General features: G+C 37.4%; 2 protein-coding genes and 1 pseudogene across 2 annotated transcripts; all 3 read right to left on the minus strand.

The window, feature by feature from the left end:
* Window positions 1-8672: 8672 nt before the first annotated feature.
* On the minus strand, window positions 8673-8771 carry LOC145626041 (small nucleolar RNA R71; annotated as a pseudogene).
* A 31160-nt stretch (window positions 8772-39931) lies between these two features.
* Window positions 39932-42482, minus strand: LOC145625092 (uncharacterized). The gene is made up of 2 exons (XM_081678175.1): window positions 40866-42482; window positions 39932-40213 (listed from the first exon to the last, which is right to left on the minus strand). Exons 1-2 carry the CDS (start codon window positions 42480-42482, stop codon window positions 39932-39934), a joined length of 1899 nt encoding a protein of 632 aa, XP_081534301.1.
* Window positions 42483-44921: 2439 nt separating this feature from the next.
* Window positions 44922-55270, minus strand: LOC145613857 (ABC transporter G family member 28-like). Its single transcript, XM_081668901.1, has 15 exons — window positions 55188-55270; window positions 55021-55097; window positions 54816-54818; window positions 54054-54326; window positions 53388-53451; window positions 53154-53300; window positions 52933-52967; window positions 52527-52600; window positions 50841-51721; window positions 49663-49959; window positions 47704-48183; window positions 47206-47354; window positions 45594-45883; window positions 45239-45372; window positions 44922-45082 (listed from the first exon to the last, which is right to left on the minus strand). Exons 1-15 carry the CDS (start codon window positions 55268-55270, stop codon window positions 44926-44928), a joined length of 3144 nt encoding a protein of 1047 aa, XP_081525027.1. The 3' UTR covers window positions 44922-44925.
* Window positions 55271-72089: the final 16819 nt, after the last annotated feature.

The following is a 72089-nucleotide window of genomic DNA, read 5'->3' on the forward strand; positions in this document are numbered from 1 at the left end:
TTTAGTAATTTGGCCATTACTTCCTCATTATTCATCGGAATTAGGCTTATAATATATCGTTGGAAAGCTCTTTTCCAGCCCCATCCAACTACACCATTATTGGACTCATATCATGGACCAACCAAACTAGATTGGCTGTTTTCTAAAAATAGGTTTTCAAAAACAGAGAGAAAAGAAAAGAAATTAAAACTATCCGCAAGACTAGACTTTCCACACTTTCACTTCATCCGATTATGATTCGGCGTGAAAGGTACTCATCACCGGTTTGGTTTTGTGGAGACACAAATGGGTGTCTACAGAAGCCCCCACTTTGACTGAGTTTGGAGAAACGCAAGTTTCGAAAACAAAAGTCAAAGTAGCGATAGGGACGGAGAATGATTCAGAACGTTTTGCGATCCTAAACCACTCTTGTAACGCTGATACCTGCAAAACTAGCGTTATTTTAAACAAATAAGAGAGTTAAGAAACGCGTATCTTTTATCGTCGAGCACATGTCTCTAGAAGTAACTGATTTGTTGCTGTTGCATTGCTGTATTTGCCATTGTGACAACCTTCCACAATCTAGAGAACGCCATCTTGCTTTTTTGATGTTCACTCGTCTCTGATTAATAGAGCTTTTTGGATATGTTCACGCGTCTCTGAACAAAGAGTTTTTTAATGATATGCCCACGCGTCTCTAGAGCAAAAGAGCTTTGATGATATGTCCACGCGTCTCTGAACAAAAGAGCTTGAAAGAAATGTCCACGCGTCTCTGAGTAAAAGAGCTTGAAAGAAATGTCCACGCGTCTCTGAACAAAAGAGCTTCAAAGAAATGAATGTTTGTTGCGATAATATTCCGAAGAAAACTTCCGAAGACCAACGCTTGTCGATCTTTAAAGCTCGCTTGAACTTTGCTTCCGCTATGCCAGTACGTCAGCGCTTTTGATGCTTGTAAACCAGTATGTCGGTGTCTCTCCTATTTATGAACCAGTACGTCGGTGTCTCTGCGATGAGTCAATGCTTAGGCGCTTTAAGCTAAGTGAGACGATCTTTCGTCAGGTCGATCACTTATTACGATTGTAATCAAACCGACTACTTAATCATGTCAAATTGCTTATAGGGGCTAACTAGCGTACCAAGGAACCCAAAATTGATGAAAGAGGTTGAAATAACTGCTCAGAGCGATTAAGCTCTGTCGCCGCTGCAATGCCTCTGGCGCCGCGATTTGGCTCTGTCGCTAGACGCTGGGATCTAGTGCCAGGCGCTGAAGTCTGTTGCCAGACGCTAGATGTTGTCTTCTGGCGCTGGAGTAGGGTCTTCCCTATTCTTCTCTTGCTGCCACTGGGATGCACCTGTATTTATCTTTAACTATAAGACTTTGCTAATCTTTATAGTTTTTTTAGGGTTGACCTAATGTTTAGTATTGCTTGACTCATTGACTTGACAAGACTCAAGGTATAAACTTGACTCGCTGTGATTGACTCGAGGTTGACTCGACTCAAAGTGTTTGACACATGTGTTAGACTCAAATCAAGGTGATATGACACGACATGACTCAATGTGTACATGATTCGTGTGTGCATTGTAATGTGATCGTGCGACTCGAAAATGCAAAAAAGCAAAAATTTTCCGTCATTTTTGTGGAGGGTACCGACTTTCTCCCGAAAAAGAAAGACACGTAAAAGAATCGAAGTGAAGTTTTTTTGAAGATGCATGTTGAATGAGCTTAATTCGTTAACGTTGTCTCTCACAGTACAAGGATTGTAACATCTTAAACTATCCTAGTTGACTCGATAATGAAAGTATTTAGGTAACTTAGGCGCGAAGGCTAAGTACTTCATACTTTGTGATGCAATGATGATTGATGAGCGATTTTGACATGACAAGGCATGCTTCAGCGTTATGTTTAGATTTCATGACAAAGGGTTCCTAAGGGACGTATATTTGGTCATGTATCTGTGCGGTGTGTGAAAGTGACACTAAAGTTAGGTCGCAACAGCTAAGTGTGTGGAAAGATATTATTTTTTAAAAGAGTCAAATGGTGGTGACTCTTAGGCTAGGTAATCTAATGCTATAGGCTAGGGGACTCTTAGGCTAGGTAACCTAATGATGTAAGCTAATGCTAGCGCCAGGTGCTAATGTCTGGCGTCAGGCGCTAATTAATTTTTTTCACGCGTTTTCTAAATTTAGATAAAATTTAACCGTACAGAAGGACAAAATCGTATTTTCCTTAAAAACATTCTTTTATTCTTATTAAAACTCCAAAAAGTAAAAAAAATGTCAATTTATCAATCCTAATTGCATTAGGAATGATAAAACCATATTAGGCCCTCCTCTAGATCATTGGGCCGCATATAAGGCTCAAACCGGGCCCATTTTAGTAATTTGATCATAACTTCCTCATTATTCATCGGGATTGGGCTTATAATATATCATTGGAAAACTCTTTTCAAGCCCCATCCAACTACACCATTATTGGACCCATATCATGGACCAACCAAACTGGATTGGCTGTTTTCTAAAAATAGGTTTTCAAAAATAGAGAGAAAAGAAAAGAAATTAAACTATCCGCAACACTAGACTTTCCACACTTTCACTTCATCCGATTATGATTCGACGTGAAAGGTACTCATCACCGGGTTTGGTTTTGGGGAGACACAAATAGGTGTCTACAGAAGCCCCCACTTTGACTGAGTTTAGAGACACGTAAATTTCGAAAACAAAAGTCAAAGTAGCGATAGGGACAAAGAATGATTCAGAACGTTCTGCGATCCTAAACCACTCTTGTAACGCCGATACCTGCAAAACTGGCGTTAGTTAAAACAGATAAGATAGTTAAGAAACGTGTATCTTGCACCGTCGAGCACACGTCTCTGGAAGTAACTGATTTGTTGCTCTTGCATTGTTGTATTTACCGTTGTGGCAACCTTCCACAATCTAGAGAACATCATCTTGCTTTTTTTATGTTAACTCGTCTCTGAACAATAGATCTTTTTGGATATGTTCACACGCCTCTAAACAAAGAGCTTTTTGGATAGGTTCACGCGTCTCTGAACAAAGAGTTTTTGAATGATATGCCTACGCGTCTCTGGAGCAAAAGATCTTTGATGATATGTCCACGCGTCTCTGAACAAAAGAGCTTTGATAAAAGGATGCCTACGCGTATCTAAGCAAAAGAGCTTGAAAGAAATGTCCACGCGACTCTAAACAAAAGAGCTTGAAAGGAATGTCCACGCGTCTCTAAACAAAAGAGCTTCGAATGATATGTCCACGCATCTCTGAACAATAGAGCTTTCATTATATGTCCACGCATCTCTGAACAAAAGATCTTGAATAATATGCCCACGCGTCTCTGAGCAAAAGAGCTTTGATACTTGAATGTTTGTTGCGATAATATTTCGAAGAAAACTTCTGAAGACCAACGCTTGTCGATCTTTAAAGCTCGCTTGAACTTTGCTTCCATTATGCCAATACGTCGGCGCTAAATAGATACGGATGAGCTTTGGATATCCCTTGATATGATCATAGTGTGTGAATGTGAATATGAATGCATGTTTATTACAGCCGCACCTCGATGTGAGGTTGCCTACGTATCCGTTAGGAATCAGGCCGAACGTAGCTCTAGCCGAACCTCGCACAAGTGTGTGTATACCTCAAAAAGGTCTTTTTAAGAGTTGTAACGTGGTTAGGCTAAAGGTTATAGAAGAAAGGGATAAAAGGCTCAAGACCCTCGATAAGCCCCCAAGGTGTGCAACCTTGCTTTAGAATCTTTATATTTTTTATGCTTGAGGATTTCTGCTCTCTTTTTTAGCTCTCTTTTCTTACTATTGCATTTTTTTTATAAGTGTGGGCAATCCCGATCATGCGGTCTATCACTCACTTGGCATTCATGTTTCTCAGGCACGGTACCGAGCACTCGATAAAAGACGCAATCTGAGACGTGTTCATATCAAAGACATGTTCATGTCAAAGACATTGGAACACTTACCCTTTTGTACACTTTTATTTATTTATTATGCTTATTTTTTTCTATTTTGATCTTTTGAAGTCACTCAAGCTTTTTATGATATTGAAAACTGCATAAGTTTCACACTATCCCATCCCAAGGTTAGGTTGATATAGGTTGAAAAATGACAGGTCTATCGTTAGACCAGTCTCAAAGTGGTTTATGAAGAAAGGATTGTATAATTGAAGGGTGAAAGGTGATATGATGCGGCTACAAGGGGTGCCTCAAATCATTGGTATACCTTGTGCTTAGTTTGACATGGATTTTTTTTTTTAATGCAATGCAATGTAATGATCATATGCAAGGAAATAAATGTTCATTTTATTAAAAGGAAAAGGAAAGAATCTACAAAATTAATCTAAGGGAAAAGAAAGGTGCCTATGCTAGACTTATTGGGGAAAAGGTAAATAAAAAAAATTAGAAAAAAGATCATGAAATCTTGTCATTGAATCTTGCCTCTTGTCCCTTGGATCATCATCACTTGGTGTTCTTGCCGACTGGAGGTATTGGAAGCCCGTTATTGTCGATCAAATATTGGATTGCTTCCTTTAGCTTCCAACAGCTCTCAGTAGTATGACCCCTACCTTGATGGTACTTGCAGCGTACATTTGGGTTCCAACTAGGCAATCTCTTCTCAAGTGGGGGATCTTGAATGGGTCCAATAGGAATAATAAGCCCCTTTGCATGGTGTCGATCGAAAGCATCATCATAGCTAATTCCAATAGGGGTGAAATCCTTTCTTAGTTGCTTTCTAAATCCTCGATTATCCATGGCTAAGATTTCATTAAAATCGAAAGTACCAACAATGTTACTAGAGTAGGTGTTTTTGGAAGAAGAAGGATAGTTGTTCTATTTTCCTTTACAACCACTGTTACTATCGTTACTAATCTTGGCCTTCCTGTCGCGCGGAGGAACATGAAGGAGATTTGAATCAATGTGGTCTTGAACACGATCCTTGAGGGCGAGACATACTTCAATGGTATGACCACGACCTCTATGGTATTGGCAATAAGATTTTGGATCCCAATTGGGAAACCGTTTTTCAGGCGGAGGGTCTTGACTGGGACCAATGGGGTGAATAAGACCTTGATCGTGAAGATAGTCAAAAGCTTCATTGTAAGTCATTCCTATTAGTGTGTATTCTTTAATGATCCGTTTTGCCCGTGGCTTAGAAACATTGAGTTCTTCATTAAATCCTTGGCGAGAATTTTTTTCGCTAACCATCACCCGATTTGCTAGTCCTTCTACCACATTCAAGAGCATGGTAACGACATCTTGCAGTTTTCGAACGTCCTCTTTTAGGCTTGACGAGTCTTCCCTAGTATTATCTAATAATACTTTCATCCTCCTCAATCATGGCCACTTCATCAAGAGAGGTTATATAAGCTGTCTCGATCATGGGCTCGCCTACAGGTGTGATAAGGAGTGAAGGATCGAAGGATGTTTGATCTTCTGCGATGGCTAGAATCTCGGAAGTTTTATTATCATCAATCAGATCCTGAATAGCTTCTTTGAGTTTCCAACACTCCTCAGTATCGTGACCCTTTCCTTGGTGATATTTGAAGTGTTTATTAGGATCCCACTTAGGTGGCCTAGCTTCTGGAACCGGGTCCTTGATTGGTCCTATGGGCATGGCTAGTCCTCTGTGGTGTAGCCTCTCGAAAGCTGTTTCATAACTCATACCAAGTGGAGTGAACACTCTTTTCGGCCTTTGGATTCATTATTTAGAGGCGTTCGTAGCATGTACTTCATTAATCGGAGAGGAAGAAGAAGGATGGTCGTTCTTCTTTCCTCTCGCACTATTATCTTTCAGAAGGTCATCTTCAATGTCAATGCCTATATTATACACAACCTTGAAAGTATTCAAGTTGTGTTGGTATTTTAAGTGCTTTGAATACTTCCCTTGGAGATTCTTGATAAACATCATCAAAGATTCTTTTTCGGTAGGAACCTTAACCATGTTAGCAGAAGTTTCCCTCCATTTGTTGAAGAAAGAAGTAAACCCTTTGTTTTCTTTTTGTTTTAACATCTCAAGTTGTCTGTGGTCTGTTTCGTCTTGAATGTTGCACTTATATCTATCTATGAAAGTATTTGTTATCGACTCCTAAGAAGAGGTTTTCTCTTTGTCAAGGGAAAAGAGCCATTGTTGACAAACGGTTTCAAGAGATAAAGAAAACAAGGAAAGAAAGACTTTCTTATCAATCCCCTTAATGTTCATTATAGTTTCAAAAGCTCTTAGATGAAAGTAACGGTTATATGTTGCCTTGAATTTTGGGATGTCGTTGGCATTGAACTTATGCGGAAGAAGTTCCTTGTCTAGCGAGACCCCTTGTGAACTAATGCCCTAAAATTTATAGTCACTAGATAGCTTGCTCAAGCTTTGATGAGTGTCATTTATGGCACTCATAGGGTAGTCTTTTAGGGTTATTTCTTTCCCTTTTTCATGCTTTCTTCTCTTATTTTTGGTCCTTTTTCTTTAGGTTTCTCTTTCTCCTCTTTTCTTTATGGTTCTCGTGTTTTCCTCGTGTTTTCCTTTTATTTGGCTCTTTTTCCTTTTATTTCCTTTCTTTGTTTGCTTGTGTAGGTATTTGGAGAATCACCTTTGCAAAGGAATCGAGTTGGGGCCTTAATGATCAAGTAAGGAAGAAGCATTTGGCTAGAGAGGGCTTAGAGAGGCCTCGGAGAGGTCTCCAAGGTATTTCAAGCAGGCCGCGGGCGCGGGTCAATGGAGCCGCGGGAGCGGGCTTAAGAAGAGCAAATTGCAAGATTTTGGCAGGAGCTTCCCGAGGTTGCCCCGCGGGCTCTCCGCGGGCACGGGAAATCTGGAGAGGGCGCTCCATCTCAGAGAGACCGCGGCCCCCTGATTGAGTTTTGGGAGCAGGGGATTAGCCGCTGGCGCGGCATCTTTGGCCGCGGGCGCGTCTATCTTGCCGCGGGCGCGGGTGCTGCCCAGAAAGCCCGCGGAGGGTTCCGTACCCATTTCTCCGCGGCCGCGGATTCATCGAGAGAGACCGCGGGATTTGTCGGTTTCTTCTTTACCTATAAATAGAATTGTAATTCCTTTTTGAAACCAACTTTTTGATAATATTTCATTAGCTTAGTTTTAGAGAGAGAATTTAGAGAAAAGTTCTTGGTTTTGGATTTGTAACTCAACATTTGATCAATTAAGTTTGGATTTCTTCATTTTCAATCATCAATATTAGTGAGAATCTCTTCCTTCTTTCATCTCTTACTTACTTGCTATTTGATTTATGCTTGTTGCTTGTTTTTCTTTGGATTTGAATTTGATATTGTTTAATATTTTAATTTCTCTTAGATTTTGATATAGAATGAAGATTAATGCAATTTCTAGTTATTGGTTCTTGAATTTCACCATGATTAGTGAGTAAATTAGTTGCTAGGGAAAGGGGGAAGCATGTTTGATTAATGAAATTGCTAGTTGATGCTCTTTGATTGATTGATTTGTTGCAATTAAATTGGTTGACATAGTTTTACATGTGATTGATTAGACTAGGAGTGATCAACCTATAAGATTAATCTAGATTGCATTGCAACTCTTAATGACATGAACAATTGAATTGAAAGTTGCTCTAATTGATTGGGTTTGCTTGTGATTCTTCTTGATTTGCCTTTCATAGTGACACCTAGATTGGCCTATAGGAGATAGCATTTGAACTCCCTTGATTGCTACTATTGTTTGTCCATTGCAATACTTGAATTAATTGATTGAGCTCTAAACTAGCATTATCATTGAACTTTCATGTGGAACCCATATCCCTAGTGTTTAGACCTTTGATTTACTTGATTAGACTTGTTTTAGTTTACCATAGTGCCAACCATTATCTAAACTCCATCTTCGATGTAGCTTGACTTAGACTCTAGTTTTCATCATTGCATTCCCTAGGGATCGACCCTTAACTTACCCTATATTCATATAAGGTTGGTTAGGTGTTTACAAATTTAATTTGACTTGGGGGAAGGGTAGATAACGACATACATTTTCCTCTCGTCAAAATGGCGTCGTTGTCGGGGAGTGCTATTGGTGCTTAGCTTTTGTTGTTGAGTCTACTTCATTTTAATTGAAAAAAAAATACAAAAAGATTTTGTTTCTTTAGGCTACACTTGTAGCCGTGCTACTAATATTTTCTTTGAAGTTTTGCATGCATAGAGCTCGTGATCGATCCATTGTGCCTTTTGACCCGGAAATCGAAAGGACTCTCTCAAGGAGAAGAATAGCTAATCGATCCTTGGGGTATAGTTCTTCAAGTGAAGAAGAGATTGAAGAAGAGGAAGGCATGGGAGAAAATCCGAGAGTGGCCTTGAAGGAGCTAGGAATACCCGGTTCTTATAGGTTTGAGAGCGGTATAGCTCTTCCTACAACACCGGCAAATGATTTCGAAATTCGGCCGGCCATGATCACCTGAATTGAGAGGAGGCAATATAGTGGGGCTAAGAATGAGAGCCCGTTGAACCATCTAAAAGAATTTGAAAAATATTGCAACACCATCGAAGTCAACGGAGTTTCTCAAGAGTTCATCCGCCTCAAGTTGTTCCCCTTCTCTCTCATAGGAAGATCCTTAGAGTGGCTAGATAAAGAGGTGAAGCCCAATTCCTTGAGAACATGGGATGATGTTACAAAGGCCTTCTTATCCCGCTTCTACCCTCAAAAGAAGACGGCGGAGGCAAGAGCCTTGATTCAAGGGTTCAAGCAAAGGCCAAATGAAAGCCTTTACGAAGCATGGGAGAGATACAAAGAGTATCAAAGGGAGTGCCCTCACCACGGAATCCCAACATACCAAGTGGTCCAAATCTTCTATGGCGGTTTAAGTCCCCAAGGCAAGTCATGCCTTGATGGGGGGGCCGGGGGTCCTATCATGAACAAGACCGAAGAAGAAGTGGTGGACATTATTGAGGACGTGGTGACGTACTATAGAGATTGGCAAGATGGGGAGAGAAACTCTTCAAGCAAGCAATCTTCATTGTACTCGGTGGACCATCTAAATGCGATCAACAACCTTTCCTCCCAAATGACAAACTTGGGAAAGGAGATGACCGCAATCAAAGCCAAGTTGGAGGGCACTTCTTCTTCTTCCCAAGCTTCGAATCTTCCCTCCCAATTTAAGGGGAGAGGTACTCCTTCTAACTCTCAACCCCCTCCCTCTTCACATAATATGCCTATGGGTTGTTTGTTTTGTGATGCATGTGGATCGTATGATCATGACTCTAGTAATTGTCCTAATGAATGTGTTGATGAGTTTGATAACAATGAGAGTGAGCATGTGAATTATGTGTCAAATAATAATGCTCAAAGGTTTGATAATCAAAGAGGTCAATGGAATAGGAATTACCAAAACCAAGGCAATTTTGACAACTATAATCAAGGTGGTGGTTATAGAAACCAAAGGAACCAAGGTTCTCGTGGTAGCTATAATAACCAAGGTTATAGTGGCCAAAATCAAAGCCAAAATTATGGTAATCAAAACCAAGGTTATGGAAATCACAACCAAGGTAGTGGTAACCATAATCAAGGTGGTGGTAACCATAATCAAGGTTATGGTCAAAATCAAAATAGGGGTACTTGGAACAACCAAGGGAAGGGCAATTTTCAAAATAATGCTCAAAGAGGTCCCCCACTCGGATTTGTTCCAAGGACTCAAGGAGAAAATTCCTATTCACAACCTTCTTCACCTAGGACCAATTTGGAAGAAATAATTGAGAATCAAACCAAGTTGTTGAACACATACATGGCCGTTAGTGAGAAGAAGTTCAATGAAATGATGACCCACAATAAAATGCTTGAAAACCAAATTTCTAAACTTGCTAATGCTTTGAAAGATCATGCAAGCCCTTCTTCTTTACCTTCCCAAGGTCTTGATCCCAAGAAACACGTGAATGCTATTGTTACAAGGAGTGGTAAGGTTCTTGAGGAGAGATTACCTAGGAAGGGTGAGGATAAGGAGGTTCCTAAGGAAGCCTTGGTTGAGAATGAGGGGGATAGGGAATCATTGGATGAGGTTGTGGTTGAGACACCTAGAGAGGTGAGAGTAGAGAAAGAAATTGTGAAACCCAAGCTCCCTTACCCACAAAAATTCATGAGACACAAATTGGATGAACAATTTGGGATATTCATTGATATGCTAAAACAACTTCATCTTTCTCTACCTTTTACCGATGTGATCAACCAAATGCCAAATTATGCCAAATTCCTAAAGGACATTTTGAGTGGGAAAAGGACTTGTGAGGTTGTGGAGACTATCAACTTGACCGAAAATTGTAGTGCTATCATCATGAACAAAATGCCACCCAAATTGAAAGACCCCGGAAACTTCTCCATTCCTTGTGCCATTAACAAGATGCAAATTGATAATGCCTTATGTGACTTGGGAGCTAGTGTGAGCATAATGCCATATTCGGTTTATCAAAGGCTTGAACTAGGGGAACTCTTACCTTCTAACATTACCTTGCAATTAGCCGATAGGTCAATCAAGTTTCCAAAAGGTAAGGTAGAAGATGTTCCATTGAGGGTTAGGAAGTTTGTGTTCCCGGTGGATTTTATTGTGCTTGAAATGGATGAAGATGCTACCATTCCAATCATTTTGGGTAGACCCTTTCTTGCTACCTCGGGTGCTATGATTGATGTGAGGAGTGCAAATATTTCCCTTAAGGTAGGAGATGAGGTCATTGAATTTGATTTGAATGAAAGCATGTAGTATCCATCTTCTTCTCTAGAAAATTGCATGATGATTGATTCACTTGATCATGTTGTGTCTTCCATGCATGAACACTTGCTCACCTCTAACGACGCTCTTGAGAATGTTTTGTTGAACAAGGACAAAGTAGGTACACCATGCAAGGAAGTGGCATTCTATGAAGAATTGCTTAATGGAAGCATGGAGGAAGTGGATGAGCAAATGTTCTTGAAAATCTCAAGCCAAGAAGCTTTGCAAGCGGCCACATCAAAGGAAGGTAATGGTGTGCCTATGGTAGAGCTCAAACCTCTACCATCACACCTTAGGTATGAGTTCTTGGGCCCTCATTCCACTTACCCCGTGATAGTTAGTGCATCCTTGAGCGTGAGCCAAGCTCAAGCGTTATGTGGTGTTTTGAGAAAGCACCAAGGTGCTTTGGGGTACACAATTGATGATCTTAAAGGTATAAGCCCCGCCTTGTGCCAACACCACATAACACTTGAGGAAGGCGCCCTTCCTTCTATCGAACGACAAAGAAAACTACATCCCTAAATGGGAGAGGTAGTTAAGAAGGAGATCACCAAGCTATTGGATGCGGGAATCATATTCTCCATCTCTAGCTCAAGGTGGGTCTCCCCCGTGCATGTCGTTCCAAAGAAGGGGGGCATGACCGTGGTTGATAATGAGAAGGGTGAGCTCATTCCAACTAGGACGGTCACGGGTTGGCGGATGTGCATAGACTATAGACGTCTAAACACATCCACCAAGAAGGATCACTTCCCTCTTCCATTTATTGATCAAATGCTTGAAAGACTAACAAGGCACAAGTTTTATTGTTTCCTCGATGGATATTCGGGATTCTTTCAAATCCCCATCCACCCCGATGATCAAGAGAAAACTACCTTCACATGTCCTTATGGGACCTTTGCCTATCGAAGAATGCCCTTTGGGTTATGCAATGCACCCGCTACATTCCAAAGGTGCATGATGAGTATTTTTGGGGATATGTTGGAGGAGGAAATGGAGGTCTTCATGGATGACTTTTCGGTGGGGGGTGTCTCATTTGAGGAGTGCCTTGTGAACCTTGAGAAGTGTTTGGAAAGATGTGTTAAGGTCAATCTTGTTTTGAATTGGGAGAAATGCCACTTCATGATGAAGGAAGGTATAGTGCTTGGGCACAAGATTTCAAATAAAGGCATTGAGGTGGATAAGGCAAAAATAGAAGTGATTGAGAAACTTCCACCTCCGGTGAATGTCAAGGGTGTGAGATCGTTCCTTGGTCATGCTGGTTTCTATAGAAGATTCATCAAGGATTTTTCACTTATTGCTAAGCCCCTAAATGACCTTCTTCAAAAGGATGTTGAGTTCATTTTTGATGACAAATGCTTGAAGGCATTTAATAGATTGAAGAAGGCCCTAAACTCCACTCCTATTGTTCAAGCCCCAAGGTGGGATCTTCCTTTTTAATTGATGTGTGATGCAAGTGATTGGGCTATTGGAGGTGTTTTGGGACAACGTGTAGACAAGAAGCTTCATGTGATTTACTATATGTCCAAGACACTCAATGGGGCTCAAAAGAACTACACAACAACGGAAAAGGAATTTTTAGCAATTGTGCACTATTTTGAGAAATTCCGTTGTTACTTGTTGGGTTCCAAGACCATAGTCTTCACGGATCACGCGGCCCTCAAGTATCTCTTTGCCAAGAAAGAGTCCAAGCCTAGGTTGATTTGATGGGTGCTTGAATTGCAAACTTTTGAGATTGAGATTAGGGACAAGAAGGGTGCGGAGAATGTTGTGGCGGACCATCTTTCTCGCCTTGAGGGTGATCAAATTCATGATGATGGTTCACCTATTGAGGATAAAATGCTTGATGACTTCTTATATGCCATAGAGGTGAAGGAACTCCCATGGTATGCCGACTTGGTGAACTTTCTAGCATGTGGGGAGTTTTCACCCTCTTTCTTAAAGAACCAAAGGAAGAAAATCAAAAGGGAGGCAAGACATTACTTGTGGGATGATCCCATCCTATACAAACGAGGGGTTGATGGCTTACTTAGGCGTTGTGTTCCAAATGAAGAGGTGCCTAGTGTTTTAAGGATGTGCCACTCGGACCCTAGTGGTGGGCATATGGGTGTTTCCAAGACCGCTACCAAGGTTCTTCAATGTGGTTTGTGGTGGCCGCATCTCTTCAAGGACTCATGGGGCTTTGTGAAGTCATGCGACCGATGTCAAAGGGTTGGGAATATCTCCAAGAGGAATGAGATGCCTCAACAACCCATTCTTGAGTTAGAGGTGTTCGATGTTTGGGGGATTGACTTCATGGGACCATTCCCATCTTCATATGGTAATCAATTCATACTTGTGGTTGTGGACTATGTTTCTAAATGGGTTGAGGCCATTGCCTCCCCTACTAATGACCAAAAAGTAGTGTTGAAGTTGTTCAACAAAATCATCTTCCCAAGTTTTGGCGTGCCTAAGGCTGTGATAAGCGATAACGGATCTCATTTTGTTCACAACGCCTTCCAAAAGATGTTGAGGAAACATGGAGTGCATCAACGGTTCGGCCTTCCATATCATCCTCAATCGAGTGGCCAAGTCGAGGTCTCCAACCGTCAAATAAAGCTCATTCTTGAGAAGACGGTTGCAAGGAATAGAAAGGATTGGTCGGAAAAGTTAGATGATGCTCTTTGGGCTTATAGGACGGCTTTCAAGACGCCTATTGGTACCACTCCATATCGCCTTGTCTATGGCAAATCGTGCCATCTCCCGGTAGAGCTTGAACATCGTGACTTGTGGGCCATCAAGAAGATAAATTTTGGCTTAGCTAGTGCGGGGGAGAAGAGGTGGTTGGATCTTCATGAGCTAGAGGAACTTCGACTTGATGCTTACGATTGTGCTAGCACCTACAAGGCTCGCTCTAAGGAGGTTCATGACAAGTTGATTGAGAAAAAGGAGTTTTGTGTAGGTGACAAAGTCCTCCTCTACGATTCAAGGATGAAGTTGTTTCCTGGAAAGCTCATGTCAAGATGGAGTGGACCATTCTTGGTGAAAGATGTTTTTGATAATGGTGCCGTGGAGATTTCTCCTTTGAACTCCTCATCTTCATTCAAAGTTAATGGTCATCGGCTCAAGAAGTACTATGATGGAGTGTTTGTTGGACTTGTTCACAAAATGATTCTTTTTAGGCCACCATGAGATGGTGGTGCACGTCGAGCTAACGACATTAACCAAAAGCTCTTACGGGAGGCAACCCGGATTCTTATCTCATTTCTCTTTCCTTTCTTTTCTTTTATTTTTCCTTGATTGGTTTTTGATTTTATTTTGAGTTCGTTTTGTGCTTGTTTTGTAGGTCGCCTATCATCACTTGTTGGAAAGAAGAGGTTTGAAGAAGAGTTTAGAGTGCAGGGGAGAGGGCTCCCCGAGGGCTTGGAGAGACCTCGGGGGCCTCTTCACCTCTTTGAGGCATTTCGATCCAGGGACTTCCCGCGGTTACCCCGCGGTCTCTCCGCGGGCGCGGGAAGTTTTGGAGAGGCCTCGGAAGATTTGGAGAGGGCGCGGCCCTCATATCAAGCAAAATTGAATTTCATTCCAGGGACTTCCCGCGGTTGCCCCGCGGTCTCTCCGCGGGGCGCGGGAGGTTTTGGAGAGGGCGCGTCATGTTTGGAGAGGGCGCGGCCTAAATTCAAGCTCATTTGGAACTCCATTCCAGGGACTTCCCGCGGTTGCCCCGCGGTCTCTCCACGGGCGCGGGAGGTATTGGAGAGGGCGCGGCAAATCAAGAGAGGGCGCGGCCCCCATCAGGTATTAAAATTCTAAAAATTCCAGGAGGTCCCCGCGGTTGCCCCGCGGTCTCTCCGCGGGTGCGGCATTTTCGGGAGAGGGCGCGGCGTTTTGGGTTTATTACCCGAGCGCGCCCCTCTTCTCTCTCTCTCCTCTCTTATTTTCTCATCTTCTCCTTATTTTTCCCCTTTCTCTCTCTACCTCCTCTCAAACCCTAACCCCAAAACATCAATTTCTAACAAATTTCTTCAACCTTTGCCCAAATTTTTCACAAATTCTTCCATATTCCTCCATTTTTAACACTCCTACTCTTCTTTCTCGTGCTTTTTCGGGAAATTTCGGGTCTTTGAAGTGCTTTGAGTTTAATTTGAGTCTCCAATCTTGGTATACTTCTAACCTTTGTAATATTTTTGTCAATTTCAATTGATTTCTTTACAATGGTTTGTTTACCTTGATTTTGAGCTTGATTTTTGTGTTTTATGGTTGATTTATGGGAAATTTGGTATATTTGGGTGATTGTTACTTTTTCTTGTTGATTCATGATTATATTGATGAATGATTGTTGATATTGTTGTTTGTTGTTGGATTTTGGTTGTTGTGTTGATTGGAACAGGTACCTTGTAGTTTGTGGTGGTTTGGTTGGATTTGTAAGGAGGTTTGTGAGTAATTTTTGGTGGAAGTTGTTTTGTTTGAGGGAGTTTGTTGTGTTCTTGCGAATTGTGTGAATTTTGTTAAAATGGATTTGATAAGAAGAGTCAAAAGTATTAAGAAGCGCTCAAACCAATCCCCCGGCCAATCTTCTCAAGGCCAATCCTCAAACCCTCAACCCCAACCGCATTCCACAACTCAAGATGATGCTCCTCCTCCTCCTCTCCCCCCTCTCAAATTTTGGAACCGGTCTAAACAAACCCCCATCTATAACAAAATGAAAGACCGGAAGTTTAGACCCTCCTGCCATTACTTTCGTGAGGATATGGCCAAGCTAGGAATTGAAAATGACCTTGACATCCTTCTAGATAACCTAAGCTTGGGTGAGTTTCTAAAGTCGGCCCCTAGAACCTATTTGGATCCTTCCATTGAGTTTTTCACCACATTTGAGTTCAATAAGGTGGGGGAAACCGATTTTATTATTTCCTTCCAACTCTTCAATGTCAAACACACTATGAACCTAGCCGAGTTCAATGTAGCCCTTGGTTTTAACCCCAATGGTGATATCTTCGAGCCCCTTATCTCCCTAGTCCAAACTGAGTATAATGAGGTTTCTTGGTGGAAAACCATAGCCAACAGGAGGGAGTTTGATTCGAAGAAGTCCCTTGCTAGTGAGATTATCCATCCGGCCCTTAGGATCCTTCATAGAATTCTTGGGTATTCGGTCTTTAATAAGCAAGATTTGGGGAAGTTATCTCGGGAGGAGATTATGGTGTTATGGATGGCTACCAAGCCGGAGTTAGGGTCAAGGATTAATTTTGGCTATATCTTCATGAATTGTTGTAAGGAGATAATGCATGGGGTCAAAACGGGGGAAATTCATTGTGGGGGCATGGTGACACGTCTTGTGTCGTATTTCAAGCAAGAGGGGTTCTTGAAGTCTTGCACTCCGGTTGGAAGGAGTGAAGACGTGTGGATTAGTTTGAAGCAAGTTAACACTTTTCGTTTCATAACTAGCACTAGGAGAGCCGGTACTTACTCTTGGCTAGTGAGAAATACCCACCATTGCCTACTCCCTAACCCGGCCTCCACCTCCATCCTTCGTGAGGCTAGAAACATTTGGATGGTCCCTAGGGACAATGGGAGGATGATGAGATTGATGGGGGTGATTAAAATGATGAGGAAGAGGAGGAAGGAGGAGGAGAAGAATATGATGAAGAGCAACAACAACCGCCACTACAACAACATGAGCATTTTCATGATGATGCTCAAAGAAGAAGAAGAGAAAGAAGGCAACAACGACAACAACAACAACAAGGTTTCTAAGGAGATGCTTATCTCCGAGAGATGGAGGACATGAGATCCAACATGGAGCGCATGCAATTGAGCATGCAAGGTATGTACTCGGACCACCAAACTTTGTCTTATCAAACTAGCGCCTTGTATGACGCTAGTGTGCGTAGGGGGGAGGTCACACCTCCGGTCAACTACCCTTATGTGCCGCCCCAACAAGGGCCGGTACCTTCATGGGGTGGTGACAACCTCCCTACGTACCCATATTGGCCCGGGGTTGAGGACCCCGATGTGCCAAGGCGCGACTTCCCACCTTATGATTATATGGTCTCGGGGGGGAGTGATTATCGGGGTGATCCCGCATACTACTATGCTCACCCCCATCTCCCCGAGCCCCTTGTTCAGCCTGCGCCCTATGACCAATTAACCCGATCCCAACTTAACCTATTCAAGGGTCACTATGGTTTTCCTCCTGGTTACACCGGAGGTTGGGATACGGGTGATGATGGTGCCGGCCCTAGTGGCCAATAGTCCCCTTATGCATGTTTGTTTCCCTTTTTGTTCTCCCCTTTCCCTATTTTGCATGTTTATAGGCATCGCGGTCGATGCCTTCATTTTGTGAGGGGGGAGGGTCAAAAAGGATGTTTTATGTTGGTTTTGGGAGGCACCTGGGGCTCGGTGGGAAGTCTTTGATAAGGCTTTTGGTGTATTTTTGCTAATGGTCTCGTTGGTTTGTTGCTTGTTGTTGTTTTGTTTCACTTCATGATGTTTTTGGAAATTTCTTGATGATGATGATGATGATGGGTTTCTCTAGGTTTTTGTATATAGCTTGTGTCTAAGTGTTTTATTGTTTGCTTTTGTTTGGAAGTTACTAACAATTTCATTTTGTATATATAGCCTTTTTCTTTAACTCACCTTGCTCGTAGCCTATGCTTTGGATTGCGGAACCTTTTGGAGAAGCACGTTCCTACTCCTTAGGTACTTTAATTTAGCACGGATGCTTGGTGAGGCCTTTCTTATTTTACCTCTTTATTTTCACTTCTTCATTTTCTTGGTTGCTTAGATTAGGATTAGATTTAGGAGAAGTTGAATGGTTCGAGGATGTATGAATTTAACACCTAGTGTGTTTGGGGTCTTTGGCGATGTGGCCATTAGACCGCTTGTATGTCGATTGGGATAAACGTGTTATGATTGCATCTTTGCCCTTTTCCTCTTTCCCTTTCTTGTCCTTGTCTAAGTTTTCCATCTTCTTCTTTTCTTTTCTTTCCTTTTCTTTTAATCTTGTTTGTGTGCATAACTTTTTGAGGCTTTATTTTCACTCCTTCTCTTTTTGAAAATTGGACTTGTATGCAATGGACTTTTTCTTTTGAATAATAGTCTTCTTAGATAATAATGGTATGCACGGTTTGCGATTACGTTTGGTTGATTCTAGGATAAAGCATGCTAAGATAGTTGTCTAGAACTAGGGGGATCATGAAACCGGATTTTACTCGTTTGTGGCATGTTGGTAGTTGCTCCCTATCTTTGATTTGACAACCTTAGTGAGTTTTTGCTACAACCATGTGAGATTTATATTTGTTCAAGCTTTCATCATACTCTTGCATGAGCGGCATGGATCCTTTATTTTCGCAAACCTAATCTAGAATCTTAGCGTATGATTCCTAAGACCGTGACCGAACTACCTAGGGAGGACAAAGGCAACTTTTTAGGGAGGTATTTTTCTTTTTCTAGGATAGTCCCTTTTTGTTTACTTTTTTTGGGTTTGGGATACATTTGCCTACTTGTTACCCCTTTGAACCTTTTTCCCTCTTTTCAAGCCGCATAATTAGATATCTTGAGCCTTTTGTTTCGTTCTCCTTCTTTTTGGTTTTTGTGAAGCAAGGGTCAATGTTTGGTCATTGTGGTCTATGAAGTTGGCGTTTGGTTCGAATTGGTACGCATAATTGAGTTGTTTATAATTGGTAAATAATGGCAAATGCTTATGTAAAAGCCGTCCTTAGTAAAAGAGGCAAGGATGTTAATAAATGCATATTTGAAAAAAAAAAAAGTCGTCCGAATTGAAAAAGGCAAGGACTAATGCTTTTAAGGAGTTCAAGAAAATACAAACAAATTTATAAATGAGAAAATGCAAAAAAAAACAGAAAAACCATAAAAATTCAAGTGTCTTTCTCCTCTCTATGCATTGAGGACAATGTTTCTTTTAGCTTGGGGGGAAAGCGCTTGCGCTTTTTGTTCTAATGATTGTAGATTGTTGCTTTGAATAAGCTTGGGGGTGTTAATACGTTTTTGTTTGGTGATTACTTAAGTTTGGTGTTGAGATTTGGCCGGTCTTTGCTTCACAATTTAGGATAACCACCAAATTTTAAATTTTAGCCTACCTTAACCCTTCTTGCCTTGCGTTACAACCTTGGGGAAGACCTTTGGACCTAGGAGTTGAGTCTTTCATCGGTGGAGGGAATCATAGGTTGTAGACTAAGGAAAGGGGATGCAAAATCAAGATGTCGAGTAGCCCAAAATGTTGATCTTTTTTCGGTTCCTTCGCGGAATCTATGAGATGCTCACTAAGGGGAGACATGAGATTAGTAGGGGGAACGCGGTAAGACCGTTTGGGATGAAAGTGGAATGTGATAACTAGTTCCTATGCTTAGAATATTTATGTTTCAATCAACCTTAGGTATCTTATAACGTGCATACCATAATTCACTTTAGAAAGGTTGTTATTCATTTGAATTATAGTCTCTTTGTAAAGTCCATTTCGTAGAGATTTTGTTTCCTTTTTCCTCTTTCTTTTCCTTTTCTGGTTTGCCTCTTGGGGGTTTGGTGGAGAGTTATGGGTAAACTCTTAGGATACCCTTACGAGAGCATCACTCGTCCTCTAGAGCGATCTAGGGGTTTAAATGGCTTGTTGTAGCTAAAAACAACCGTGATTCCTACGACAGTGAGTCTTAGTGTAAATTCTCGCCCCTCTTTTTCTTTTTACTTCGAATAAGCCCTTCTTATTCCTTTTTAGCCTTTGTTTTGCTCGGGACGAGCAAAAGTCTAGCTTGGGGGAATTTGATTAGTGTCATTTATGGCACTCATAGGGTAGTCTTTTAGGGTTATTTCATTCCCTTTTTCATGCTTTCTTCTCTTATTTTTTGTCCTTTTTCTTTAGGTTTCTCTTTCTCCTCTTTTCTTTATGGTTCTCGTGTTTTCCTTTTATTTGGCTCTTTTTCCTTTTATTTCCTTTCTTTGTTTGCTTGTGTAGGTATTTGGAGAATCACCTTTGCAAAGGAATCGAGTTGGGGCCTTAATGATCAAGTAAGGAAGAAGCATTTGGCTAGAGATGGCTTAGAGAGGCCTTGGAGAGGCCTCGGAGAGGTCTCCAAGGTATTTCCAGCAGGCCGCGGGCGCGGGTTAGTGGAGCCGCGGGAGCGGGCTTAAGAAGAGAAAATTGCAAGATTTTGGCAGGAGCTTCCCGCGGTTGCCCCGCGGGCTCTCCGCGGGCGCGGGAAATCTGGAGAGGGCGCTCCATCTCATAGAGACCGCGGCCCCCTGATTGAGTTTTGGGAGCAGGGGATTAGCCGCGATCGCGGCATCTTTGGCCGCGGGCGCGGGCGCGGGTGCTGCCCAGAAAGCCCGCGGAGGGTTCCGTACCCATTTATCCGCGGCCGCGGATTCATTGAGAGAGACCGCGGGATTTGCCGGTTTCTTCTTTACCTATAAATAGAATTGTAATTCCTTTTTGAAACCAAATTTTTGATAATATTTCATTAGCTTAGTTTTAGAGAGAGAATTTAGAGAGAAGTTCTTGGTTTTGGATTTGTAACTCAACATTTGATCAATCAAGTTAGGATTTCTTCATTTTCAATCATCAATATTAGTGAGAATCTCTTCCTTCTTTCATCTCTTACTTACTTGCTATTTGATTTATGCTTGTTGCTTGTTTTTCTTTTGATTTGAATTTGATATTGTTGAATATTTTGATTTCTCTTAGATTTTGATATAGAATGAAGATTAATGCAATTTCTAGTTATTGGTTCTTGAATTTCACCATGATTAGTGAGTGGATTAGTTGCTAGGGAAAGGGGGAAGCATGTTTGATTAATGAAATTTCTAGTTGATGCTCTTTGATTGATTGATTTGTTGCAATTAAATTGGTTGACATAGTTTTGCATGTGATTGATTAGACTAGGAGTGATCAACCTATAAGATTAATCTAGATTGCATTGCAACTCTTAATGACATGAACAATTGAATTGAAAGTTGCTCTAATTGATTGGGTTTGCTTGTGATTCTTCTTGATTTGCCTTTCATAGTGACACCTAGATTGGCCTATAGGAGATAGAATTTGAACTCTCTTGATTGCTACTATTGTTTGTCCATTGCAATACTTGAATTAATTGATTGAGCTCGAAACTAGCATTATCATTGAACTTGCATGTGGAACCCATATCCCTAGTGTTTAGACCTTTGATTTACTTGATTAGACTTGTTTTAGTTTACCATAGTGCCAACCATTATCTAAACTCCATCTTCGAGGTAGCTTGACTTAGACTCTAGTTTTCATCATTGCATTCCCTAGGGATCGACCCTTAACTTACCCTATATTCATATAAGGTTGGTTAGGTGTTTACAAATTTAGTTTGACTTGGGGGAAGGGTAGATAACGACATACATTTTCCTCTCGTCAAGCTTTCTTGCATAAGGTTCATTTGTTGTTGCTTCACAGGGTCATCAATTTTGAGGGTTAAAGCCTTCAATGCTTCATTCACGGTAATCAATTGATTCCTAAATTCATTGACTTCTTTTTGAGTTGCCATTATCTTCTTAGCTTTCCTCTTTTGACGGATCAGTTTATCAAAAAGTAAGACTTGAACAAAGGTGTTGTCCTTGATTAATCGCCCTTCTCTCCTCGACCAAGTACTATGGAAAGGGAAATTAGGGATATTCACTGTTAATTATTTGACTCAAACTTGATTCAACATGCATGGATGGAAGAAGTTAGGAGGAATGAAGATTGTGATATGGAGAAGACATGTATATGGAGTGACATGAAAAATTAGGATTAGAATGTACCCCCAACTCAAATGACGGAAAAAACCGACTCATGCATGAACCTAAGACATGGTCGTGGTGATATATACTCAGAGTGTGTGCTAAGACTAGTGAGAGTAAATGACATGCTTTGACTCTTGTTTAAGACCATAGGACTTAGGGTTTAGACTCGATTAATGACTTGACAAGATATTATTATCAGTAAAAATAACTGAATCGACTAGAAAATTGTTCAATTAGACATAAGGTGATGACTCGAGCAATAAACCGAACTGTCGCCAAAACGACAGGACTGGCGCCTCTCTTTGCATTTTAGCGCCAGACGACATGACTTTCGCCAGGCGCTACGCTCCAAAGAGTGGCGCTGCAGTTTAAATCTTGGCGCCATTGCGGGAACGTCGATCTGGAACTGCTTTCGGTATTATTACTCTACAGGGTATGCCTAAAGTCGTACTAAGTCAACTCTGATTAAATTATTAAACTTTAATTACTCTAATTAATTAATAAATTAATTAGGAAAAGTTCTTTTAGTCATAAATCAATTTATTTAATCTTAGCACAAGTCAAACAAACGGTTAGGAAAAACACATAGAGTATGCACAAGCAATAATGCACAATTAGTCAAGTAGGCACGAACATGATGCAATGAGTTTGCAACCTAACCATGGCTCTAGTTCTCTAAAGTTCGGGATATGGGTTAGTCAAAGAGGGTCCATGGTTAATTTTCCGGATGCACCTTGCGGAAGCCTAACCGTAAAGGGTTAGCGCGAGTGGATGGGACACCGCGAATTTAGAAAAACTCGCTTACATGGTTGGGTGAATTCAACATTCTCGGATGTACCCTTGGTTGCACAGAGCGTTCAATCAGGTAGATGGAGCATGAATTCCCAGAGGGTTATGTCCATATGTAGAACACATATGGGTTTCAAAAAAGTGAGAAAAACTCGATCAGGAAGTAGGATCGAGCAAACAGTGCTAAAAACTGGTCAAAATTAGAACACATTTTTCTGGCTCGGTATTGGAAGAACTTGGCGCCAGCAAACAAAATGTTGGCGCTAGTATTTGTTCGCTGACGCTAGTTCCTACATGCCTCAGCAGCAATCTGTGCTCGATAAAATTTTCCAGTTTCGCACAGCATTATTTCGATCCTAGTTATGAAAGATATTCCTCAAATTTCCTACGTGTAAATCCTATGTTTTAACTCATTAAGGATGGTCTTTCCAATGAGATCTTTTTTATGCATATGACAATAATGTTAATCAAAATTACGCACATGAAATACTTAGAACTTTTCGAGTCTCATCCACTCATTCTAATCATTGCCGAAATAAATTTCAGGAATTAAAATAGAAATCCTCCCCAGTGGAGTCGCCAAAAACTGTAAGGAATATTTCAAGCATTATCCCTAGCTTGAACCCCACTGTGATCATACACTAAAGTACGGTGGCGTCCAAAGGGAAAGAAGATAGAGCAAAAAAGTCGCCAACAAGTTTTAGGAACTTGTAAATCGTTCACAGGGTGAAGGTTACACCCCTCAACGATCCAAGAGATCGTTAACTCCAATAGGTCTGGAACCATGACTGGTAGTTCGGGGATGAAGGTACAAATCCAACCTAAAAGAGATTGAACCTGCCCTAATAATAGGCCTCTACTTTATTCTGATCGTATTCATGTGCGCTTTCTGACTAACATGCAATCAATATGATTAACCCTAAACCTGTTTAATCTATGTTGGTTGATTATTAATGCACAAATAAATCTATTATTGGGGATCATTTGAATTATAATCATATCAACCCTAAACAAGATTATTAATTATCTTATTAAGCATGATCACAAGTACCAATTCCCTTTAAACATGCATAAAAGGTGTGATCAAGCAATAACAATAAATAAGCATCAAGCAACATGATATTAACAAATAATCATAATAATCATTATAATCATGTTAAAGCATAATAATAGTAAGATCCTAGGCATGATACTAACAAGATTAATAACAAACCCTAGCATGTCACTAAGCATTAAAGATCAAAGTTTTAACCCTAACATTATACTAACATGAATATTAGGAAAGAACATAGGAAGCATCATACTTTTAATCATACTTGATATTAAAGTTACCCTAAACATGATACTAGGAAAATCAAAACACCCTAACATGACGCTAAGAATCATAATAACAACCTAAGCATGATTTCTACATCATAATATCAATAAAACCATTTAAGCACTTACTTGGATGCCTCGTACCTCTTTCTAATAACAAAATACACACGTTAGTAACTTCAAGAAAAATAATTAATCAAACAATTAAATTAAATAATTGAAAGAAAGCATAGACTAGATTTCAGACCAAACCCTCAGAAATATCAAACCTTTCACGTCTAGGGAGAAGGCAACTTCGAATTTGGGTAGGTGCTTCTAAATCTTGTGAATGCGGAATTTTGTTTGTAAAAAGGTTGGTTTAGAAAAGAGAGAGAATAAGCTTTAGCTTTAGAGAGAAGTGAATTAGAGAGTTGTTGATATTTGAGAATATTTGATGATTGTAGATGATTAAAAACAGAGATTTTAGGAGGCTATTTATAGAGAAAATCAGCCAAAAAAATAGAAAAACAAATCAGAGTTTCGACGAGGAAAGAACAAGTTAGCGCCAAGCGCTGAAAACTAGCGCCAGGCGCTAGGCTTAGCGCTAGGAACTAATGTCTGGCGTTAGGCGCTAATTAACTTTTTCACGCGTTTTATAAATTCAGATAAAATTTAACCGTACAAAAGGACAAAATCATATTTTTCTTAAAAACACTCTTTTATTCTAATTAAAACTCAAAACAATCAACAAAAGTGAATTTATCAATCCTAAATGCATTAGGAATGATAAATCCATATTAGGCCCTCCTCTAGATCATTGGGCCGCATATAAGGCTCAAACCGGGCCCAGTTTAGTAATTTGGCCATAACTTCCTCATTATTCATCGGAATTGGGCTTATAATATATCGTTGGAAAGCTCTTTTCAAACCCCATCCAACTACACCATTATTAAACCCATATCATGGACCAACCAAACAGGATTGGCTGTTTTCTAAAATTAGGTTTTCAAAAACAGAGAGAAAAGAAAAACAATTAAAACTATCCGCAACATTATGCTTTCCACACTTTCACTTCATCCGATTATGATTCGACGTGAAAGGTACTCATCACGGGGTTTGGTTTTGGGGAGACACAAATGGGTGTCTACACTATTTCACCAACTTAACCTTGTAGAGAGCTATTCATATGTCATACAGCTTACTTGGCTACAACTTATGCGTATGTCATTCAGGTTGTTCGGTTACGACTTATGCATATGTCATTCAGCTTGTTTGGCTATGACTTATACGTATGTCATTCAGCTTGTTTGGATGTGACTTATCACCCATGCTCCTTACTTATCTCTTGTAAGAGCTCATTGTTGATCCATCTCTTCTCTTTCCTTAAAAAAGGTGAGTTGGGTGTGACCAAGAGAGCCTTGGTGATACCCGCTCAACCCGCTCTTTTTCCTTTCATTCACTCCTCCCTGCTTAAATTGAATGTGCTAGGCCTCCTCGTAAGGCGTCCCCGAGGTGGTGCCCTATTTAACTTTGAGCAGGTAGGTCAAACTTAGGGAAATGTGATCTTCACAAGTTTAATGATGTCTTGTTGCATCCTATTTTGATGCTTTTTGCTTTGACTTTTACGCATGTTATAGTGTAATATGCATGTTAGTGCACGATGCAAAAGCATAACTTAATAAATAAACATGTTTAGGCAAACTTATATAGTATACTCCTCATGTAGAGGCTCGTATTTCATTGAATTTAAATGGCTTAAATTACCTTGATTAACACAACATATTTTAAACAATGTTTTTTCATCACTTAAACATAGTTTTTTAGTTTCTACTTAGCCTTATTCCCTTTAAACAAAATATTTCTTTAATACATCTGCGTTGAAACTATTCCTTAAGATATGACCTTCTTGATAAGGAAAGGGCCTTCCCAATTTGTTGTTAGCTTTCCATGTTGGTTTACTCTTCCTACTGTTGCAGTCCTTCTGAGAACTAAGTCTCCAGATAGTATGTTTGGGTGCTTGACTCTTTTGTTGAAGGCTTTTAAGATTCGGCTCTTCTGGGCTGCCATCCTAATGGATGCTTTCAGTCGCATCTTGATATGTCCAATTTATATAGTATTTTACCCCCGTCCCATGGTCATAATTAGTAGTGTTTTTGGCTCTTTCGGGCCACTTTTATTACTAATTTGTGTTTTCTAGTGTTTTCGTAGTTTTAGTTGAGTTTTACAAGAAATTGCACTTTTGGAGCATTTTCCCGGGTTTTCATGGATCAACTAAGGAAGCTAGAAGGACACGACCATTCTTGAAGCGCAGGATCGGTGAGAGCCGGTGATTAAGAGCTCGGTATGTGATACCGGGGCTATTGGATCAATTAATCAAGACCCGATGAGGAAATCCGGATTGGGCAAAGGAATCGAGCCCAATCGAAATCCAAGCCTCGAAGAAGAAGCCGGGCCCGATCGGGCAAGCATACGCCTGATCGGGCGGGTGCGCGCAAAAGCAACCTCAAGGAAGAAGCGCGCCCGATCGGGTGAGCGTAGGCTCGATCGGGCGCAGCATACCAGCAATGGGCGTTGTAAAAAGGCGGGCTCGATCGGGCAGCCCTTCGCCCGATCGGGCGCGTGTTTTTCTAAGTAGCTGATTAGTTTTGTTTTAGTTTTTGTTTTAGGAGTGTTTAAGTACGAATTATGTACGTAATTTTGGATCACCTTCTCTTTTAGATTTTCTCTCTCTACTTAGGATATTTTCTCTCTCTTAAATTCTTTCTTAACTTTGTTCTTAATTACTTTCATTAATTCAGATTTCTTTTGGTAATAATTTCTTCTCTTTTAATTTTAGTTATTTTATTTACTTCTTTGATTATGTTTTGCTTTATTTATTTGATTAGTTTAGTTATGATGATGCTTGAGTAGTTTTATTTCTAGGGTTTATGGGGATCTAATAAATAATATGAAGGGGTAAAATTGTGATTGTTGATTATCAATGCTTGGTTAATTTTCCTATTGATCGATTTAATGCTATGCAATTATGTTTGTCCAGATTTAATTGTATGAGTTTAGCAATATTAATTCGAGATTCAACAGATGAGAATTGATGTTTAGGCTTAGTTTCAATAGGCGGACTAATTTATAAATGGTTAAGTCGAGATTCGACAGATGAGATTTAATACCGGTAAATTAACTCTCTGATCATAATACGTAGCGAAAGCCCTTTATAATCAGATTAATCAATTCTTGATGATTTCTTATTATGAATTGCCCTGAAATATTGTTTATTAGTGAACATATTCCCTAGGTCTTTTAATATTTAATTTCTCCCTACTTTATTTCCTCCGATCTTATTCTTCGTAGTATAGTCTTTATTTACAACAATATTGATTACCTTGATAATTTAGATTATAATCATTAATTATGAGTAGAAAGACTTGTTTCCCTGTGGAATTCGACCCTACTTCCCTATCTACTTTAGTTAGAGGACTTAGGTAATTACTTTTGATTAGGGGATACGACTTTACCCTATCAAAATTTGGCGTCGTTGCCGGGGAAACGGTTTTATTTTTATTTTCTAATTATTTTTTGTAGTCTAGATTATTCCCTTTTGTCTCAAAGAACGTTAGTTCTTTGAGGCGACTCTCTTATTTGTCTTTTAGTTCCTTGTTTATGCCCAGGTGTTCCAGATCAGGTTACATCCCATTCGATCCTGAGATCGAGCGCTCGTTTCATAGGCAAAGGAAAATCTATAGACAAATTCTGGCGGGTTCTGAGGAAGACAACAGTCGAAGAGATCCTCCCTCTGATTCTAGTGACACAGAAATTCCTTCAGAATCAGAGATGACGGCCCAGAAGAAACTCAGTGACTACTCGCAGCCGAAGCTCACAGATTTCCCGCACCTTACTCCCACTCCGGTGCTAGATGGAGTTCAATTTGAGATCAAGCCCCAATTTATCACTATGATAGAAAGGAAGCAATTCAGTGGAGCTAAGGGTGAAGATCCTAATCTTCACATCGCAGATTTCTGCCAGTATTGTAACACCATTAGACCACTACGTGAAAATATGAAATTGGCACCGGTTCAAACCCGGCCTAAGGAACCGGTTTGAACCGGTGCCAATGTGGGGGGTGCCAAAAGTGGTTTAATAAGGCACCGGTTCAAACCGGTGCCAAAACTCGGAAATGGCACCGGTTAACCGGTGCCGAAAAATGGCCAACAAAAATTATTTTGTTGTTTTGGCACCGGTTAACCGGAGCCAAAAATGCCCAAATTTTTTTTTTTTTTTTTGTTTTGTTTTTTCCACCTAAAAATTAAATAGAATACAAATAAATAATAACATCAAAACATATATAAAGTGAATATCAATCATCATTGAAAATTTGCAATATATGATAAAAAAAAATTACAACATATAAAAACTTTGATTACAGCATATAAAAAAAATTACAATATAAATTTTAAAAAAAAATTACAATATAAATCAAAAAAAAAAAAACTCATTCATTCTTGCTTGTATCTTGCTTCTTCAATTTCAGATCTAAATAACATACATGCACCAATTAAAACAAAAAAAAATCGATTAATATAATTAAACTTCGAAAGATAAAAACTAGAATTTAATCCCAAACATTGAAAAAAAATTCAAACCCAGAAAAAATTGAAATCGAAAAAACATAGAAAAAAAAACTTGAAATCGAAAAAAAATTCAAAATCTGAAAACAAAACCCAGAAAACAACCCCAAAAACGCATGCATGAACTAAAAAAACGATTATTTTAATCGAAAATTAACCAAGAAAAATTGACATGCTAGCCATAACCCAGAAATCGATTAATTAACCAAGAAAAATCATGTACAAGAGTCGAAAATTAACCCAGAACTCGATTAATTAGCCCAAAAAACGATTATTTTAATCGAAAATTAACCCAAGAAAAATCGAAATAAAATCCGAAAATAGATTTAAATCGATTAATGAAACCCATATCAATAAAATTACACCCAGAAAAATCCAATTAAACCCAAAACTCGATTAATTAAACCCAGAAATCTCAAAATAAAGAAAAATAAAAAAAAAATAAACCCAAAAAACACATGCATGTACCTAGAGTCGGTGTTCTTGGTGGTCTTGGGTGTTGGTCTTGGTGGTGGTCTTCGCCACTTTGGTTGTGGCCTTTGGTGGTGGAAACGAGTGAGAAGGGGAGGAGAATCTGGGAAGAACGAAAGAGAAAGAGAAAGAGAGAGAGAAGGAGATGAGATCGAAGGAAACTGATGGCCAAGAAGGAGAAACAAGGCGATCAGAGAAGAGAGATAGAAGGAGGAGAGAGAAAGAGAAGGAGGAGAGAGAAAGAGAGGAGGAGCGGCTGAGGAAGTGAGGGAGAGTTAGGGTTTTATTTGGGTTTATATGGGGCGGGTTTTTTTAAAAAATATATAGATGAACCGGTTTTTTAATGCAGCACCGGTTTAGTGGCACCGGTTCAAACCGGTGCCCTTTGTATTTTTGGCACCGGTTTGAGCTGGACCGGTGCCATTGCTCTTGGTCTGAAATTCCGCCCATTTTTAGGCAGGTTTTTGCCACCGGTTTGGCCTGAACCGGTGCCTTTTGGGGGTTGCCTTTTTGTATTTTTCTACTAGTGGACAAGCCGGGGTCACGCAGGACCAAATCAGGGAGATTCTTTTTCCCTTTTCATTATGTGGCAAAGCTAAATTATGGTTTAATGGTTTGAATAGAACTGCACTTGGTATTACTGACTGGGAAACTCTTGCTTTGAATTTCTATAATAAATATTATCCTGCAGAGAGAACAGCGGTACTAAGGAGTGCTATTCAGAACTTCGCTCAAGAGGCCGACGATACACTATATGGGGCTTGGGAGAGGTTCAAGGATCTACAGAGAGAATGCCCCCACCACAATCTAGCACAATGGCAATTGATCCAAGCTTTCTACAATGGACTTGGAAATTCTTCTAGATCAGTTCTAGATTCTGCAGCCAGTGGGAGGTTCATGAATTTAAATGTGGACGATGCAGAACAGGTTATCGGAGACATGGCAATACACAATTCCCAATACGGGAATCCGAGAGGGTTTGCAAATAAAGGAAAACATAAAGTCGATTCCGTATCCTTTTTGCAAGCTCAATTAACGTCTATTTGTCAAAAATTAGATAATCTTACTGCTACTCCTAACTCTGTAGCTAATGTTTCTGCTGTTGCTAACAATGAAGCTTTTTGTGAAAATTGTGGAATTGTAGGGCATTGGGAGCAAGATTGTAGGATCTCCATGGAACAAGTTAATGCCTTTCAAACCTATAGGCAGAATAACCCATATTCCAACTCTTACAATGCCGGTTATCAGAACCACCCATATCTTTCATACCGGAGTACCAATGTACAAAACCCTCCACCTCCACAACAACCACAACAGCAACCTCCACCACAGCAAAAATATTACCACCCAAATTCCGGCCAGAAAAGCCAAGCATCACCCTCATCATCTTCCGACCCTGCCATGACAGAAATTAGAGCAATGCTTGCCAATATGAAAAAGCATATGGAGAGTAGGGATGCGCAAATTGATTCTATTTTAGCCCACAATAAAATCATGGATAATCAAATTGCACAACTTTCATCTACCCTACAATCCCGTCAGCAGGGAGCTCTACCATCACAACCTATCCGTCCTACAGATCACGCCAATGAAATCACTCTAAGGAGTGGTTCACATTATGATGGACCTCCTATGCCAAAGGAAGATGGACCAGTTCCTGATCTAGATTCCTCTATACCAAATGCTAATCCTGCTAACCCTAGAGGGCTACAAATAGATACTAACTCTACTAATGTTTCTGTGCAGGGTAAATCTCAGGATAAGGGAGGAGATGTGCAGTGCCCGGTTATCAAACTACCATTCCCTAATAGACAATTGAAGAGTAAGTTTGATAAATAATTTGGTAAGTTCTTAGAGGTTGTGAAAAACCTGCAGGTAACAGTTCCTTTCACTGATTTAATCACTCAAGTTCATGCTTATGCTAAATTTATGAAAGACATTCTGACTAGGAAAAGGGCCTTTAATGAAGTAGAAACTGTAGCTTTCACAGAGGAGTGTAGCGCCTTATTGCAAAAGAAATCCCCTCCTAAATTAAAGGAACCCGGTAGTTTTTTCTATCCCTTGTCATACAGGGAATGTTTTTATTGATAAAGCTTTGTGTGATTTGGGTGCTAGTGTCAGTCTTATTCCATCGTCTGTCTGTGCTAAACTTAATATGGGAGAATTAAAAGTTACTAATATAACTTTGCAAATGGCAGATCGTTCCGTAAAATACCCCTTAGGTATTTTAGAGGACGTCCCTGTCAGAGTTGGTAAATTTTTTATTCCTGTTGATTTTGTTGTTTTAGACATGGCAGAGGATACGCAAATACCCATTATATTAGGTAGGACTTTTCTCCATACTGCAGGAGCCATTATTGATGTGAAAAATGGTAAACTGGCCCTTTCTGTAGGTGACGATAATGTTACTTTTAATCTAGGGAAAGTTTTGAAAGGGCTTATGCTAGAGGAAAATTGTTGTTATATTGATGTAATTGATATAATGGATGATATTTGTGATGATAGCTTGCCACAGGTTCTTGCAAGGGATCCCCTAGAAGAAGTTCTTTGCGGGAATTTATCTATAGACAATGCAAGCGTTTGGGGTAATGAGGTACAGGATATTGAAAGAGCTCTTTCCTTGAAAGAGTTAAGCCCCAAGGAAACAATGAAGGTAGTAAATTTAGTTCAGGAATCGAAACCTACAGAGGTCAATAAACCTGAACTAAAACCTCTCCCTTCTCATTTAAAATATATTTTTCTAGATGAACAGGAACTATACCCCGTGATCATCAGTACTACACTTAATGACCTACAAACTTCCCAACTTCTAGGGGTCCTTCAAACCCATAAGAAAGCTATTGGGTACAATATTGATGATCTCAAGGGTATTAGCCCTGATTTTTGTATGCACAGGATACATCTAGAGGACAACTATAAGCCCTGCATTCAACCCCAAAGAAGATTAAATCCCAACATGCAGGAAGTAGTCAAGAAAGAGGTTGAAACTACTTGATCCAGGTATTATCTATCCTATTTCTGACTCCAAATGGGTAAGTCCTGTGTAGGTAGTGCCTAAAAAAGGTGGGATGACTGTGATCACTAATGAAAAAAATGAATTAATTCCCACTAGAACTGTAACAGGGTGGCGTATGTGTATTGATTATCGTAGACTAAATATCGTCACTAAAAAGGACCACTTCCCTCTTCCCTTTATAGATCAAATGCTTGAGAGGTTAGCTAACCATAAATTCTTTTGCTATTTGGATGGGTATTCGGGATTTTTCCAAATTCCAATTCACCCTGAAGATCAGGAAAAGACAACTTTTACATGCCCTTATGGCACTTTTGCTTATCATAGAATGCCTTTTGGTTTATGTAATGCACCCGCTACCTTTCAACGTTGTATGATGAGCATCTTTTCTGATTTCATAGAGTATATTATGGAAGTCTTTATGGAGGATTTTAGTGTGTATGGTTCTTCATTTGATTCACGTCTAATTAATCTCGCTAAAATTCTAAAACGATGTGAAGAATGCAATTTAGTTCTAAATTGGGAGAAATGTCACTTTATGGTGACAAAGGGAGTAGTTCTATGTCACATTGTATCTGATAAGGGCATACAAGTAGAAAAAGCTAAGATTTCAGTGATTGAGCAATTACCTCCCCTAGTTAATGTTAAGGGAGTTAGAAGTTTCTTGGGTCATGCGGGGTTTTATCGCCGCTTTATCAAAGATTTTTCTAAAATTACTAAATCACTGACTCCGCTTTTGCTGAAGGATGCTCCTTTTATTTTTACTAACGAGTGTCTTGAGGCTTTCAACAGGATTTAGCAGGCTTTGATATCGACACCCATCATATGTGCTCCCGATTGGAATCTTCCTTTCGAGATCATGTGTGATGCAAGTGACTTTGCACTAGGAGTCGTACTCGGACAAAGAAAGAACAAGGTTTTGCATGCTATTTATTATGCAAGCAAAACTTTAGATGAAGCCCAAGTCAACTATGCCACTATGGAGAAGGAGTTTCTTGCTGTTATATATGCTTTAGAAAAATTTAGATCATATCTTGTTGGTTCTAAAGTCATTGTTTTTACTGACCATGCAGCGTTGAAGAACTTGATAGCTAAGGCGGAATCAAAGCCAAGGCTACTCCGATGGGTTCTTTTGCTCAAAGATTTCAACATCGAAATAAAAGATAAAAAGGGAGCAGAGAACGTAGTGACAGACCACTTGTCACGTATCAGGTATGATGAGGGTAAGGATTCTCTTCCTATAGATGATTCTTTCCCTGATGACAACCTATATATGCAGTTGTAGAGCAACACCCATGGTATGCAGATTTTGCTAATTATTTAGTGGGTTGTACTCTACCTCCTGACTTGTCCTACCAACAAAAAAAAGAAATTTATTTCTGATGTTAAACATTATTTTTGGGACGATCCTTTTTTGTTTCGTGAGTGTGCAGATGGATTATTTCGCAGGTGTGTTCCCAAATGGGAAGTCCACGGTGTGCTTACTAGTTGCCACACCTCACCATATGGAGGACATCATGGCCCCACTAAAACGGTGGCCAAGATTAATGAGTCGGGTTTTTATTAGCCTACAATGTTAAAGGATGCTAACATTTTTGTGCAGGCTTGTGACTCTTGCCAAAGGACTGGCAACATCTCGCGGCGGCATGAGATGCCTCAAACCGGAATTTTAGAAGTTGAAATTTTTGACGTTTAGGGTGTTGATTACATGGGACCGTTCCCTTCTTCAAAAGGGAACCGCTATATTCTTGTCGCCATCGACTATGTATCCAAGTGGGTTGAGGCCATCGCCACTCCTACCTATGATGCCAAGGTGGTCCACAGACTTTTCAATAAGACCATCTTTCCAAGATTTAGCGTGCCTAGAGCGATAATAAGTGACGGAGGATCTCACTTTCATGAACGGAAGTTAGACACCCTCCTCAAAAAGTATGGAGTCAGGTAATAGGACAGGTTTAGCCTACCACCCCCAAACTAGTGGCCAAGTTGAAGTTTCTAACCGTGAGGTCAAGGCCATTCTAGAGAAGGTGGTGGCAAAGTCAAGGAAAGATTGGAGCGACAAGTTGGATGACACCCTTTAGGCGTACAGAACTGCATTCAAGACCCCTATGGTACTACTCCGTATAGCCTCGTGTACGATAAAGCATGTCATCTCCCGGTCGAATTGGAATATAAGGCATATTGGGCTATTAAGGAGCTCAATTTGGATGCCAAACTAGCGGGAGAAAAGAGGTTACTTCAACTTAACCAACTCGATGAGTTTAGGTTGACGGCCTATGATAGTGCTCGAGTCTACAAGGAGAAGACAAAGAGGTGGCACGACAAGATGATCCTTCCAAGAGAATTCAAAGAGGGTGATAAAGTGTTAATGGGTATCTCTGTTCAAAATCTGTTATCATGTGACTTACAAAGTACACTGGTTTTTGTTGTTTCTACCTTTAAACTAGGAGGACTGAACCAATTGTCTGCATTAAGGCGGAAATGTACAACTGGATTTTTTCGCTTTACTCTAGGCTGATCATGGGTGGGAGCTTAGTTAAGTGCTCCTTGATCCCCTTGAAAGTTTCTTTTTCTGCGTTACCCCAGTTAAATTCTCTATTTCCTTTTAACAACTTATAGAATAGTAAAGTTTTATCAGCTGACTTGCTGATGAACCGGGTCAGCGATGTCATTCTCCCTGTTAACCACATAATATCTTAGGTGCACTTGGGCTCTGGGAGGCTGAGGACTGATTCCACTTTCTCTATATTAGCATCGATTCCCCTCTCACTAACCAGGAAGCCTAAAAATTTCCCAAAACTCACCCATAAAACGCATTTCTTTGGGTTGAGCTTGATACGATATTTTATTCAGTGTAGCAAATGTCTCTGCCAAGTCTAGAATGTGCCCTGCCTGCATGAAGCTTTTGACAATTGATTCGTCAACATACACCTTGACATTTCGTCCCTTCTAGTGCATGAACACTCTATCTATAATTTTTTGGAACGTAGCCCCTGTATTCTTTAGCCCGAATGGCATAGCTATATAATTGTACACTTCCCCTTCAATGATGAACATAGTATTCTGTAGGCTGATTTGGTGATACCTTAAGAAGGCATCCATGAAGCTCAACAAGGCATGACCGCTGGTAGAGTCTACCAAATGATCAATCCGCGGCAGCGGGTAGCAGTCTTTTGGACATGCTTTATTGAGATATGTGAAATCAACGCACATCCTTTACTGGCCATATTCTTTCTTGACCATGATCACGTTGGCTAACCATTCTGGATAATCGTAAGGCTCAATGAACTTAGCTTCCAGCAGCTTGTCCCCCTCTTCCTAAATGGCCTGATTTTTCTTCACGGAGAAGCTTTGTTTTTCATCTTGATCGGTCTGATGTCTTCTTTCACATTCAGCCTGTGGACCATAACCTCTAGGTCAATTCTTGGCATTTCATCTGCTGAAAATGCGAAGATGTCCTTATTTTCTCTCAGGAGTTCAATGAGGTGCATTTCCACTCTAGGGTCAATGTCTTTTCCAATTTTTACCGTCCTTGAACTATCTCCCTTTGTGAGCTTGACTGTAACATGCTCTCTGCTGGGTAACGTCCTGGCTACCTTTTCTTTCGTGGGCTCAAAATTCTCCATTGCTAGCTTCTTCTTGTCCTTTTCCCTATGGTACTCTTCTCGCTTACTTTTCCTTGACTTCTTCTCACCCTAATCCTTGGACCCTAGCTCGAACCAGACTATTGTTTGGCCCTGGCTGGTTGCTTTAAGGCTGTAACATAGCATTGTTATGTTGTCTTTTGGTTTCCACTAAGCTTTGCGGATCTTTCATCATTGGTTGTGTACATCATGGCAAAGTGGTAAGTGGAGACCACCCCACCTATTTTATGGATGAGTGGCCTTCCCACAATTACATTGTAGAGTGATGGGGAGTCTATTACTAGGAATTCAGCTTGGACATCACACTGCCTTGATCTCTCTCCAACACGAACTGACAACTCTATTATGCCCTCAGAGACCAATCCTGATCCATTGAACCCGGTGACTTCATAGCTTACCCTTTTCAAGTCTCTCTTATCTAGCTGCATCTCTTTAAACGCGCTGATGTATATGATGTTGGCTGAGCTGCCACTATCGATTAATACTCTATCCACTTCCCAATTCGTAATACTCACTGTAACTACCAGAGGGTTGTTATGCGGGTAAATTATGCCTTTCTGGTCGTACCCGTCAAATGTGGCTCGTGGCTACAAGGGAAGTGGTGGCCATCTGCGCCTTTCATTATAGCCTATCTGATGGATCATTGCTCGCAAGTCAGCCCTTGATTTGTTCACGTTTCATCCATGTACCAGTCCACCATTAATTACATACACCCTGTTCTCTGGCTTACTATCTCGATCTTTGCCCTCAGCTGGGCCTCTATGACTTCCTCTACGGTCGTGACCAGACCTATCTTCTTCCCTCTGCCAGGATGAGACAAGATGATGCCTGAACTGGTTCAAGTACCCTCTTCGGACTAAGTCCTCTATGTTGTCTTTCAAGTGTGTACACTCATCTAAGGTATGTCCATGGTCCTTGTGAAAGTCACACCACTTGCTATAATCACAGTTTCTGTTCATCATCCTAGGTGGCCTCTGCCATTTGTCATTAGCTTTGTTCACGTTGAAATTATGGGACCTCAAATGAGTGAGCGGAGTATATTGATCAAACCTTCCAGCCTGTCTTCGCGCTTCTAGTCTAATCTTCTTACTCCTACTGCTCTGTCCGCATTCTTGTGACCTTGTTCAGCCCTGCTAGGCTGATCCAACCTGCTATATTCTCTGCCCGTGTGACTTCAGCTCGCTTACCTGGGTCACTTGGTGCTTTTCTGTTCAGCATGGCTCTGCAATCTCGTCTGCTTTTATGAAATCATGCGCTTTACCCAGCTCTTCAGCCAGTGTTTTGAGGCTCTTTTACCCCGTGTACGCTCTGAATTTTGAGCCTGGTAGTAGGCCGCTCTGCATTGCTAGCTATGCTACTTTCTGGCTCATATTTGGGATGGTGGTTGCTTCTTTGTTGAACCTAGTAATGAACTCCCACAGGGGCTCATCCTTTCCTTGAACCAATGACATCGGCTCGATGGTCATTTTTGTATGATCCAACAACGTGAAAAAGTGTTCCATGAACATTCTCTTCAGCTGATTATAGGAATAAATAGATCCCTTCGAGATGGTCGCATACCATTCGACAGCCAGCCCCTCTAAGGTCGGTGGAAATGCTTTACACCAGACTAAATATGTCATAGTGTATAATACCATATTCTCAAATGCTGAGACATGATTCTTAAGTGTTGTAGTACCATTGTACTTGCAGCTGGGCATCTTGATTTTCTCCATTTGCTCTTCTAGAATCTCCCTGCAAAATGGAGAATCATCTGGGATCACCTGTATTCATGCTCGCTTCTCCCTATCCAGCTATCTCGTACACTAATCATTGCATAAGACTTTTCAATTTATGTAACAGAGTAGCTTGATATGACTTTCAAATAGAGTGATCAACATTAAATTCTCTTTTTGAGGTAAAATAAAAAATTTAAATTGAATGAATAAAACATATCAAGTGGAGTGTTTGTTGGATCTTAGTTTTGTATATGTTATTCAAAGGTAATGCTTACACAAATATTACTCCAATAATTTTGATTTTCTCAATTTAAGTGGAGATGTGATCAAATTAAAAAAATAATAATAAATAAATAAAATAAAATTGAATTGCTTTATCAAAATGGAACTTTTGATGTAACTATCATTAAGAGGATAATAACGAGTCAGTTCCTTTGAGATTGTTGATCTAAATATTACATCTTCACTTTTAAAAAGGGTTGTCTATGATCAAAACTTCATGGGATTTGCCTGAAAAATCTCAAACAAGAATAATAAGAAGAAAAGAAGGATGGAGAGGGACCCTCATATCTACTCAGGGCTTACCGAGTAGCCTGAACGAGACTATGCTAGATAACTAGATAGAGAAATGGTATTTGGGACATGTATTAGAGTGCATGGGTAAGAGTAGTTGTTTAAACCTCACTAAAAAGACTAGAGAGAGATTTCGATTGACTTTTGAACCTAGAGATAAACTTCATTTTCCTCCAAATGCTGAAAGATAAAGGAATATATATAGGTACGAATAGGAATATATAATTGTAGAATTACGTAAACTCACAGCTTAACTTTCATTGATTTGGGGCAAAACATATATACAATGATAATTCCTAGAATTACCTTAATTTAGGTTACTAGAAATTAGGAAACAATATAAAAGATAATATGAAATATTCCCCAAAAATATATCCTACCAAAATTTATCCTCAATACCCCCCCCTCAAGTTGGAGCACTAGGATCATAAGTGCCCAACTTGGACAGAACATGGTCAAACTGTGACTTCCCAAGAGCCTTCGTGAAAACGTCGGCCAATTGAGTAGTCGTAGGAACATAAGAGGGAGCAATCAAGCCTTCAATAATCGCATCGCGAACAAAATGACAGTCGACTTCAATATGTTTGGTTCTTTCATGAAAAATCGGATTCTTTGCAATGTGCAAAGCAGATTGACTATCACAAAATAACTTGATTGCCTTAGGATGATGCACACCCAAACTCAACAACAAACCTTAAGCCACTTGAGCTCACAAGTGGTTGCATACATGGCCCTGTACTCGGCATCACAAGAAGACGTCGCCACCGTTGGTTGCTTTTTAGTCTTCCAAGAGATAGGCGAATGACCTAAAAACACCAACCAACCTGTGACAGAGCGACGAGTTAGGGGACAAGCCGCCCAATCCGAATCACACCATCCTTCCAAGGTGAGATCACTAGTAGCACTCAACAAGATACCTTGACCCGGGGTACCTTTCAAATATCGAACAACACGAAGAGCTGCTTCCCAATGCTCAATGCGCGGCGCTCGCATAAACTGAGACAAGATATGAACTGAGTATGCTAGATCCGGTCTAGTTACCCCTAGGTAAATCAAACGACCAACCAACCTACGGTATTTTTCCGGATCCGAAAGAAGCTCACCTGTGGCACGACCAAGCTTGTGGTTTTGCTCCATGGGAAAACCACTCGGCTTTGCCCCTAACAAACCTGCTTCAGAGATAATATCCAACGTATATTTTCGTTGACATAAAAATAAACCCGAAGCACTACGAGCCACTTCTATGCCCAAAAAATATTTCAAAGGACCTAGATCCTTCATCTTGAAAAATCACTGAGATAAGCCTTGAAACCAACAAGTGCAGCGGAATGATTACCAGAAATAATAAGATCATCAACATATACTAAGACATTAATCTGAATTGTGCCTTTAGTATATGTGAAAAGAGAATAATCAGAGTAAGATTGAAGAAAACCATACCCTTTCAAGGCCGTTGTTAGCTTTGCAAACCAACACCTCGGGGCTTGCTTCAACCCCATACAAGGACTTGTTCAAACGACACACTAATGTAGGATCTTCACTTTCAAACCCGGGAGGTAATTTCATGTACACCTCCTCAGCAAGATCACCGTGCAAGAAAGCATTATGCACATCCATTTGATGAAGTTCCCAATTCTTTGAAGCTGCAATTGCAAGAAAAGCCCGAACTGTTGTCATCTTTGCAACTGGAACAAACGTTTCACCATAATCTATGCCTTCTTGCTGATGATTACCAAAGACAACCAAACGAGATTTAAGACGTTCAATATCACCATTAGACAAATACTTTGTTTTATACACCCATTGACTCCCTAGAGCACGTTTACCGGGGGGAAGGTGCTCTAAGGTCCAAGTACCATTGTCTTCCAAGGCTGTTATTTCCTCTTGCATAGATTTTCTCCAACCCTCATGCTTCATTGCCTCCCTAAAGGATGTCGGATCATGACCACCAACAACAGTCGCCAGAAACTTACAATAATTCACAGAAAACTTGTCACAATTTATATAATGTGCTAAAGGATAAGGAGTACCTGAAGGAGTGTTGGAGGGCGGAACGGAGGGAGACGGATTGTTAGCAAAAATGGAGTGAGTCACATAATCTCGATGACGAACATTTGGGATTTTTTGTCGAAAACCACGCCCCAAGGGCTGCTGTTCTGCCTCCCCTGTACCTATGCTTTCACCACGGTCCTGCTGCACAGTGGAAGTCCCGGACTGAGCTGCTACCCCTGCACCCGCATCCATATCTTGCGGGGTGGCAGGTTCGTCCTCCTGCTGTGCTGCTGCTTCTGCGCTCACAGCTAAATCCCGCGGGCTGGCAGTGGCGTGGCCCTGCTGTGCTGCTGCCCCTACACCCGCGGCCACCTCCTACGGGCTGGCAGTAGCTTGGCCCTGCTGAGCTGCTGCCCTTGCGTCCGCATGATCTCGATCACCCACACTACCTGTTTGCTCAGTGTCTATAGAGTCCTCAAATTCCACAAAATCATCATGCACCATTCCATCCAATTCAAAACCATGAGACTCAATATTAACATCTTCCGGGTTAGAAAATGGAAACACATCCTCAATAAATCGAACATCCCGAGACAAAAAAAAAAAATTTGGATTCAAGATCATATAATCTCCACCCTTTCTTCCCAAACGGGTAACCTACAAAGACACACTTTCGACTCCGACTTGCAAACTTATCTCCATTGGTTTTCTGATTATGTGCAAAGTACAAACACCCAAAAGTACGAATGGCATCAAACATAGGGGGTTTATCAAAGAGGATTTCGAATGGAGTTTTATTTTGTAACAATGGAGTAGGAGTACGATTAATCAGGTGAGCCGCAGCGAGTACACACTCACCCCAAAAATAAATGGGTAATTTAGCTTGGAATCTCAAAGCTCTCCCAACGGACAAAATATGCTTATGTTTTCTCTCAACCCTCCCGTTTTGTTGCGGAGTACCCACACAAGAGGTTTAAAAAATAATACCCGTAGTATCAAAAAAATCACGTAAACAATTGAATTATGTACCATTATCACACTGCACAATTTTGATGGATTGAGAAAATTGTCTTTCTACCATAGCAACAAACATCAAAAACATACGAAAAACCTCTGTTTTATCATTCAATAAATAAATCCAAACGGCTCTAGAATAATCATCAACTATTGTCAAAAAATAACGAGCTCCGCATGAAGAAACATGTCTATACGGGCCCCACAAATCACAATGAATTTTTTCAAAAATTCTAGATGCTTTATTGTCACTCAAAGGAAAACTATCTCTAGGATGCTTAGCACGCAAACATACTTCACATCCTTTATCTAAACAAGCTTTATTACTAACTGTGGGAAGCAACTTAACTACTTTCTCGGAAGGATGACCCATACGACGATGCCACAACGCCAACTCTGAATTCGCAGCAAAAGCACTCACATGATGCACCGAATCCGATTTGCTAAAGTAATACAATCCGTCTCTCCTAGTTCCCGTTCCAATCAGCTCCTTCGTTTGGTCCTGTATAGCACAAATATAAGAGTTAAATTGGACAGTACAATTAAGGTCATCATTGAGTTGTGAAACAGAAATCAAGTTACAACTCAAATTAGGAACATAGAGTACTCCGGTGAGAGTAATCTTGTCCGACAAACAAACAAAGCCAATAAGAGAGGCCGACACCGTTTCCCCATTGGGCAACCCAACTGGACACTCGAAGCTTTTTGTGTCAAAAAGCCAATATTTTTCACCGGTGACATGATGCGTAGCTCCTGTGTCAATAATCCAAGAGGTATCATCAAACTTGCCACTCAATCGATTATCGGAAATTGTAGCATTACCCATCAATCCCGTAATCGCCTTCCATTGTTCACTGGAAAAGAGTCGACCCGAGGCAAAGGAACTAGTGTCATCCGAACTCGAGCCACCACCCGTGACTGCATTAGCCTTCACCGGACCCCCCACGACCACGCCCAGCCGCGGGCTGCCCCCCTGGCCACTAGCAACACCTTCCGGCCAACCATATTTATCATAGCAGCGACTCTCTTCATGCCCCCTCTTTTTACAAAAATTGCAAATTTTATCCGACCAACATTTCACGGTCTCATGACCCACTTTCTTGCATTTCTCACACACCGGCACCGAACAATCAGTGCTGCCACGCCCCCTCCCTTCACCAGCCCGTACAGCGAAGCCTAGTGCAGGAGCAGGGTCTTCTTTAACGCGAGAGAAGCCTCGCACCTTTTCTTCTTGCGAAACTTGCTGATATGCCCTATTCAAGGTGGGCAGGGGCTCTTGAGAGAGTAAGGCAGAGCGTAAAGGGGCATAATAATCGGAGTACAGCCCGAGCAAGAACTGTTGAAGACGATCCCCGTCACGTCTATCGGCATGTTGTCTTCCAACATTACACGTACAATTACCACACTTACAAACAATCAAAGGTTCAAGTCTATCAAGTTCATCCCACAAAACAGATAATTTACTGTAATACATTGCTACAGTCATGGTTTCTGGCTGCTCACAGCGATTGATATCAGATTTAATTTGTTGAATTTTAGGGCCATTAACTAGACCAAAACGCTCATGTAAATCATCCCACAATTTCTTAGCATTATCATAATGAGAAAGCATTGATTTTATCTCCGGTTCGATAGTATTCATTAGCCAAGAAACCAATATACAATGAATTGTAACCCAATCATCCCTCGTACACGGTGGTTCAAAAGAGATGATACTACCATCAAGAAACCCGAATTTCCGGCGAGAACATAGAGCAATTCGTACGGCATGAGACCAATCATGGAAATTGTCTAATTTTAGACGTTGTGAAGTAATGTAATCCCCCGGCCGATCTTGCGGTTCAAGGTAATAAGGTGAGTTAGACTCAATTTTTGTAGGTGGCGGTGGTGGTGGTTCATCACCCCCAGCCATGGTGTATCACGAAAAGAAAAATTTGTGGAGAAAAAAAAAAAAATTAACCTTGCTCCGATACCATGTAGAATTACGTAAACTCACAGCTTAACTTTCATTGATTTGGGGCAAAACATATATACAATGCTAATTCCTAGAATTACCTTAATTTAGGTTACTAGAAATTAGGAAACAATATAAAAGATAATATGAAATATTCCCCAAAAATATATCCTACCAAAATTTATCCTCAATAATAATTCTAGCTCTATCATCTGTCGTACATATTGGACCACGACACAAGGGCCAATTGCTTATTCAAAACTTGTGCTAGTAGCTAGTATTTCCAAGAAAAACGAGAAAGGATGAGGAATGTGGCATATAAAATCTTTAATTTTTATCTAGTGAGTAGCACAATGGCTTGTGCTTAGCTATGTTTTATGCTCTACATAGTTTTGTTTCATTTACCCTCAAGCAATCAATAGTTGTCCCATTGAGCTTAATAAGGGAAAATGAAAGGTTGAAAAACATGGTTGACATAATCTTCAGTTCTAGCGAATGGCTCTATGGTGTATGTCTAACATATGCTCAACTCTCATCGACATAACTTGATTTCCTATTGGGAGATCATAAGGTTTTGTTTCCTTAGCCCTCAAATAATCAAATAGTTGTACCTCTAAGCTTAAAATATTCGTTAGGCTTTAAAGATAGTTGTTTAACGTTTTGGAAAAGGTTTAGGATTCAAAAGTGGCTTTTGGATTTGAAAGTCTGTTTTGGGCAATGTTAATCAATTTTGGGCTATGGAAAACGATTTTAGGATTTCTAAAAGTTGGAAAAACATATCTTGAGCTTTAAATTTGAAATATTACTTATTAATGTACCTGCAATTACATGTTAAGTTAAGGTTTAGGGTTCTGCTGATAATGGTTATGATCAACTAAATTTTTTTGATGAAATTGTTGTTGATATTCATGAAAAATGTTTGAATTGTATGTATTTTGTTGGGTTAAATAATTTTTGTAGAAAATGAAAGGGGATTATGAACACAAGCCTAGGTTTGTATTAAAATTGTGTGAAACGGAGGGTAGTGTAATGGGTGGTTTAAAACTCAATTTTGCTAATTGTAGAATTTTTTTTCAAATGAAAAACATTATTATTGCCAATGATATATGTTTGTAGAATTTTGCTAGTTTTTTTTTAAATTTTTTTTTTTTGAGTTGTTCCCAACCATTTAAGTTTGGCAGTTGTACTTTTTTTTTTAAGCAAAGGACTAAGTTTTTGCTGTAACTAATGCATGCATCAAAGGAATTAACATTTATTTGGAAATGATGGGACTTTTACGTAATAATCAGCAAGAGGATAATAGAAAATGAATTCCCTTGAGATTGATAATAATCTAAATATGACATCCCCAATTTAAAAAGTGGTTGTTATGAACGTTTGTGATTAAAACTTCATAAGATTTGCTAACTAGAGCGAGCAATGCTTAGCCTTGGATCTTAACGGGACTATGCTAACTTGAGTGAGCAATGGTATTTGAGACATGGATTAGAGCGTTTGGGTAAAATTAGTTGTCTAAACCTCACTAATAAGGCTAGAAAAGATTTTGATAGCCTTTCAAACCTAAAATAAATTTAAACATTTTTCAAATGCTAAAGCAAACGAGATAGGCACACATAGGAATATAGACTTTAGCACCCGGTGCAAGAGTCATGTGCTTAAGCAAAAATTTTGTTAATCTCTAGAATTTCTAAGCAAACGAGATGAGGAACGTGGTAGTCAAAATCTTTTAATTTGGCAAGTGGTACAATGGGCTATTTTTTGCGCTCATCATGATACCTTAATTTCCTATTGGGACACCACATGATTTTATTTCCTTAACCCTCAAGGCATTAAATAGTTATTCAGCTGAGCTTAAAAAGGGAACGAGAAAGGATGAGGTACATGATTGGCAACAGCTTTAGTTCAGTGACTAGCACAATGCCTTGCTTTTGGCGCATGTTCTACGCTCATCAATAGAATTTGGTTTCTTTTTGGAAGATCACATGGTTTAGTTTCCTTAGCCGTCAAAACATCAATTAATTGTCCTCCTAGGCTTGAAGAGGGTCAGTGAGCATTTTGCATTTTCAAAAACGTTATGGTTTCAAAAGGTGATTTTGGGCTGTAAAAGTTAGTGTTGGGCCCTAACCAATTTACGTCTTAGAAAAGTGATTTTGAAGTTTTAAAAGAACAGTTTGAATTGCATGAACATATCTTAAGCTTTAAAGAGTGCTTTGGAGTTTCTGAAAGGTTACTTAGTTTATTAATAGCAATTACATGCTAGAAATTATTTCTTACAATCAAGAAAGCATTTATATACTAGATACTACTTCACAATTCAACGTTGTTAAAAAAAAAAAGAATAACTAAAGGTACTCATATATTAATGCTTGTACACTAATTAACATTAAAATTGTTAATGATTTCATTTCTTTTGAACTACAATCATAAAGATAAAAGCTATTATCCGACTAATAACCCCGCTTACAATAAGAAATATTAGACAACGATTCCAATGATTAAGGCTATATCCACTTTGCATCAAAGATCCACAACGAGTTATTAGCCACACTCCATCATACCTACATATATCGAATGAAACATGGTCATTTTCAATATAACATATGTCATAATCAAATTTTGTCACCTAATTAAATGTATTTAAATCTCTACAAAATTAATGAGCTACCAATTTTTTTTTTTTTTTTTTTTGTTATACTTAAGCGTGAAAAACGTACTTTTCAGCATTTGCAATGACAAATGCCTCTAAAGCCCATTTTGAGTAGGTAAATTTTCCTACTTCAAACATAATTTTGCTTTCTTTGTCTTGGCTTGCAATGAGTGATAATACTACTGGAAGAAGCACACACCACTGTAATGCACATCAAAAATAAATATTTAAATTAGTAAAAATAACAAGTAAAAACTATTCCCTCCATCTTTTTAATTTGCTACATTTTTATGCAAGTTTGTTCTATTTGGTTTTTTTTTCTCATTAATAATTGTGTTAAAATTGAATGTAGCAAATGAAAAAAATTATAGGGAGTACTAAGAAATGATGTGTTTTTTAAGTAGCTAATTTGTACAATATACCAGTTGTGCAGGACCTGGCTGGAGAAGTATCGCCAAGCCGTAAGCTACCCCAGTCACACAATACACAAGACAAACTAGGACTATGTAATTGGCTAAGAAGCTTGATCTTGGATTGTTGGAAAAGTAAAACACTGAGAGGTAAACCAAAGGCTTAAAAAGAGTGTTAAATTGGTCAATTGTATCTTTAGAGAGAAAATATGCCAAACTACTCATTCCAGACGAACTTTCTCTCCAATACTGTAATCTATCAAGTGTGAATGATCTCAAAGCTGAAATCTTGCATAATAGAGCTGCCAACCAACAAGATACACAAATATGAGAAACATTTTTGTGATTAATTAAAAAGTGTATACGTGGAGTCAATTGGTAACAACTAGGGTTGTGCACCGGTCCAAAACCGGACCGGGACCGGAATAGACCGGAACCCGGAATCGAGTTTTTTTGGGGACCGGGACCGGACCGTAATCAACCGGTCCGGGTTCCGGTCCAGACCTGTTTATTCCGGTCCAGTCCGGTTTTGGACCGGAATGGACCGGTTACATTATTTTTTTTTCATTTTAGTATCTTAATATATATATATATATATATTTTTAACGTCTTGTTTTTGTTTGCGTGTTTTCCTATTTTACACCTAGAATTTATAAATTACAAGTTTTGTACCTATATTTTTTAGAAATTTAAACATAAAATTTAAAATTTTCACCCAAAAAATTACAAAAATACACATTCCGGTCCATTCCGGTCCAGACCGGAATATTCCGGTTTTTACCCGGACCGGACCGGAAACCCGGAATCCCTAATTTGTGAGGACCGAAGACCGGACCGGAATCATCAACCGGTCAGGGCCAGTCCGGTCCAATTCCGGTCCGGTCCCGGTCGATTTTCCGGTCCAGGTCCATTTCTGCACACCCCTAGTAACAACTACATTCCCTGTGTCATTTAGTTGTTCTTATGTTCCTTTTTAAGTGAATCAAAATGATATCTATGATTAGAATATTTCTTTCGTCATCTTACTATTTGTACCTAAAGAGCCTCAACAATTTAACAAAACTATATATATTGCCCTCATTTTGCTATATATATTGCCCTCATTTTGTGAAAAAAATTATGCCACCATTCATTTAATGTTCAATAACCCATCTTTTTTTTTTTTTCTTTTCGTTTCTCAATTACCAATAATACTCAATTCATATTCTTTCCTGTTATTTGTTTCATTCCTCAATTTTCAACAATACTCAATTAATAATGTTTCTTTTTTCAACTTCTAAAATAAAACTTTGTCAAAAACCCCAACATTATCTTCAAAATGTGACAAATGTTACCTTAGAAATTATTAGTTACACATTTTCTAGTTCATCATGTTGTAATATTTAAACCTTAAGAGATACTATATGTAGGATAGCAAATTTAGTGAAAATGAATTAATAATTCCTTGATCCAAAGATATGTATTTGATTAGTAGTCTAATCATGTATGTTATTGCTTAGTCATGTAAAAGATTTAATATATGAGAAATCCTTATAGAATATAATATATTTAAAATACATAAAGCCATATTATCTAGGTTAATGGTGTAAATTTATATGGGTTTTAGGGCATAAAAAATACTTACATACGGCAATCACAGTGTAGTTATAACCAATTGCACCAAATGTTTCATCGCTCACTTTAGCAAGAGTTCCTAAACAAGCTCCAGCAAGTAAAAGAATTAAATAATCCACGGCCTGTAATTTAGCTTCACGGAGTCTTTGCTTTCCAACCCTAAAAATAAATCATAAAATTAATCATCTAGTGAATCAATTTGATTAGGTAGACTACAATGATATAAGATGGAATAATGCAGTTTCTTTAATCAACCTTAAGAATTTTTTAGCTAAAATACTTTTATTTATTTATTTTTATTTTTTTTACAAAAATGATCAATCCATTAGTATTGTTCCTCAATTTAAGTTCTAATAAATTAATAGTATAATAAAATTAAATAATTCATACTTATTATCACTTTTAACAAAATGGTATTATTATTTGGTACCTTTATTTTATGATGATTGGAATTATAGCTTCATAATTTTGATTTATATTTTTAATAAGGATTAGAAACATAACATACCTTCCTAGAAAATATCTATATTGTCGCATTATCCCAGGGGTTATGCGATTTGACAAATCTTGTTTTTTTAAGAAGTTGTGCTTAAGGTGCTCTCGTCTTAATACAAGTGCACACTTAATTTCTTGTATAAGATCTCCAATAAAAGATTTATCATGTCGTTTATCAACATGAGGTTTTAGAGAGTTATCAGGGGAAGAAATGCTAGAAATTTCGTCACAAAGATGCAACATATCTTGAGGTACTGGATAACCATTATGAAGCATCCATCTCACAGGAAGTTGTTCACGTGTAACATTAGATCCTGACTTAATTATTCCCTCTAAAATATCAATATAATGATCTGGAGGAGTAACACGTTCCGGTACAATGATCCCTAAACCTGCAAAATATTCTTCAACTTTCTTTGTTGGGCCATGGTACACTGTTAGACCTCCTTTTGCAAGTAAGATGAAGTCGTCGAACATTTTAAACAATGCATAGCTGGATAACACATGAAATATATATTACCATATAGAAAAAACTTTAAATTAAATTTTGATTATAATAATTACTTGGTGATAAAGAAATTTACAAGTCTATAATACTTCACTAGGAAAAATACCTTATCAATTCAATCTAATCCTACTTTCCATCATTGTTTTTATAATTATATTCTTCTTCATGTGAATCCCCGCCTTTTATAGTGTTTGAGATAACTCTTATAATAGCATTTGGATAATTATAGCCTCTAAATTTTTTATTTATTTATTTGCTCTTATTAATGTTTATTGCCTTTTTTTAACTCTTAAGAATAGTGTGTGGACATTTAAAACCCTAAAAATATTTGTGTACTCATTTCATCATTAATACTACCAACAACTAAAGTTGGAAGGCCAACCAAAAGAGCTTCATGGACATAGCTAACAATGATGCTTGCATTAGCCGCCCTAGTATGAGAAAATTTATGTCTTTTAATAAGTAGAAATTTATGATATTAAAACAAAAAAATAATAATAAACTTTAGTTTATCTCATTTGAGAAATCATTAAAACCTACTCCCTGTTATAAAAAAATAATTAAAAAAAAAAAAAAACACTACTCCCTCTATCTTTGAATAATTGGCAGGAAAATTTGACAATTACCAACTACAATTATTGTTGTTTTAGCAATTACCACCTACAGTTTTTTTTTTTTTTTTAATTCTACCACCAACCATTTTTTTAAAACAATAAAACTTCCTACCTAGTTGGCTCTCAACTCAAATGTGACATCATGTGTTGCCCACTAACTACCTTTTCCCTCCCTTTCTTTCATTGTCACTCAGATTTCTCATTCCCATGTATTGTACTCCTTCCAAAATTGGGAAAAAACTTCAATTTGTGAAATAATTAGCATGAATATGTAATTTAATTTGAAATATTTCCCCAATTTTGAGAGGATTACAATATGGGGGAATGAGAAATTAAGAGAGAAAGAAAGAAAAGGAGGGAAATAAGGTGAGATGTGAGCCCTGTATGACATCACACTTCAATTCAGAGCCAAATAGGTGGGAAATTTTGATGTTTTAAAAAATAGTTGGTGGTAAAGTTCAAAAAAAAATTAGGTGGTAATTGCTAAAACAACAACAATTGTAGGTGGTAATTGTCAAAAAAAAAATCTAATTGGCACTGTTAAACTAAATACACATATCAATGCATAAATTTGACCTTAATATATGTAATTAAATAGTTGTAGTAGTTATAAAAAAACAAAATAACAAAAAGTAGATATTATTAAATTACTCATTTTTAAAAAAAAATTAAGAACATATTCCTGACCTTGCTAATGTTGACTTGTAGTCTAACAACTTTTAATTTGCTTTTGTGTAAGTTTTCACTAATATTAATAACTAAAATCAAATGAAAAAAAAAAGCTCTTAGACACACCACAAGATAATGATGATAAATCCTTATAAATGAAATGGTAATAATTTTAAATTACCTTGGTTGGTGGATGACCGTGCATATGTTTACTCCTTCAAGAGCTTCACGTCTAAGAGCTCTTAGAAGCAAAAGAGATGAAGAACTATCTAAACCAGAAGTAGGCTCATCTAAAATTAATAATGAAGGTTCCATGACCATTTCTAATCCTACGTTTACTCGTTTTCTTTGTCCTCCAGATATCCCTCTTTTCTCAACTGTTCCCACTAAAGAATCACGTATTGCTTGTAACCCTAATGCTTCTATTACTCTTTCTACAACCAGAACCTTATCGGCCTTTGGAAGATCACCAGGTAACCTGCATATGAAGATATACATGTACTCTTAATATATTAAATAGTCATTGTATATTACAAAGACTAATAAAGTAATTAAGCTAAAGCGATTAAGCATTATAGTAAGTTTTATATATGCTTTATTTTATACAAGTTCATGCTTTTAGATTAAATATTTTTATTACTAAATTAACATTTCTGACAATCCTATCTCAAAACATGTAGAAAATAAGTGATAGCTTTGTATTGAAAAGTAAATAAAAACATATATACTTTATTTTAAATACAAAATTTCCTATAATAATAATAATAATAATAATAATAATAATAATAATAAAAATAATAATAATAATAATAATAATAATAATAATAATAATAATAATAATAATAATAATAATAATAATAATAATAATAATAATAATAATAATAATAATAATAATAATAATAATAATAATAATAATAATAATAATAATAATAATAATAATAATTTTTTAGCAATTTAGTAATGTAATTAACTCAAAGTTTCACTCTTCTATAAATTCTCAAACATATTGTTAATAGATAATAAGGTTGAAGCAATAAATGTTTCACTTTTTTAAAAGAAAAAACCAAATTTAAGTGATATTTATTTTAAAAATTAATTTCCATGAATGTGCATACATAACTTTTTTTTAATAGATTTTTAATAGTTTTATTTAAAGCCACATAATGATTCGAAACTTAATAAAGCAAACTAGCTAACAAAGAATATATTTTAGTAATATATCGATCCTTAATAATATGGTGTGCTTATTACACTTCTAACTTTTTTAGTATGTTATTTATGTGCAATTCACCATAGCATACTATTTTTAGCTTGAATTGTCAAAGAAAGAGATTTTTTTTTTACCATCACTTAGCTTACCTACAACGAGCACTGAATCTTAGATTTTCTTCTACAGTTAGGTTCCCGTGCACAATGTCATCCTGTGGGACAAACCCAATTATCCTTTTGTAAGAGTGAACTGATTCATTTTTCCCATTGATGAGAATTTGTCCCCTTACATTACATCCTGTAGCTTTTCCTGTGACAGCTGAAAGAAAAGTAGTCTTCCCAGCACCAGAAGGACCCATGACTGCGGAAACTCGGCCAGGCATTAGTTTTCCAGTAATGCACCGTAATAAATGTTTGTGTTTTCCTTTTAAGGTTAAGGTTAAATCTTTAAAAGCAACCTCTAATAAAGGCCTTTTTCGGATTTCGGTATCAGTAGCCATAGAAATAATTCCAGAAAATGTAAGGTTCTTGTTTTCTTGTTGCATGGCCTTCTCTTTTTCAAGTTGCCCATATGCATATTTAAAAATTTGGCTTCGTGTGTGTAATTCCTTAGCTTTGAATTGTTTTTTAATATTTTTATCCCCAATCTCCATATTAAAACCCTCACTACTATCCGGATCATCCTCAATTTGTTGCATCATTTTTGTGAGTTTGCTGCTATTTCCTTTATTGTTTGATTTTGAATCTGAAGAACTTGTAACATCATTACTTGTAGATTTTGGTTGAAACCCTTTTGATGGGTCTTGTCTTGTAGATTTTTTCTTAGAAAAAGTGCGCGATAATTGTTGCTGTAACCCAATAGCACGATTTCTAGCATTTTCCTTTGCTACTTTCCACCTTTCACGAGCTTGTGCAGTTTCTTTTGCACTTCTTATTGCACGCTCTCTAGATCTAGCTAACCTTCTTTCTCGAGTAGTAAGTACTTGGTCCGAACAATTATATACAAGAAGTAGACTGGTACTTAATATAGCCTAAAAAATAAAAGTTGGTATGTTAGCGAATATGCATATACTATGTTAAAAAAACATAATAATTAATAAAGATACAATCATGATGTATATATGCAGTAATGATTAATTAAGTCTTCCATCCAGCTTCACTTTTTCACCCTTGTACTATCATGTACTTCTTATGCTCTTTCAAATTCTTCCCACTTTTATATACAGATTTCTTCAAAATTCTTTCAATTTTGCTTAGTTTACTTATTAGATAAATGTGGGTTTCCCTTTCTTGCACCATTTGTTAGACTCAACTCTTCACACTCTTTCTTTAGCACAATCTCTTTTATATTACAAAAAGAGCTCAAATTTCTCTTTCTCATTTTCTTCTTAAGCGTAGTTATAAAAAGTGAAGTAATATAGAGATAGAGCGAGCACGTGATACTCTTGACCGTTTATTAATTAGGTGATACTCTTGACCTTTTTTTAATTAAAGTGTTGGATTTATCTCAATATATAACTTTATATTATCAATTATTTATCGACATTACTAAGGAAATTAAATTATATATATTAGTAATTAAATTTTTGTTTTGATTTAAGTTAAAGTAGAGTAACTAAATTTCTATATAATAACTAAGGTTTTTGCACAAATTAACATAATTTTGTTTTATATCATATTTTCCATGCAATGTTATTATAAAGCATACTAAATATTTATCTGTCAATCTTCATATTAAAATAATATCAATTCAATGTTTACATAAGAATATTTTCACATGGAGTATAATAGTAATATTTCTATTACAAAATGATAACATGGATATCGAACACTTACAATGAGTAATATGCCGTAAGCATGTATATTTTGATTAGCAACTTTATCGTTACAACTAGCCAATTTGAAGCATGCTGTCATGAAAAGTTATGAATAATGAGACTTTACAACAAGTTCATGTTCTCTTAATCGTAATAATTAAAATTCAAACCTTTAACTTAAGCTACATGGAAAAATTATGAATATAAAATGCCAAAACAATTTTTGCATCAATTGAAGTCCATTGGTTATTGAAAAACAAAAATAGAAGATGGATAGATTTAAAATTTTAAAGAGAAGTGATTAAAGCAATAAGAGTCATAAGAACCTGCGAAATCGATCAGAGTGTTTATGAAATGTTCCATAACTAAAGCATAGTACAGATGCACCTGTAAATTGTTTAATATTTAAACAGTTTAAAACTTACGTTTTTCTTGAGTTGAACCCTTTCTACAATAATGCCTGAAAATTCAGAAATTCATATAGTTAACTCATAAAGATATCAATAAATAATAGGAATGAAAAACTTATTTTACACTAGTAAGAGCTTATTACAATTATAAATAAGTTAATATCCTAATATACATTGCATTAATGAAACGAGTTGAAATTGAAATTATGATAAAGTTTTTGAATTATATACCATACCCGACACTACATGGAAGTTCTTCAACTGTAGATGGACAATATGATCCCGGGGCGCAAAATATTTCATCACTACTAATGACATCAGACCATACATCAGCTCCACCACATGTATGATTAGGTTTTCCTGGTGGTATTTGGTATGTATATCTGTAAAACAATGTCTAAGATAAAATCTAATACAAAATCAATAGCTTAGAGATGTAACACAAAACTTGATATTAATCTATGACTTACGGATCACATCTGCCTGTAGTTTTATTGAGTGTAGCAAATGGACAATAAGCACCTAGTGGACAAGCTACATAAAAAGTGAACAGAAAAGTAATATAATTAGGGTGACAAATATATTGAATAAGAAAGTTAGTCATCAAATATTATAAAATTATATTGTTATAATAAGGCTATTTTATAGATAAAAAGTATGACCCAAAACTGAAATTGGAATATTCAAAGATAGTATTCAATGGTGTAATCATTGGAATTCTAAATTGCTTTAATATTACTAATCTCTTCTTTCCTAGAAGGTTTTCCATATATCACTTTATTTCATATTTAGTAAAAAGATGATTATTTCTATCATCTCTTGCCCTATTTGCTTGATCCACTTTATTCAATACTATCTCACAATCTAATGACCTGCTTTTATACTTTCCTCTTTTTCTTGGATAGCACTTCTAATATATTATGAGAAGCTTAACAAATTTTAGGCGATACATTTGATATAAATTTGTAAAATTGATAATTAATGGTTCAACACCATATTATAATTTATGTAGAAGAAAAAATGATAATAATGGATCAACACAACTATATATATGTATGTGTGTGTGTATTTATATATATATATACACACACATATGGATATGTATATATATGTCTTTACTATATGAATTTACTTACGTATCATACAAGTGACACCCTTGGGGCAAAAAAAGCCAGCACAACAAGGTTGACAATCTTCGGTCCTATCTGGAATGATTTGTGTGTTTTTAATATCAACTTTACGATCTTTACCAACACTACATGCCCACCCCGGCTCACATCCATCAATCCATGAGCTTAAGTTGCAATTATTATTTGGCTTTACATAACTTGAACTCATTTGGGCTCCACCAATTAAACTGATCATGTAAATCTTAACTTCTGCCGCAGTACATACTCGTTTTGGAACATCTATATACATATATTAAGAGAAATTTTTAATAAACATAATAAGGGATTTCATAAGTTAAACCATTTAACAAGATTAAAGAGGATAATTACATGCAAAAGAGCCACAAAACAAAGTGAATTATAGTGGGAATGCATTTGTCTTGGTTTATTTTTAATCCCATATCATAAGAAGAATTAATAGAGATTAACCAATGCTTCAACATTCCTAAAATATAGTATCTAATTCATTTAGCACATTTTTGTAAGACTTGCCTTTAACCATCAATGTCTTAAAATACATATTAACAAAAGTTATAAATAAACTATATCATAAAACCTTATAGTGAGACCAATCTAACAATAACTCACCTGACTATGATTTTTTTACACAATTTTTGCACACATTATTTAAGTTTGACCATGAAAGTAAAAATAGGAACTAATTATAAGATGTTGGGGAAGTATAGAACATATATTTCACTTGACTAAAACGACTTGATTATCAAGAACCCCCTTATAGATTAGTTTAATGTGTCATACCATATTGCTAATGAAATAATGATTCAAGAATGTGACCATCATATTGCATCATCATTATTTAGTTTGGTTTTTATTTTATGTATGTGTCAAATCATTTTTTGTATAGATATAACTCCTACTCGTTATAATAATATAAAAAGCATGTAAAGAAAAATAATGATGTTGGATGTTTCACCTTTAATTTTCTGCATGCAAGATGTTAAAAATCCAAGATCATTTGAAAAATTAAAAGCTGATTTCCAATCAGCTTGCCTGAAATGGAAAAAAATAATTCATCTCAAAGCCTTCAAGTAACTTAATTAAAAAAATAAAATTAAAATAAAAGATTTTTTATTCACATACACGTCCTTTATACAGAAGCCCAAATGTCTTTTGATATCTGGTTCAAAGACATGAGTGATATTGGCTAGTTGATTATATAACATCTGCGCAACAACTTGAAGAGCTGCTGGATTTTTAGCTTGACTATTATCTTCATCTAAATCATTTTGAGAATAAACAACACTTGTAGATAAAATGATTACAAAAAAAATTACCAACATAAGTAATTGCAAAAGGGAATATTGACAAAATTTTACTTTTGTCATATTATATATGATTGAACAAATATACAAATATTTAGATTGATATTAAATTGAAAATTGATCTAAAAAGTAATAATAAAGATGACATTCTATGGATGTCTTGTTATTGGTAAGAATAAAGAAAACATATTCAGTATATACAAATGCAATGTATTAATGGAGTTTGAGGCACATATAACTTTTTTGATAAAGCTTAATTTATTTTGGTAAGAATCAATCATGGGAAAAGCAAGAATGTGGTTTTGAAGATTCTTATTTTGTGATAAAAATCAAGATGAATTAGTGTGTAAAAAGGGATGAAAATGGCATAAAATTTTATTTTATTTTATTACTTTTTTAGTTTTTGGTTGAAGATAACTTTCTAACTAATGAATTCATTATGTATCTGGTAGGGAGTAATGATTGCCTATATTAAAGGAAGTTATATAGGAAAAATATGCACCTCTTTTTTAATAGGCATGAAGCAATATCTAATACATTAAAATTTCCAATAGTTAAAATTTTTAAATACTATTCCAGCAAAAAGATTATATAGTTTCAACTTCCTTAAAATGTGAATAATGGTTTGTTAAAAAGAAAAAAGGCTTTTAAATTTAATTTTCTTTAGTTTTTATGTTGTACTAGGCCATATTTTTATTTTGTAAATGAGATTCAAATTGATTCAATCATATAATCAAAGAAGAAAACTCATTACATATCTCAATTTCAAGTTTACCAAACATGCATGTAATTAAGTACGATTATGAATATGTTTGATAATATCTTTTGAAGTGGAATATAATATTTTGATTGGTCGAAAAAAACATGTTTTATTATAATAAAATACTACTTTATTTTAATAATATTATACGCCTATGTGTATGCAATATGTGTGCCTATATATAGAAATAAAATTTAGTAAAATAATTTTAAACATACTCATGTATCACTACACATTTTTAAGTTTCAAACGCAAACAATAAATTTATCTTTAAAACTAGCTTATGATCCCGTGTAATGCATGGAGTTATCAAATTTTACAAAAATTCTTCATATTACGTAGTAAACTTTAGGTTGTACATACCCGTATGATGTACAAATTTATGCTACATTAAACATTATGCATCCATCTCTTTTTTAATAATAATATTTTGCTTGAGAGTGAGGGATAGCTCAAGTGGTTAGAGCTCCCCTCCCGGTTCCAAGAGATCTTGGGATCGATTCTCATCACCCGCCCTTGTGGCTCTCTAAGCACCAAAAAAAATATATATATATTTTGCTTAAATTTTCTATAAGTTGTTACAAAAATGTTTTATTGAATTTGGGAGGGAAAGATTAATTTATATAAAATATATGAAAGATTTTTTTATATGTATAAATATATATTGGTAAAGTAGGAAAATATTATACAAGTAGTGAATTAAAAAATTTCTAAGATAATTTGACAAAAAAAGTAAATAAAAAATTGGCGGAAAATTATATAATCAGATTTTGCTACGTGTCATTTCTTATTTGTCTTTAGTATATAGTTATTGATTATTGATACTACTCAGGACACTTAATGTATGTATGTGATGTGTGAATAAGTATTTTTTTTATTTTAAAGACATGATCGCATGACGTGTGTCATAAATTGGCCAATGAATTAGTTTTTGTGAAAAATCCTTGACTAAGGGGCTAGAGTTATATAACACCTTCCACCACAAATGTTAGATAAAAAGAAATCATGTAAGTGACTAAAAGATTTAGGTGATTCCATCATGTGATTTTATTTTTCATCAAATAAATTTTTAGCAATAACGTTAATGGAATTTTTTTTTTTTTTTTTTTTTTTGTGGTAAATAGGAAAAAATTTATTACCAAAAGGAAAAGTTACAACTTACAAGAGCTAAGTTATAACAAGCACCAAACCCCACTAGACCTGAAAAACAGGCCAACCAACCACCAAACAGTTCAAGCTCAATCTCCTGCCACCTTCTAGGAAGGGTTCAAGAGAAAGAGACAAGAACAACCTGAGCTCAAGCTTCCAGCCACCTTCTAGGAAGGGTTTTGGAAACCAGGCCCAGGAACACAAAAACAAACACAGAGCAGGACAAACCTGCAAACAAAACACACCAACCCTGCAAACTGTATAATAGATAAAGATCCCCACCTAGACTCAGCTGCAAAAAGCAACAGGACTAGACAAAAAGAGGTAATACAGCAACTCAGAGAATACAAACCAGAACAGCAAACTGGACTCAAGACTGGAAACACCAAGCTAAGCACCAGAAAAGACAAAACTACTCAAGAAACAGAATTACAGGATCAGCAAATTCCTGTCAGAAGCAGAGCATCTACAGGTAACAGCAAATCATATATCTCTGATCACAGCTTCACCGGATTTGCAATTTCCTGTGAAAATCAAGGAGTTTCTCTATAACCAAATATGATACACAGATTCAGCAAAACACATTCCCAACAGTCTGTTTTTAGCTCTATCCTTCCTGCAGATTTTAGACACCCACATAACTTCAGCATCAAAGCTTAAAATAGACTTGTTGCACCCAAAAATAGCCAAAATTCTTTCCCAAATGACCTTAGTAAAACTGCATTCAAAGAATAGATGCTCAATTGACTCAGGATGCAAATTACACAGGAAACAAATAGGATCACATTGCATATTCCATGAACTCAATCTATCTTTTGTGAGTAATCTGTTCCTAACAGCAAGCCAGAGAATGAATAAGCTCTTAGGGGTGGCAGAATTATTGCAAAAGAGTCTTCTCCATGGGACTTTGGGAGCTTGAGTCATAACCTTCAAATAGATCTTCTTAATCTTGATTTTACCACCTTGTTTAACAGCATCCTAACCACCAATATTATCAATAACAGTTCTACATTTCAAAATTCTACTAAGCACCCAAGAACATCTCCTGGGAGCAGGTTTATTCCACCAAGGTTTATCTTTGAAATAGTAAGTATGAACCCATTTCACCCATAAGTTATTATCTTTATGAGCAAGATCCCAGAGAAGTCTGGAGATAGCAGCAACATTCCACTCAGGAAGAGAAAGAAGGTTCCAGCCACCACTAACTTTTGGGAGACAAACTTGAGACCAAGTGACAAGGGATTTCTTTGAGGGATTAGCTTTCCCAGTCCAAATGAAAGCTCTAAATCTAGCTTCAATTTCTCTTAGGATCTTTTTAGGGAGAATGAAGATTTGATCCCAATAAGTTTGTATGCCAAACAGAACACTCTTGACTAATTGGAGCCTACCAGCATAGGAGAGGTGCCTAGCAGACCAACCATTAATTCTAACAGTCACTTTATCATTAGGGAGCTTGCATTGAGCAATGGTCAACTTTTTAGAAGAAAGAGGGACCCCTAAGTACTTAAATGGGATAGTACCAGGAGCAACCCCAATCAAATCTCTCAGCTCATCCTGCTCATAATCAAGAAGCCCACCAAAATACACCTCACTTTTATCTAAGTTAGCTGATAAACCAGAAGCTTCAGAAAACTTAGAGAAAGCTTGAAAAAGCAAAGAAACAGACTAAGCATCTGCTCTAGAGGAAAGCAACAAATCATCAGCAAACATAAGATGGGTCAACCCTATCTTCTCACACCTAGGGTGATAGTTAAAATCAGGATTCAGCTGAAGCTCAGAAAGACATCTGGAGAGATACTCCATTCCAATGGCAAAGAGAAAGGGAGACATGGGATCACCTTGCCTAAGACCCTTCTTTGCAGGGAATGGATTGGAAGGGACACCATTGATCAAAATAGAGAAGGAGATAGAAGATAAACAAGCCATAATCCAGGCAATAAATTGGTTAGGAAAACCAATCTCAGACATAACAGTCTTCAGAAAGCCCCATTCAACAGAGTCATAAGCTTTTTTCAGATCAATCTTCAACATGCATTTGGGAGAAAGAAACTTATACCCATATCCTTTAATAAGCTCAGTGGCTAATAAGATATTGTCACCAATATGCTTCCCTGGGATAAACCCAGCTTGAGAGCCATCAATCACCTCAGAAATCACATTTGCAAGCCTTGAAGTAATGATTTTAGAAATAAGCTTATAAAGAACAGAACAGCAAGCAATTGGCCTAAAATCTTTAACAAGGGAAGGATTCTGAACCTTAGGATTTAAGGTTACAGTTGTGCAGTTCCATTGTCTCAACATAACACCAGTATTGAAAAACTCCATAACACCAGCATAAACATCATTTTTCACAACATCCCAAGTTTTCTTGAAGAAGTGAGAGTTAAACCTATCAATTCCAGGAGCTTTGGAGCTATCAATATCTTTCAAGGCTAAGTCAATTTCCTCAATGGAAATAGGAGCAATAAGAGACTGCTGAGAATCTCTAGAAAGCTGAGCACCTCTTCTCACAGTGTTAAGATCAACCCCAGGAAGGGAATCAGCATTGGAGCCAAGAAGAGCTTTATAAAAACCTGTGATTTCTTCTTCAATAGCAGCAGGGGTTTTCAGTAAAGTGCCATCACTAGTAAAAAGAGTACCAATCCTATTTCTGCCTTGTCTTTGTTTCATAACAGCAAAAAAATATTTGTTGTTACTATCACCAAGCTGAAGCCAATCCACTCTAGATTTCTGTCTGTAAATACTTTCTTGAACATTAATCCAGTATTTAAGTGTTTGAATAGCTTCTAACTCCTTGGAGTGCAAATCAACATTGTTAACATCATTTATAATCTGCTGTTGAATATCAGTTAGAGCATTTTGAGCAGCTTCAACCTTCTCAGAAACATTACCAAATTTCTCAATGTTCATAGACTTAAGGGCATTCTTAACTTGCTTAAGTTTAGACCAAACCTTATGCAATGCATTACCAGGAACAGAACATTGCCAAGCAGAATCCACAATATCTAGAAAACTTGCATGATCAGCAAGACAATTAAGGAACCTAAAAGGTCTCCCTTTGCCAGGATGAGAATGAAAGATATCAAAGAGAATAGGATTGTGATCAGATAGAGAGGGGGGCAAGTAAATAGCTTCAACATGCCCATAAAACCCATCCAATCTTGGTTAACAATACCTCTATCAATTCTGGAATAAGTCCTAGGACCATTATGAGCTTTGTTACACCAAGAGAAGAAGGAACCCTTACTCTTAATTTCAGTCAAAGCCAAATCATCAACAAAGCTCTGAAAATCCCTTGTTTCATAATAAGTAACCAGAGCCCCATTAATTCTATCAACACAAGATAGAATAGAGTTAAAATCACCAGCACATAACCAGGCTCCAGAGATACCAGTCAACTGCCTAAGACCAGCCCACAGAGGAAGCCTATCCTGAACATTATGTAACCCATACACAAAAGTAATGAAAATCTGAGTTTGCAGATCTTTTGTGCTGATCAAACAATGAACTAACTGCTCTTGAGAAGAAAGAACAGTTAAATTGAAAAGATCAGCTTTCCAACCTATCCAAATCCTACCCCTTGGAGAATTAGCATAGTTAGCAAACCAAGTCCAAGCAACCCCAAATTTCCTCTGAATCTTGACAAAATTATGCTGTTTTACTTTAGTTTCAATAAGGCAAAGAACATCACACTTCTAATCAAAAAGTAGCTTTCTAACAGCAGCCACCTTCCCAGGGTCATTAAGACCCCTAATGTTCCATGAGAGAACTATCATGACCCTAGAGGGGGATTCCCATCACCCCCGTTAGGTTCATTAGCATTATCTGCAATATCAATACCATCAGTATTGATCCGTGCCATTTATGGCACCTTTAGGCTATGTTTTCTTCATATTTCTATGCTCATTTTTAGTCGTTTATGTCGTGTTTTTAGGGAATAATGCTTTATTTGTGTGTTTGTGTGTTACTTTAGAGAAATGCGTGCCTTTAGTGGTTTTCTTATTATTTTATTCATTTCTCGGCTTTTTCCCTCGCTTCTCCGTTTGTTTGACTTGTTTTGTAGGTGTGTCGAGCTTCCCGGGATTTAATCATCAAGGAGGGAGCTCAAGTGCATTCAAGGAATTTAACGGATCCAAGTTAGGGAAGCCAAGCACGCAAGTCAAGCCAATCCAAGAAACAAAGGAAAATGAAGGCTTACAAAGTATCAAAAAGGACCTTTGTGCATTGTTTCGGCCATATCTCTAGTTCTACAGATTGATTGAGGTGATTCAAGTTGGGTTGGAAACTAGACTTGAAGATATTTCCAATGATAGGTTGCACGCCTTCATACAATTCCTAGATCGTGAGTAACAGCCTTCCGAAGTTAGCCCTGCAAATCTGCCGTAACCTATTTCTGCCGATTTTGGGCAGTAACTCTCCGCGGGCTCCCCGCGGGCGCGGGCTTTTGGGGTGTCCACGGGGGCGGCCGATTTCTCCGAGGGCGCGGACTTCTGGGTCTTTTACGATTTTAAGCTTCTTTTCTCCTTTTGTTTATAGATTTTTTTGGGGGGGTTTTATTATCATTCATTCACATAATTCTTAGTCTTAGAATAGTTTTCTCTCTTAGGTTGAGAGCTTCTCTCTCTAGATTAGGCTAGATTAGGAGTAGTTTTAGAGAGGAAAAGTGAAGGATTTCAATGGTGATTGAGAGATTGAAGATACAAGGGTGACAATTGTGTTCAAGATCTTCTCTATTATCAATGAGCATTCTTAACTCTATCTCACCTTAATGCTTTGTTTAATTTCATGTTTGTTTGGATTGATTTTGATGTTTGATGCTTGATTAGTGTAGTTATTCTTGATATATAGTTGATTCTTGATTTCCATAGTTGTTAGTTGATAGATGATGATTCTTGAATAGTTATTTGGCTAGGAATTGGGTGAAACTTGTATGATTGATTAATTGTGATTAATTTGGGAATTGTGTTGATTCATTGTTGAGATTAAAGTGATTAATGAAGGTTTGCATGTGTGTAATTCGATTAGGCCTCGAGAATTATGCTAGATTGCATTGTAATTGCTAATGACACGAACAATTGATTTAGTAATTGCAATTATCGATTGGTTTTGATTGTGATTCTCTTAGTTTGGAATTCATAGTGAACCCTAGCTTAACAATTAGGAGATAGCTCTTTGATTCCAATTGATTGCTCATATCATTAGTCTTCACAACCTTTGATTGACTTGTTCTTTCCAAGTTGTTGCAATTGACATGATTACTTGTTGATCCCCGTTCCTAGTGTTTTTTTTTTCTTTGGTTACTTGTTTTGTTAGTTGTTAGTATTCTCCCTTTACCCTTTGATTTCGACCTAGCTTAGGCGCATAATTGAAAGTGCTTGAACATTATCGTTCCTTTGGGTTCGACCCTTGACTTGCCTCTATACTCGTATTTAGGTTTGTTAAGTGTTTATAAATTTAGTTTGACCGAGGGAAGATTAGATAACGACCTAGTTTTCCCCTCGTCAAAATGGCGCCGTTGCCGGGGAACGGTGTCTATGTTTGAGTGTTTTTGATTGCTTGAGTCTAGGTCTTTGTATATACTTTTCTTTTATTTGATTTTTGTTTGTTTTGTATAAAAATGGCATGTCTATCATTTCCTCAATTTGACAATGAGCCTTTTTGTGAATATTTCAATAGACTTAAGGGATTTTTGGACTATAATTGTTGTAGTCTTTTGGAAGCTTGTGAGATTTGTTATTTTGGTTTGAATGAGCAAACTAGAAATGAAGTTGAATACATACATAATGGTGAATTTAGAGCATTGTCAATTGATGATGCTTGGGATTTTTATGTTTGGTTTGCTAGGGATGTTTATGATAGGGGTAATCATGATTCTAATATTGATTTGCAATGTGTTGATTATTCTAATATTAGCATGAATTCCCAAGATTTGTCACATGAGCCCTTAAGTGAACCTAGAACACATGATTTCAACTTTATTTCTCCTTTTGTTCATGATGATGAAGTGCAAGCTCAAGTTGATGCTAATGGTGTTTTTCGATATTCTTCATTATTTACCATGCCTTCTTGTGATGTGATTCATTCCCTTAATGATGAATCTTATGTTATTAATTGTGCCCCCACTCCCCAATGTGATGTATATGCTCTTGATCTTAATGTTGATTCTTCCAATCTTTGTTGTACTTCTTCTTCTCTTGTTGAGCCTCAACCTTCTACATCTTATGAATCTCTTGTTGATACATTTGAGTCTCAAATTAGGCGCATTGAGCTTGATAATGAGTCTGGGCCTAGTAAGGAGATGATTCTTAATTCTATGAGAGGTCAATTAGAGATAATGAAAAAGAATGAGGAGCGTCTTGAGGAGGGAAAGAGAAGAAAAGATGAGTTAGAAAGCCAATTGTCATCCTTGATGCTTGTTTGTGAAAAATCTCAATTTGATGTGTGTGTTGAGGAAGAAGATGATGATCATTTTGAACAACCAAGAGTGTGTAAGGATCTCATTGTTGAGCATAGGAGTGAAGGAAAGGGAGTTGAGAGTGATGATGATTATGATGATTTTGTGAATCTAAATTCCCCTTCCTTAGTTAATTGTGATGAGTCTCAAGTGTATGAATGTGACTCTTCTATCCATGAGTGTTTGGACTTGTTTGAGGTTATGTCTAATGTGTTTATTGAGAGTCAAAGGAAAACCCATAGCCTTCTAAGTGAGTTCCTTGAGAATGCTTCATGGGAGAGAGATGATTTTGAAACAAATTTACATCCATTCATGCATGGTTTCGAGACTTTGGGCTTTAAGGAAGTTAAGGGAGTTGTTGTCCATGAATGTAGTGGAGGAGATTATGTGGTTCCTCTTGAGAGTTGGATGTTTGAGGAAGATGGTGATCATGAGCGTTCTTCATTTGAGGATTCTATGATTGATTTCCTTGCTCTTATTGGTGATTTGAGGCATGGTGGTGAGAAAAAGTTCATTTGTGAGACCATAGCCCCTTTTCTCTTTTCTCATACCCATTTTTCAAGAAGATTCAACCATATCCCCTACACTCCTATATCCCTCCCTTCCTTTGTTAATGACCCTATTGGGGACCCTCTTGTCTATGATGATTTGTATGTGGCTCATTTGTCCCAAATTGAGGAAAAGGGTGATGTTGCCACCCAAAAATATTGTGAGGAGAGTTTGCCTTCTTCTTCTTTTTCTTTTTCCTTTTCTTATTTTGTTGAGTTTTCTTTTTATTGTTCTTCCTTCTCTTGGCATCTCTCTCCTCATAGGTGTTCACTAAGCTTGTTGCATGCCTTATTTTTGTCATGTGCACACTTGCTTTCATATGAAATGTGTAGTAGTGCATTTGACAAGCTCTTGCGCGCGTTGAATTATTATTTTTTAGAGCGGTCAAGCTTGGACCTTAAGCAAGCCTTTCTCGGGAAGTAACCCGTGTTTTATTGCTTTCATTTTCCTTTCTTTTTAGAATAGGTTTTCTCTCATGGAAATGTTTGTGTTCCTTTTGCTAGGTACATGACTTGATATACTTTGGTGCTTCTATTTGGATTAAGAATCAAGGAAGATTGGCACCACATTTGCTAGCATATAGAAGGCAAGATTCAATATTAGAGGTTGTTAGCTTTGAAAGGTTAAAATTGGGTCATTTGCGGGTATTTACACCCACCTAATATCCGGTAATATCCTTCCTTCCTCTTTATCTAGTGGATGATGACTTGTTGGACATATGTTGGTTTGATTGGATTAATCTCCTTGTTTTTCCCCTCCCGTGGAATATTTGATTTATGTTTGAGCATGTTGTCTCATTCAAGCTTGGGGGAGGGTATTCTATCATGTTTGGTGGAATGTTGATTCATATATGTCATGCACCTTTGTATATGCTTTTCCATGTTCTCATATTTTGAAAAACTCCAAAAAGATTTTTGTTTTTATCAAGGAAAATTTTCAATGTGTTTTGTTTTGTTCTTGCTTTGGACATAATAACAATTGGACTTGTATACTTGAATTCTTTTCTTCCTAAGTGGTAGTGGTGTGCACTATTTGAGATTACGTTTGGTTGATTCTAGGATAAATCATGCTAAGGTAGTTGTGTAGAACTAGGGGGATCATGAAGCCGGATTCTACTTGTTTGTGGCACGTTTGGTAGTTGCTCCCTATCTTCGATTTGACAACCTTAGTGAGTTTTTGCTACAACCATGTGAGATTCATACTTTTTCAAGCTTTCAACATATTCTTGCATGAGCGGTATGGATCCTTGACTATTGCGAACCTAATCTAGAATCTTGACGTATGATTCCTAAGACCGAGACCGAACCACCTAGGGAGGACAAAGGCATCTTTTCGAGGAGGTATTTTCCTTTTACTAGGATAGTGTCCTTCTTTTTACTTTTGGTTTTTGGGATACATTTTCCTTCTTGCCAGCCCTTTGAGCCTTTTTCCCTTCTTTTCAAGCCACATCTTTAGATCTTGAGCCTTTTGTTTCATTTTCGTTTTCATCTTCGGATTTTTGTGAAGCAAATGATCATATTTTGGAGATTGTGGTATATAAGTTTGGTTATTGGTTAAAAATGAAAGCAAGATCGTGTTTTTGTGTATATTTTGTGAATAATGGCAAGTGAATAAATGAAAAAAGCCGTCCAAAGTAAAAAAAAAAAAAAAAAGGCAATGACAACGCAAGTGCAAAGTTGTAAAAGCTGACCAAAGTTAAAAGAGGCGAGGACAAAGCACTAATAAAGAATTATGAAAAAAAAAATGAAAAAAAGTGAAAAATGCAAAAATATTTTTATGTGAGTATTCTTCCTTTTTGAGCATTGAGGACAATGCTCCATTTAAGCTTGGGGGGAAGCGTTCTCACGCTTTTTGTGTATATGTTTGTGATCTTAGCTTTGAATAATCTTGGGGGTGTTGGTATTTTTGTTTGGTGATTACTTGGTTATAGTGTAAAGAAATGCGCAATCTTTGCTTCACAATTTAGGTTAACCACCAAATTTTAAATTTAGCCTACCTTAACCCTTTTTGCCTTACGTTACAACCTTTGGGAAGACCTTTTGACCTAGGGGTTGAGTCATTCATCGGTGGAGGGAATCATGGGTTATAGCATAAGGAAAGGGGATGCGAAGTCAAGATGTCGAGTAAGCCAAAAATTTGATCTTTTTCCGGTTCCTTCGTGGAATCTATGAGACGCTCACTAAGGGGAGATATGAGATTAGTAGGGGGAACGCGGTAAGACCGTTTGGGATGAAAGTGGAGTGTGATAACTAGTTCCTATGCTTAGCATATTTATGTTTCAATCAACCTTAGGTATCTTGGAGCGTGCACTCCCTTACTTATTTAGAAAGATTTGCATTCATTTGTGCTTGTACATTTTAAAAATTCCTTTCATGAACATGTGTTTGCTCTTCTTTTCTTTTGATTTCCTTCTTTATGATTTGCCTTGTTTGTATTATTATGAGAGTTATGGGTTAATCTCTTAGGAAACCTTTACGAGAGCATCACTCGTCCTTTAGGGCGATCTAAGGGTTTAAATGGCTTGTCTTTAGTTGCTAAAATTGACTGTGATTCCTACGAAAGTGAGTTAGTGTATATTCTCATCCTCTATCTTTCTTGTTTCTTTATTTGCTTGAATAAATTCATCATTTTTCCCTTGGGTTGGATTTTATTTTGCTCGAGGACGAGCAAAAGTTTAGCTTGGGGGAATTTGATCCGTGCCATTTATGGCACCTTTAGGCTATGTTTTCTTCATATTTCTATGCTCGTTTTTAGTCGTTTATGTCGTGTTTTTAGGGAATAATGCTTGATTTGCGTGTTTGTGTGTTAGTTTAGAGAAATGCGTGCCTTTAGTGGTTTTCTTATTATTTTATTCATTTCTCGGCTTTTTCCCTCGCTTCTCCGTTTGTTTGACTTGTTTTGTAGGTGTGTCGAGCTTCCCGGGATTTAATCATCAAGGAGGGAGCTCAAGTGCATTCAAGGAATTTAACGGAGCCAAGTTAGGGAAGCCAAGCATGCAAGTCAAGCCAATCAAAGAAACAAAGGAAAATGAAGGCTTACAAAGTATCAAAAAGGACCTTTGTGCATTGTTTCGGCCATATCTCGAGTTCTACGGATCGGATTGAGGTTATTCAAGTCGGCCATATCTCTCTTAGGTTTAGAGCTTCTCTCTCTAGATTAGGCTAGATTAGGAGTAGTTTTAGAGAGGAAAAGTGAAGGATTTCAATGGTGATTGAGAGATTGAAGATACAAGGGTGACAATTGTGTTCAAGATCTTCTCTATTATCAATGAGCATTCTTAACTCTATCTCACCTTAATGCTTTGTTTAATTTCATGTTTGTTTGGATTGATTTTGATGTTTGATGCTTGATTAGTGTAGTTATTCTTGATATATAGTTGATTCTTGATTTCCATAGTTGTTAGTTGATAGATGATGATTCTTGAATAGTTATTTGGCTAGGAATTGGGTGAAACTTGTATGATTGATTAATTGTGATTAATTTGGGAATTGTGTTGATTCATTGTTGAGATTAAAGTGATTAATGAAGGTTTGCATGTGTGTAATTCGATTAGGCCTCGAGAATTATGCTAGATTGCATTGTAATTGCTAATGACACGAACAATTGATTTAGTAATTGCAATTATCGATTGGTTTTGATTGTGATTCTCTTAGTTTGGAATTCATAGTGAACCCTAGCTTAACAATTAGGAGATAGCTCTTTGATTCCAATTGATTGCTCATATCATTAGTCTTCACAACCTTTGATTGACTTGTTCTTTCCAAGTTGTTGCAATTGACATGATTACTTGTTGATCCCCGTTCCTAGTGTTTTTTTTCTTTGGTTACTTGTTTTTTATTAGTTGTTAGTATTCTCCCTTTACCCTTTGATTTCAACCTAGATTAGGCGCATAATTGAAAGTGCTTGAACATTATCGTTCCTTTGGGTTCGACCCTTGACTTGCCTCTATACTCGTATCTAGGTTTGTTAAGTGTTTATAAATTTAGTTTGACCGAGGGAAGATTAGATAACGACCTAGTTTTCCCCTCGTCAAGTATCCAAAGTCAAAGGTTGATAAACATTAGAACTAGAGACATGGAAATTGATCTGTCTGTTGGCTTTTTTCTGGGATTTCTTGCCAGGAATTTGCCAATCATCATTGTTCTGAGTCTGAGGGGGGGGGGGGGTGTAACTTCCTTAATAGGAGCAGGAACCTTAGTAACCTCAGCAGTCACCTTTGTAATCTTCTTAGGAACCCAGACTTTCTTAGCCTGAGTTTGAGTGGTCTTTGGATCACCTGTTTGCTTCTTTTTAATAGGTTGAGGCTTGGAACAGTCATGCCCAACCTTATCACATTTCTTACAAAAAGGAGGGGTCCACTCATAATGCACTGTGATCTCAATCAATTCCCCAACAGGACTCTCAACCCACACAGAGCTAGGTAGAGCCTTAGTAACATCAATTTCAACAAGAAGCCTAGCAAAAGAAACCCTTAGTTGCCTAGAGGTACACTCATCAGCACAGACTGGAACACCAAGTAGGCTACCAATTCTGCTTAGGGTTTCAGCTCCCCAGCAGTTCAGTGGCAAATTAGGAAGCTTAATCCATAGAGGGACAGTTCTCAATATTTCAGCATGGAAATCAAATTTGTCAGACCATGCTTTAACAATGGCTGGCTTACCATAGAACATGTGAGGACCAGAACATAGTATAGCATTCTTATCATCATTAGATTTCAGATTGATTATAAAATAACCCTCATCATGCCAAAATATGTCTGGTTTAGCAATGTTACTCCAATTATCAGCAATAAACTTATGAACTGCAGAAATAGTGGTTGAGTAACCAACAACATAAAAGATAAGATAATTACCCCATTTTTTGTTGCCCTCACAAATATCAGCAGAGCTAAGCTTAGCAATCGATTTTCCATCTCTGATCTCAGGGGCAATGAAAGACAGAGAGGTCTCTTTTGCATTGAGCTTCCCTTTGAATAGATCCTTCCATTCTTCAGCAGGAGATTCAAGAACTTGATTCGAGCCACCAAGAACCCCAGAAGCTTCAGGAATAGCAGTAGAGGGAACTATCGGGGTCTGATTTTGCGTAGAAATCAATGGAACAGTAACCGCAGAAACCCTAGTTACTGTTCCATTGGTTCTAGCTTGAGATTGAGCAATCAAACTTCTATAAGACATTTCAAGCATTCTTACCTCACCTCTGGATATAATTCCACCAGATGGATGTACCAAATGTGGAGGAGGAGTGACCAGTTCATCTTCTTCAGCAATCGGTTCAATTGAAGAGATTCCAGATTTTCTCATATCCAGAGTCCTATCAAGAGGAGCATGATTAGTGTTTTGCGGGAGTGGAGTTGAAGATTTCTTCTTTCGAGCCATGATGAAGAAGAATCTAGATGAAGATCCCGACCTAGCAAACTCAAATCACCATGGAAATCGCCTAGGGAGAAAGTCAACAGAAAGTCAACGCTTGCAAAACTTGTCCCGAAAAAAAAACAACGTTAATGGAATTATTTTTCATGATTGATCAAGTCTTTAAAAGAAAATAATTATTAGCATCATATTTAATTATTATAGGTTTACCTTATTCTTGTATTATACTTTGAATGCACTCAACTAAAAATTAATAGGCTTGATCAAGGTTAGCTATAAGGGAGAGCGACTTTAGTGACGGCTCGGGGCTCCCCTTGTAATTGTCCCTACATTTATGAAATTTAAAGGTTGAACACAACAAACTCTATTGACGTATATTGAGCTTGTTTTAGGGAGAACTTAGAAAGAGAAGTAAAAAGAATTGGAGAAATTCAAGGCGAGGCTTATCATTTAGAAATTTAAAGGGCAAATTCAATGATCGGCTCATCAAAAGGTGGAGAATTTTTCATTAAACTATTTCACGTTTTTTCACAAAATACCCCCGAGTTTCACTTAATCCATTATATACCCATTGAATTTTGTAAATAAACCATAAACCCCCTGAATTTTCAAAAAAAAAATACATTAAAAAATACATTAAATACCCTTAATAATTACCAACTTTATCTTTGTTAGTCATTTGGGCTAATTGTGTCCCAAAACCACCCCATATCCCTTCTTTCACCCCTAAAATCATCCTACCTCCCTACACCCACCCCTAAAACCACCCCAAATTTCCTCCCACCACATTTGAAACAAAGAATATTATTAAGCGAGTGGGTGGGAGAAGGAGATCTAAGGGTGGTTTTAGGAGTACGTGGGGGAAGGAATGAGGGTGTTTCAAGATTGGGGGAGGGGATCTATGGTGATTCTGGGGATTAATCAACTAAACTTCATGCATCTTGTATTCATTAAGGGTATTTAATGCATTTTTGTGTAAACTAAGGGGTATATGATGTATTTAAAAAGTCCTATAGTATATGGTGAATTAAGTGAAAAAACGTAATAAAAATAGAACACTTCAAATAAATAAAAATGAACACTAACTATATTAAGGATCTTGCTAACGAACACCCCCGGAGCGTTGGATAAGCATTAAAAATATTGCCTAAAATGGTATTAATTTGGGAAATTAAAGCATGACAAAATCACACGTCGATCGATGTAATTAATGTTTATTTTAATTTAATCTTTCTACTTTTAGGTAGCTTATCCAACGCCCCGGGGGCGTTCATTAGCTTTTGCCATATATTAAATATGAATATGATTACCATAATAGAATGCTCTAATGAACACGTAAAAAAATATATATTCAGTAATAAAAAATGAACACTTCAAAGAAAAAAATTAAACATTTGTATATTAAAAATGAACATTAATATCATAACAAAATTCTCTAATGAGTGTAATATGTTCACATGTTCATCTTTTTGCAAAAAATATTAATATATAAAAAAATAGAGATTAATAATAAATTATTAATTCATTATTTAATTTAGCATTAATAAATGTTTTTAGTACGAATTTGACAAGTGCATAAGTTTATGAATCTAACATGCTATTCAAAAAAAAAAAAAAAAAAAAAAAAAAAAAAAAAAACTCTGACTAACTTGCTCACTTTAGAAAGTATTATAAATAGTTTCATTTCAATAGTCTACCTTATGAAATTGACTTTTAATCCAAATTAATGTTCATTCGACTTTTTCTTATGAGAAGGTATTGTGACTGACGAAACATTTCGTCAGTCTGAACTGACAAAAAGGGGATTTTTGATATCCTCAGGGATGATATCCTCTATAGGCTGAATGATATCCTCTACTGGCTATATGATATCCTTTATTGGCTGGATGATATCCTCTACTGACTAAATGATATCCTATATTAGCTGGATGATATCCTCTATTGGTTTGATGATATCATCCATTAGCTGAATGATATCTTCTACTGGCTAGATGATATCATATATCCAATAGAGGATATCATCCAGACAATAAAGGATATCATAGACACAATCATAAATGATATCATTTAGCCAATATAAGATATCAACCAGCCAATAAAGGATATTACAAAAATAATAGAGGATATCATAAAAAAAACGGCTATTTCACCAAATGCCAATGAGTACTTACAAAATTCACCAAATGCCATCAAAGTTTTTCAAAATTCATCAAATGCCACTGACAAATAATACAATGACACCTCGTGCCACTAATAGCATATGAACGTTAGTTTTAAGTTAATGCAGTTCTTATTTCACCAAATGCCATTACTTTGGAAAATTATTTCACCAAATGCCATTACTTTTTAAAATTAATACACAATAATTATTTATTTTAATGAATAAAAATAATATTTTTTTCGATTTTCGTGACGAACATTATTCGGGTAAGGTTTTGG

This window comes from Chenopodium album, chromosome 3 (genome assembly GCF_948465745.1).
Source record: "Chenopodium album chromosome 3, dcCheAlbu1.1, whole genome shotgun sequence".
Classification (NCBI taxonomy): Eukaryota; Viridiplantae; Streptophyta; class Magnoliopsida; order Caryophyllales; family Amaranthaceae; genus Chenopodium; species Chenopodium album.

Bases quoted from the DNA above. Each gene is read 5' to 3' on its own strand.
- LOC145625092 (XM_081678175.1), bottom strand. From the start codon at position 42,482: ATGGCTGGGGGTGATGAACCACCACCACCGCCACCTACAAAAATTGAG. The intron at 40,214-40,865 runs GTATGTTTGCGT...GTGTCTTTGTAG, and splicing joins GTTTAGATAAAGGATGTGAA to GTTACCCGTTTGGGAAGAAA.
- LOC145613857 (XM_081668901.1), bottom strand. From the start codon at position 55,270: ATGTTATATAATCAACTAGCCAATATCACTCATGTCTTTGAACCAGAT. The intron at 55,098-55,187 runs GTATGTGAATAA...TTTCCATTTCAG, and splicing joins GGCTTCTGTATAAAGGACGT to GCAAGCTGATTGGAAATCAG. The intron at 49,960-50,840 runs GTAAGCTAAGTG...CTTCATATGCAG, and splicing joins AGATTCAGTGCTCGTTGTAG to GTTACCTGGTGATCTTCCAA.